General features: G+C 40.5%; 2 protein-coding genes across 3 annotated transcripts in view; one reads left to right on the top strand and one right to left on the bottom strand.

Annotated features, from left to right (window-relative positions):
* Positions 1–11,620: 11,620 nt before the first annotated feature.
* On the bottom strand, positions 11,621–31,757 carry LOC128697877 (very long chain fatty acid elongase 4). 2 transcript variants are annotated; one of them, XM_053789870.2, is made up of 9 exons: positions 31,615–31,757; positions 28,954–29,036; positions 27,934–28,121; positions 27,012–27,092; positions 25,450–25,621; positions 16,942–17,069; positions 14,557–14,706; positions 13,636–13,758; positions 11,621–13,327 (listed from the first exon to the last, which is right to left on the bottom strand). In XM_053789870.2, the coding sequence occupies exons 2-9, from the start codon at positions 29,018–29,020 to the stop codon at positions 13,208–13,210; spliced, it is 1,029 nt and encodes a 342-aa protein (XP_053645845.1). In that variant the 5' UTR covers positions 29,021–29,036; positions 31,615–31,757; the 3' UTR covers positions 11,621–13,207. The 2 variants fall into 2 exon arrangements, with proteins under 2 accessions (XP_053645845.1, XP_053645846.1); XM_053789871.2 differs by having other exon boundaries at positions 31,621–31,757.
* Positions 31,758–55,488: 23,731 nt separating this feature from the next.
* The window catches only part of LOC128697923 (uncharacterized), a 651,973-nt gene continuing 641,838 nt past the window's right edge, over positions 55,489–65,623 (top strand). The window contains exon 1 of the mRNA XM_070099541.1: positions 55,489–55,522. The gene's annotated coding sequence lies outside the window, so the exon portion shown is untranslated. The remainder of the gene's footprint in view (positions 55,523–65,623) is intronic.

The raw sequence follows: 65,623 nt of genomic DNA, 5'->3' as shown, positions 1-65,623 counted from the left end.
AAAAATTTACATTCAGTTAACACCTTGTGCCATTTTATAATGCAGACATCCTAAGCAACATCTACAAAACTGACAGCTGTAATGATAATCATATAATCAAAGCACTAAACCTGAAAAGGACTGACAGCTGTAATTATTGGAGATTCTCATCCTCAATCAAATACATGTCTGAGCAAGACATCATTTACAGTAAGTGGTAAGTCATTTATTTCATTAACAATAATCTAAATTTCATTTACATCATTTTCCCAAAATCTAAACCAAATATTGATGGGTTGTTAATCTTTGTACATAGTTGATATAAAGGTTTCATCAAACATTTGACTCATTGGCAGCAGATTCTATACATGGGTACAAAAACAAGGCATAACAGGCCTTATTCACTTCAGTCAAAAGTTAACAGGCAAGCCCAAGACCTGGAGCTCACTTTTCTCAAACTCAAATTGACAATTACAATTGTTTGGCTAGTTCTCCCTTTAAACAATTTTATAAGCTCATATTAATGGAATTTTGTCTATGAAGATGAAATTATTTTAATGTTTAATCATAATTAAATCTCTATACTTACTTAGTTATCTCACTCCTGCTTACAAACTGATAAAAAGAAATCCTCCAAATGTTCACCAATTCCTTAATGCTGACATTTTTCATTATGTATTTGTATTATTATTTCTATCATTTGTTCTTATATATATTACCAAACCATTATTTGTATACTTTATCAGTTCCCTGTTTTGAAGTTAAAAGTTTTTGATATTTAGCAAAACATAACACCTCAGATGTCATATATTGCAAATTAATATCTGAAAAGTGCATATATAATCAGTATCTTTGAGAGGTTTAATTTGACACCATGCTGCCAATGAGAGGATTATAATTTAATTCATGGGGGGAAGAGCACTAAACCCCAAGGGGGTCAATGACAGAAACCCATTAAAATAAGTCTATAAATTGGCTTGCTTTACACACACTATTCTGCACTAAATTGAAAATACATTTCCTTAAAATATCAGAACTTACACATGACTTTCAGGAATGCAAACTTACACAGCCAACGGATAATAGTTCTGCACATTTATATAGTATATTGAACATGTGCTGAACTAAAGCAATTTGAGATCAAAACAAAATGTTCACTAAGAACATATTACAAAACCTACAAAAAAGTATCTGACAAGTTCAGTGTTCCACAGGGAACTGTTACAAATTGTGCATAATTATGGCATTACTATGAACAGACATGTACTGCTCCACGTCTCTCTGCTGGTTTGACTGGGTTTATATAAAGTCAATCAGCTGCTGACTAGATAAGACAGTACATCCCAATACATACAAACCATCAATTGTAAACAAACTTCAAAATTTTTATTATGCCAACCTAATTTGCAATACATTTTGGACAGCAACAGAGCGCCTGGCAATGCTGCAGCATCAGCACCCAAGAACCTGTCAATGCTGCAGCACTAGCAGCAGATAACCTGTCATCACTGCAGCACTAGCAGCAGATAACCTGTCATCACTGCAGCACTAGCAGCAGATAACCTGTCATCACTGCAGCACTAGCAACAGATAACCTGTCATCACTGCAGCACTAGCAGCAGATAACCTGTCATCACTGCAGCACTAGCAGCAGATAACCTGTCATCACTGCAGCACTAGCAGCAGATAACCTGTCATCACTGCAGCACTAGCAGCAGATAACCTGTCATCACTGCAGCACTAGCAGCAGATAACCTGTCATCACTGCAGCACTAGCAACAGATAACCTGTCATCACTGCAGCACTAGCAGCAGATAACCTGTCATCACTGCAGCACTAGCAGCAGATAACCTGTCATCACTGCAGCACTAGCAGCAGATAACCTGTCATCACTGCAGCACTAGCAGCAGATAACCTGTCATCACTGCAGCACTAGCAACAGATAACCTGTCATCACTGCAGCACTAGCAGCAGATAACCTGTCATCACTGCAGCACTAGCAGCAGATAACCTGTCATCACTGCAGCACTAGCAGCAGATAACCTGTCATCACTGCAGCACTAGCAGCAGATAACCTGTCATCACTGCAGCACTAGCAGCAGATAACCTGTCATCACTGCAGCACTAGCAGCAGATAACCTGTCATCACTGCAGCACTAGCAGCAGATAACCTGTCATCACTGCAGCACTAGCAGCAGATAACCTGTCATCACTGCAGCACTAGCAGCAGATAACCTGTCATCACTGCAGCACTAGCAGCAGATAACCTGTCATCACTGCAGCACTAGCAGCAGATAACCTGTCATCACTGCAGCACTAGCAGCAGATAACCTGTCATCACTGCAGCACTAGCAGCAGATAACCTGTCATCACTGCAGCACTAGCAGCAGATAACCTGTCATCACTGCAGCACTAGCAGCAGATAACCTGTCATCACTGCAGCACTAGCAACAGATAACCTGTCATCACTGCAGCACTAGCAGCAGATAACCTGTCATCACTGCAGCACTAGCAGCAGATAACCTGTCATCACTGCAGCACTAGCAACAGTTAACCTGTCATCACTGCAGCACTAGCAGCAGATAACCTGTCATCACTGCAGCACTAGCAGCAGATAACCTGTCATCACTGCAGCACTAGCAGCAGATAACCTGTCATCACTGCAGCACTAGCAACAGATAACCTGTCATCACTGCAGCACTAGCAGCAGATAACCTGTCATCACTGCAGCACTAGCAGTAGATAACCTGTCATCACTGCAGCACTAGCAGCAGATAACCTGTCATCACTGCAGCACTAGCAACAGATAACCTGTCATCACTGCAGCACTAGCAGCAGATAACCTGTCATCACTGCAGCACTAGCAGCAGATAACCTGTCAACACTGCAGCAGTAGATAACCTGTCATTACTGTAGCAGTAGATAACCTGTCATCATTGCAGCAGTAGATAACCTGTCATCACTGCAGCAGCAGGTAATGTGTCATCACTGCAGCAGCAGGTAATGTGTCATCACTGCAGCAGCAGGTAATGTGTCATCACTGCAGCAGCAGGTAATGTGCCATCACTGCAGCAGCAGGTAATGTGTCATCACTGCAGCAGCAGGTAATGTGTCATCACTGCAGCAGCAAGTAATGTGCCATCACTGCAGCAGCAGGTAATGTGTCATCACTGCAGCAGCAGGTAATGTGTCATCACTGCAGCAGCAGGTAATGTGTCATCACTGCAGCAGCAGGTAATGTGTCATCACTGCAGCAGCAGGTAATGTGCCATCACTGCAGCAGCAGGTAATGTGCCATCACTGCAGCAGCAGGTAATGTGTCATCACTGCAGCAGCAGGTAATGTGTCATCACTGCAGCAGCAGGTAATGTGCCATCACTGCAGCAGCAGGTAATGTGTCATCACTGCAGCAGCAGGTAATGTGTCATCACTGCAGCAGCAGGTAATGTGCCATCACTGCAGCAGCAGGTAATGTGCCATCACTGCAGCAGCAGGTAATGTGCCATCACTGCAGCAGCAGGTAATGTGTCATCACTGCAGCAGCAGGTAATGTGCCATCACTGCAGCAGCAGGTAATGTGTCATCACTGCAGCAGCAGGTAATGTGTCATCACTGCAGCAGCAGGTAATGTGCCATCACTGCAGCCAGAATGTAACTATATTTACAGCTACTTAAAATAGTACAGTAATAAGTTATGTACATCACCAGTACCTTAAATACAAGTAACAAAACCCACTCATTTTTTCTCAAGATTTATTTCTAATAATTAGTACAAGAGGCTCAGGTGAAATTAATAATGAAAACCTTTAAATTCTTAATTCGAGTTGTACTAGTAAAACAATACTGAGAATGACTAAAATTGGGCAGTAATCCATGCTACATTTACACTATTGCAAACATGTGAAAAAAACCATCTTCCAATAAACAATTACATGTATAATTATGGAATGTTCATATATTTTGCACCATATTTTCAAGAAAAATAAAAGGTGTAAAAATGTATCAGAAAAAAGTTATATAAAACAAAACTGGACCAACACCATGTAACACACAGCAAATGTTTCTGCCCACAGCATGGGAATGAGATATATAAGCTCCCACAGTGTTCCAGATTTTTCCCTTAAATTTGTATCGTCATAATCAATATCACTAAGATTTAAAAAATGCCATAATTTTTCAACTTCCTTATAGAGTAAAAGTACTAACAGATCATGTCTTAATGTCTTAATCAGTGGTGTACTGTAGTTGTGTACTGTTCCAGCCATGGTATTGATTTATTCTTCTTTATCATGCTTCACTGTCTATGGTGAGTCACTGATATATTTGGTGCTGGTCCTTCTGTGAACCCTGAGAAATAAACTTCACAATGGCTTACCACTATGCACTAATACTCATTGTTAAAGATAAAATATTCCTGAATCATACTGGCCAATACTGAAAACTAAGATTAGACCTTTCAAACAAGCATTCTTCAATGAGGACTACAGACTAATAAATCAACAAATAGATTCATGATCATGACACAAATTAGCACATAAGATAACTTCTCAAGGCTGCTTCATCTGCGACAATAAAAAATATTTACATTACAAATAATAAAGCACTACTAAAAATTGTGATTTAACAAGTAAATAATAAACTAAAAGGTGGCACACACATTTTGAGCTTCACTACTAGAGGGTACACTCACTCTCATGGAAAAGCAACCAATATACTGGTACTGCATTTGTCTCTATCATACACAAACACACACAGATAGGCTGTTTGATAAGTTGGCTGAAAAAAAAGTTACTTTGGGGGACAGCCAAAAAAATTAAAGACACTGAATCATGGGGATGTTAGGAAGTATTTCTTTAGTCTCAAGAGTGGTCAGGAAGTGGAATGATCTTTGTGAGGAAGTAATGAAGGCATGATCCAAACACCGCTTTAAGAGTAGGTATGACAGGGCCAACAAGGCTAAGAGGGAGTCCATCTGAAGAATAACAAGTTAAGAGGCAGGGGCAAAATGTTAGAATTACCACCACCTTCAACCACACCCACACCCAACACCGACATACATACACTAATTGCTTCACTCAAACATATGTAGCATAAAGGTAGTCAAGTATCATGAACAAATAAGTAATAATTTACATTAAAACAATCCTCAACAAGTTCTATATACTGTACTGTATTCTTATTAGAAGAGTTAAAGGGTTTAATATTTATTATATTTTGTAAATGATCAATGAACTAATTTAGCATAAAATCACAATTTCACTTCAGCAGTTATATTCACAACATATTTATAGTGTACACAGCAATAAAGCTTGTTCATGCATGCCAGGGATGTCTTGTACAAGAGTTCAAATTGAAGTATAAGTATTGTATTCAAGTTCACAACATGTCTCAATGACTAAAGAAATGATGAACAATGGATTAAGAATACTGCTATTCACAATCAGTCTGTCCTCACTGTAGATATTTCATATTGTATTGATGTGTTACCCCAATACTCTTAGTTTCCATTCTTACTGTACTGCATTTCCTCTAGTTACAGCATTTATCAAACAGTAAGTCAACCTTGAGTGAGCCTCAAACAAATGACAAGTCATCTGGTCAATCTGGCTGAGAAACACTACCTAGCATTGCATGGTTCAATTGAATCCCTTGAATTTAGTGTTTTTAATGATTATGCCAGATAATGTACATCCTTGAGAAATATCAATGTCACTCCCCCCTTTTTTTTTGTTATTTTTCTTAATACATCCATAAATTCTCATCTTATCTATCAGAAGCTGCTAGTACTTTATTTCAAATATACAGTATTGGGAATACAATACTATTTGGCTTTACACTGAGAACAGGCTGTCACAACACATCACAAACATAAGTTATTTTGAAAATATACACAAACCTGGTCTGGAACCAGGTCATGGGGGAAGGGGGGCACTGACCACTGAGCCACATTCCAGGTAATGGCTTTACTCTAGAAGCTATGTAACCTGCAGCACTGAGTGGAGTTCAATATGCCCGTATCGTAGCATTACTCCACTGCTACCATACATGATAACAATAGAAGCATCAGCTCAAAAGTATTTCAGCCCTTAATATATTTTATTAAAAACTTTTCCTTATGTCAGGTAAACTCAGCACAATGCCAATAATGACTATCCAAATTATGGTCGCATAATTTAAAATAAAAACAGTATCCAAAATTATTGAAATTTCACAATATCATGACAAACTGAAAATAAAACAAAGAGCATAATGTGAGTGAAAACAGTCCTCCTGGATGGAAGGTACACATGATACCGCTCCTCTCAACACAAAGAGCCTAAACCAATTTTCCTGTCAGACTGTAAGTATTGCCCTAACTGAAACCTCAAACCTAAGTTTTACCTGGCAACTTGTCACCCTTAATCCAGTAACATAGTTTATACACCTCATCACTGGTGCCTAGTAATATGCTCACTCACCCAGGAGGCCCATATTTGATCCTCTAGTACTCCAGTTTTAGAATACTGCACTAATGACATTCTGAAATTTCCATTTGTGTACAGAATGTATGGAATATGCATATTACCACAAGTGATGGGATGCACAGAGTAAAATGTACATCTGGGTTTCTGGTTAGAACCTACGACTACAAGACAAATTTTGATATAATTGACTTCTAAAATTATTGGCAAAATCCACTGGTTAAATTGTACTTTTATCTCCTTATTGCAGTATGTCTGTAAATTGTGTTCACTACCATATTAGTTATACAGTACTTTAGTGCTTTTTATGCTATTTTGTCACATCATTCTTGCGTGCAAGACACTCGGACACTCCCCCTATTAATGCACTATATCTTTCTGGTACTGTGATGGCAAGCACATACTAGTCTCACCTCAGACTAGGAGGCCTGCATTCACTTCTGAGAACTGCTTATTTATGTATCTATTTGTAGTAAGTCGCACATTAAGTCTAAAGACTGGATTTTCTTGAGCATCATTCAACCAATTAGTTACAAAATGTCCAAACAACCTTGAAATGCAGTAACACATTATACATGTAAATTCAATATGCTGTAAAATACATAACTTTTAGTAAACAAAAGTAAGTCATTACAAATACATATACCAGTCTAACTCGATACTGGTAGGAGAGAATCCTTTTAATAAAATGTTTTGCCCAAGGTTAAGCTTTATCAGGTACTTGATGACACTCAGTCTTGGGAAAAATATTGTATTAAGATCTTCTGCTGCCAGTATCTCCTATTCTTACTTGTCACCTTCTGCCATTGTCTACCTAAAGTAGTGCCTACACTGTTTGCCTGGGTCCCCATTTCTCATTTTCCATCATAAAAAAAAAATGTTTGCTTTGTCCTAGTGTCTAACCCACAAATTACTAGCTCTGCCCACAAGCAAAAAAATCTAACAAACTCTGCTTCCAACCACAAAACAATCTTGGGAGCTAGGATGTAGTTATCGCTTACATGCTTGCCTCTCCTTTCGAAATACTGTAATACAGAACATTCTTATACATTATATCAATACTAATGTACTTTGGTACTCAGTATTTCAAGGAAAATTGCCCTTTAACTATTCTAAGGTTACACAAATATCAATGCAATGGCAGTGATGATAATCATCATTCACATAATGATGCACTCTGCACCACAAACACACACACCTTCAGCTAGTGTAACTTACAAAATTTTTGTCACTTGTAAACTTGTCCACCATCTCTCAACATTCATTTATGTACTGCTCACTTTCTGCATCATAAATAATTAGACCTGATTCAAAAATAAATTTATATAAATTATACTCTCTCTCTCTCTCTCTCTCTCTCTGTGTGTGTGTGTGTGTGTGTGTGTGTGTGTGTGTGTGTGTGTGTGTGTGTGTGTGTGTGTGTGTGTGTGTGTGTGTGTGTGTGTGTGTGTGTGTGTGTGTGTGTGTGTGTGTGTGTGTGTGTGTGTGTGGGTGTGTGTGTGTGTGTGTGTGTGTGTGTGTGTGTGTGTGTGTGTGTGTGTGTGTGTGTGTGTGTGTGTGTGTGTGTGTGTGTGTGTGTGTGTGTGTGTGTGTGTGTGTGTGTGTGTGTGTGTGTGTGTGTGTGTGTGTGTTTGTGTGTGTGTGTGTGTGTGTGTGTGTGTGTGTGTGTGTGTGTGTGTGTGTGTGTGTGGATGGATTAAATTTTGGGGAATCAAATTCAAAATGGGAATTGACACAGTTACTTTTTGCTGATGATACTGTGCTTATGGGAGATTCTAAAGAAAAATTGCAAAGGTTAGTGGATGAGTTTGGGAATGTGTGTAAAGGTAGAAAGTTGAAAGTGAACATAGAAAAGAGTAAGGTGATGAGGGTATCAAATGATTTAGATAAAGAAAAATTGGATATCAAATTGGGGAGGAGGAGTATGGAAGAAGTGAATGTTTTCAGATACTTGGGAGTTGACATGTCGGCGGATGGATTTATGAAGGATGAGGTTAATCATAGAATTGATGAGGGAAAAAAGGTGAGTGGTGCGTTGAGGTATATGTGGAGTCAAAAAACGTTATCTATGGAGGCAAAGAAGGGAATGTATGAAAGTATAGTAGTACCAACACTCTTATATGGATGTGAAGCTTGGGTGGTAAATGCAGCAGCGAGGAGACGGTTGGAGGCAGTGGAGATGTCCTGTCTAAGGGCAATGTGTGGTGTAAATATTATGCAGAAAATTCGGAGTGTGGAAATTAGGAGAAGGTGTGGAGTTAATAAAAGCATTAGTCAGAGGGCAGAAGAGGGGTTGTTGAGGTGTTTTGGTCATTTAGAGAGAATGGATCAAAGTAGAATGACATGGAAAGCATATAAATCTATAGGGGAAGGAAAGAGGGGTAGGGGTCGTCCTCGAAAGGGTTGGAAAGAGGGGGTAAAGGAGGTTTTGTGGGTGAGGGGCTTGGACTTCCAGCAAGCGTGCATGAGCGTGTTAGATAGGAGTGAATGGAGACGAATGATACTTGGGACCTGACGATCTGTTGGAGTGTGAGCAGGGTAATATTTAGTGAAGGGATTCAGGGAAACCGGTTATTTTCATATAATCGGACTTGAGTCCTGGAAATGGGAAGTACAATGCCTGCACTTTAAAGGAGGGTTTTGGGATATTGGCAGTTTGGAGGGATATGTTGTGTATCTCTATACGTATATTCTTCTAAACTGTTGTATTCTGAGCACCTCTGCAAAAGCAGTGATAATGTGTGAGTGTGGTGAAAGTGTTGAATGATGATGAAAGTATTTTCTTTTTGGGGATTTTCTTTCTTTTTTTGGGTCACCCTGCCTCTGTGGGAGACGGCCGACTTGTTGAAAAAAAAAAAATATATATATATATATATATGTATGTATGTGCATGTGTATATGTATGTGCATATGTGTGTGTATATGTGTATATAGGTATGTGTATATAGGTGTGTGTATATAGGTGTATGTATATGTGTATGTATGTGTGTAATTGTATGTACATAAATGGTATACAATACCGACAAGATGAAGAATTAGACACGTACAACACATGGGTATCTTTATTTGTAGACATCTCTTCAACCAGTGGCTTTATCAATAAAGCCACTGGTTGGCGAAACATCTACAAATAAAGATACCCAACTGTTGCATGTGTGTCTAATTCTTCATATGTATATGTATGTATGTATGTGTATGTATGAATGTCGTGTGTCTGTCTTTGATGGTTCAAGATTTAACACTGATTTAACTGATATCCGACGTTCATATTTAATATTCCACAAGTGTTTGGCACTTGTATTTAACACTTGTACAGTATTTACCCATACTGTAATTAATTTTCCAATACAGTGACTCATTTCTTATTTATAATAATGTAAGCATAAGCGTGTTAGAATTTTTGAAAATTCTGAATAATGCAATAGAAATCAAAAATTATATTTCCAATCAGAACTAAAATCTGCAAATATGAGGGTTTCCCAAATAGCTTGCCTCAGTAAGAAAAGTGAAGTATTCGGCTCAAGATGTGTGTAGGATGGCCTGTGCTATGTAGCACCTAATTTTCACATTTATCACAAAGTTGCAGAGAAAAGTTTAGTGTGAAAAATCTTTAATTGAAGACACAACCAAATTATCAATCAGCACTACATTACTGAACATTAAGGTTGCTACAGGTACTAACTTAAACATTACTGAACATTAAGGTTGCTACAGGTACTAACTTAAACATTACCGAACATTAATGTAAGGTTGCTACAAGTACTAACTAAATCCCTCAAAACATTAAATTTCAAAAATATTCTCTATGAAATTGAATAAGGCATAATCTACTAGTAACCATCTAAAATCAAGACATTATGGGTGAACAGCAAGTGTCAGGAGGGAAGGTCACAGGAGAGAAGGATCACAGGAAGGATCATAGGAGAGAAGGATCACAGGAGGGAAGGATCACAGGAGGGAAGGATCACAGGAGGGAAGGGTCACAGGAGGGAAGGATCACAGGAGGGAAGGGTCACAGGAGGGGTCACAGGAGGGAAGGATCACAGGAGGGAAGGGTCACAGGAGGGAAGGGTCACAAGAGGGGTCATAGGAGGGAAGGGTCACAAGAGGGAAGAGTCACTGCTTCAATACTGTAACAAAACGGACCCACTCAATGTTATCGTCCTCAACATAAGAAAAATTACAAAAGAGGCTCCCAACTTACAAATGAGTTTTGTTTCTGGTTTTCACAATAACACAAAGGATAGCTATGTTTTACACATCTCATGCTGCAGCCTGCTAGTAGTAAAACTTAAAACTTTATTCCCAAGTTTTTAAGTGTGCATGTGTGCAACTTGGGGTATGTGTAAGCTGGAGGGCTTCCTGTACTGCCCAAATCCCATATTGTACGAATTGTAATAGAAACTATTTCTAGGAAATATGTGCGTAAAAGAATGACTATGAGCCGACAGATGGTGGTAAAACCCTTTCAACTTAGAAAACTTTTATTATAAAAGCAATGGTATAAATACAAAGCATATAGGGGAGGTGAGGTGCTGCTGGGTTGGGTTAGGTCAGATATAATTACAGGTGGGGTCGAATGATACCAAGATTAGGCAAGGTAAAAAAGAGATCAGATTATGATATTTTGTGTTATGTCGATCCAATATTATCTGTGCAATGATTTTAAAAATATATATAAAATCCCTCTTGCTTTGTTTCATGGTGTTGGTGAGGTGGATGATGGTATTGGTGAGGTGGATGATGGTGTTGGTGAGGTGGATGATGGTGTTGGTGAGGTGGATGATGGTGTTGGTGAGGTGGATGATGGTGTTGGTGAGGTGGATGATGGTGTTGGTGAGGTGGATGATGGTGTTGGTGAGGTGGATGATGGTGTTGGTGAGGTGGATGATGGTGTTGGTGAGGTGGATGATGGTGTTGGTGAGGTGGATGATGGTGTTGGTGAGGTGGATGATGGTGTTGGTGAGGTGGATGATGGTGTTGGTGAGGTGGATGATGGTGTTGGTGAGGTGGATGATGGTGTTGGTGAGGTGGATGATGGTGTTGGTGAGGTGGATGATGGTGTTGGTGAGGTGGATGATGGTATTGGTGAGGTGGATGATGGTGTTGGTGAGGTGGATGATGGTGTTGGTGAGGTGGATGATGGTGTTGGTGAGGTGGATGATGGTGTTGGTGAGGTGGATGATGGTGTTGGTGAGGTGGATGATGGTGTTGGTGAGGTGGATGATGGTGTTGGTGAGGTGGATGATGGTGTTGGTGAGGTGGATGATGGTGTTGGTGAGGTGGATGATGGTATTGGTGAGGTGGATGATGGTATTGGTGAGGTGGATGATGGTGTTGGTGAGGTGGATGATGGTGTTGGTGAGGTGGATGATGGCAGCCTCATCACACCTGCACTAAGTTTTTTCTTTGTAAACAAGATGTGATAGTTTCCAGTTTATGATCTGTGAATATGTACCGCAGTACCTTCGCTGTCCTGGCAGGTTTTCACCTCCTCCATATGCTCTACATAGAGTACCATTGCCTTCATACTCTCCATGCACTCTATGAAGCTCTCCCTCCCCAGTGGTTTAAACGTCATACTTTTCTGATGTATTGTTACTACCATCTTTCAGTATATTTATAAAAAATTAACAAGCTCTCTCATACTGTAAGAGAGAAACAAGCCATTTGGGAGGGAAGAAATTATCCAACAACTCACAATAGCATTTCTAATGTATTATTACTCTGTAAACCAGTTGAAAATAAAAATTTGGAATTCTTTCTTCTTTGGAAAATTACAGATTGCACTTCTGATTTTTAAATTTAATTCTAAAGATGGGAGATTTATGAAAACAAGTATTCTAAGCAAGGGAGAAATTACTGTATTGTACTGTATTTGCAAATAAAAATACACTGTATTTTATTGTACTCTGCTTGGAAATAAAAATATACTATATTAAATATGTGTTTTCTTCAAAAAATTGCAATGTCACTAGAGCAAGTTATCTTATTTCTCCATGCTGCTAAAAAAAAAAAAAAGCTGCCATTAATAACTGAATATACAGTTTACATTAGTTATCATGAAACTAAAATATAACCTAATAAGCAGTAAGAACAAATTCTTTGATCTTTGAAACAATTGCAACCCATGAAGATGTTACTGTATAAACCATTTCAAGTACACACAACACAGTCTTCACAAACCCACAAAGTAGGATTTAATTTTTGAGAATAAATTCAACAGCAACATTGTCTCTAACAATATGCTAGTGTTTTTAGCAATCTCTTATGACATGTTTGTAATAATGATGACTGCTTAAAGTTGAACTGATGTATATGTACCATGAAAACTTAACTCAGTGGTATGTATGTGCACCAGAAGTCAGCTGACAATCAACATAAAGAATGTACTTAAACTGAAGCGTTGAGAAAGAAAAAACATCACTGGCTACATCAATTTCTTATAAAAAATCTTGAGTAAAACATATAAAACTCAATGCTCCATCAAGTAAATTGAAGGAATGTTTAATAGTTTCTTCAATGGCATTGCAAAGCCATTTAACATTAGCTTCTTATTATGTACTGTATCATATTGAAAACAATTGAATTAATATAATTTAATTTTTTCTGTTATAACGAACATGCATTTTAAATGTCATTAATCCAGAAGTTAACTGCAATTTTACTCTCAACTTCAGAACGACAGTCTCTAGTGATATTAACCTACGAAAACTGCTTTACTGTGAGAAACAAAGGAGAGATGAACCAAAACCTCCACAAGTAAATTAAGAATCTTGACGAGGACGCCCCTCACGTCGTGCCTGTGTACGAGTGCGTACATTATTGTGTCCCCTACGTTCTCCATTGGCTCTCTCTGACTTCTTTCCAGAGATATTCTTTTCAACCTGTAATATAATAATTAGAATAATCCACTAGCAAGTGCAAGTCAAGAAACATTTCTGTTTTATAATCCACCAATACTACTACAGTATGAAGCAATTAATAGGATCTTACTGTACGTGCTATATTTTTCATGACAACTTATAACCTTTATAGAGGACTTTAAAGCCTCTTCAAGCAAATGCTTTGAAGCATACACAATAAAATTAATATAATGTCAAACTGTCCACTAATTCCTTTATAATAAAATGAAGAGGAAATTATGTTAAAATTCTTTACATGTAGTACTGTACTGAAAAGCTCATAGCTATACCTGTCCATCCCGGCTCAGGGCTCCATTGGCCATGTGTAGTTTGGAGGTCACACCATTTGCAATTACCCCATTGGTTTCACTCTTGTGATGGACCCGGCCATTCTTATTTTCCTTCAGCTTCCTCTGATAATGAAAAATATAAATATAATCATCATCATAATTATGATTAATATTAACAGCACAACAACTCAGTAGTCCGCATTATTTCCTCCCATCCACACTGCCCTTCACTCCTGCCTCTTTTCCTACTACCTTACTCTTCAATGAATAATATTTACTTTTTTGTTTGTTTTATTTTTCCCCTACTCGTACAATAACATTCTATATTCTATGTTTTACAATTCATCTCCATTTTCCCACTTCCAGGTGAGTGGTTAGGTAATTATGAAAACACAAGAGAACTGAAGCACTGCAGTAGACTTACTGGCAAATGCTATGCAGGGCTGATTCACAACTAACATGGTTTCATAGCTATCCAAGGAATATGCAGTAGTGCCACTATTTTGAAATTTGTTCTGCTACAGTCAGACTAATAGGTCTAAATTTATCAGACTTCAATATCATTTATCTAATTTGATCAATTACTTATCCAACTTGAAGGTAACTTAAAACCTTATTCCTTCACACATTCTTGTTTTTCAATGCAACTAAGTGGCTTCGCATAATGTTTTAAAAAACGTCACTTTCACGGACCTCATTTGTAAGTGCAAATGCCTGTAATTCATAAGTTGAGAAGCTAGTGTATGTAATATAGACATGTAGAGGGCTATTTGACATCAGTTTAAACAGCTGATGCAATCGAAAAGAAAAACAACCACACCATTCTATACATCATACTACAGTAAAGTACTGTAAATACTCTTACATGTATGTATTTAAAAATTCAGGAACAATGTGAATCTTCCCACAAATTATTCATACCTTAAGTCTGTAGGCTTGTACATAGAACTGACCGAAGAGTACAATAAAACTACTCATGTAGACCACCAGTGCATACTGCATCCATAGTGGGAAGTCACAGCCAACAACAATTGCTCGTGCACCCAGTACTCCTGCACTAGCAAACTGAACCTGAAAAAATTTTGCAGTTAATCTTTTATTATAACCCAGTAATTTATTTTACACATTCATTTGTATAATTGTATTAAGAGAAGAAACATCATATGTGACACAACATCACCGTTACACATCCAATACATTTGAATTTGGATCTACCTACAACTTTCAAATTCAATATAACTGCAATAAACTGTCAATTCTTCTGACCCATCTGATTTTTCCTACTGGTATCTGCAGTTCTACATTGTTTATTTTTATTATCACACTGGCCGATTCCCACCAAGGCAGGGTGGCCCGAAAAAGAAAAAGTTTCACCATCATTCACTCCATCACTGTCTTGCCAGAAGGGTGCTTTACACTACAGTTTTTAAACTGCAACATTAACACCCCTCCTTCAGAGTGCAGGCACTGTACTTCCCATCTCCAGGACTCAAGTCCGGCCTGCCGGTTTCCCTGAACCCCTTCATATATGTTACTTTGCATAAATGTTACATTGCATTAATACATATTAACACTTTTACTATCTCCCACATAGATTTATGTTACTGATGACAGTGTCACTCATGCAGAATATTCTTTAGGCACAGGTCCCTCACATATGCTGCGAGTGGTTAATTTTGGCTTAGATGCAAGATAACGAGTCTGTGCCAGGGGTGTGCACAATATAAAAAAAAAAATCCTACCCCACCATGACTTTGAGGTGTTTTCTAGGGTAGTTTTCATAGTTTTATTGGCTGTTTCTTGGTATCAATACAGAAGACCAGTGAAAAATGAGATGATTTTGTTCAGTTTCAGTCTGGAAGTAGCTTGAAATAGACCTCAAACTGGCTGAAATATTTTTGGTGACTTTTCTAAGGGAAAGGAAGGAAGGGGAACTATACTATGCTATACTATACAGTACAGTATAGTACAGTATACAACAATACAGTGCAGTATAGTACAACAATAATAATAATAATATAATAATACATGTATCTTTTATAGGTAGTAGGTTGGTAAACAGCAACCGCCCAGGGAGGTACTACCGTCCTGCCAAGTGAGTATAAAGCGAAAGCCTGTAATTGCTTTACATGATGGTAGGATTGTTGGTGTCCTTTTTTCTGTCCTATAAACATGCAAGATTTCAGATACGTCTTGCTACTTCTACTTACACTTAGGTCACACTACACATATATATACAAGCATACATATACACACCCCTCTGGGTTTTCTTCTATTTTCTTCCTAGTTCTTGTTCTTGTTTATTTCCTCTTACCTCCATGGTTAAGTGGAACAGAATTCTTCCTCCGTAAGCCATGCGTGTTGTAAGAGGTGAATAAAATGCTGGGAGCAAGGAGCTAGTAACCCCTTCTCCTATATAAATTACTAAATTTAAAAAGAGAAACTTTCATTTTTCTACTTGGGCCACCCTGCCTTGGTGGGATACGGCTGGTTTGTTAAAAAAAAAAATGTATCTTTATTTATCACAAGTACATGTACATGGTATACAGGCCTAGCTGACATCAGTGACATACTACTATGTATATAGAAAGCCCCTTGTTATGCAGAGCATTTCATACAAATTAGGTCCTTCTCCCAGGATGCGACCCACACCAGTCGACTAACTCCTAGGTACCCATTTTACTGATAGGTGAACATAGACAACCGGCATAGACCCCAGGGCACAGGGCACTGTACCAGGCCACGGGGCAGTATAGTATAGTGCAGTACAGTACAGTATAGTGTAACACAGTATAGTACAGTATAGTACAATACAGTATAGTACAGTATAGTATAGTATGGTATAGTACAGAACAGTATAATACAGTATAGTATAGTATAGTATAATATAGTATAGTATAGTACAGTATGGTGCAGTACAGTATAGTACAGTACAGCCCAGTATTGTACAGCACAGTATAGTATAGTACAGTATAGTACAGAATAGTATAATACAGTATAATACAGTACAGTATAGTACAGTATGGTACAGTACAGTACAGTATGGTACAACAGAGTATAGTACAGTGCAGTATTGTACTGTACTGAATGAATTAGTCTGAACAAGTGAAATTACTGCAGTCTACATGTTGCAGAGAATGTGTGCAGGTTAAAATTTTGGTGATAAGAGGATCAGGGTCTGACAGAAGAGTAAGGCATTATTACTCAAGAGTAACTACAAAAAATCAGATGATTACAGCTCCTTACATTCTCTTTATAATAAACAGACATTTATGATATTCAAAAATAAAGAATATATTGACTTGCCAGTTGAATACAGGTGATGTGTTTCTTCCACCATAAGTATTTCTGCATGGAAGGGCCCAACGCTGAAAGACCATAGTAGGCGTACATGATGACATGTACGAAGCTGTTCATCATGGCTGCTAGGAAGGCTGTAAGAAAATGCAACTAAGAAATTGTCTTTGAACAGTGTCAGTAGAATTACAGATTTTTGCCCATCCAGAAATTGAATTTCCAATAAATTTCTACAGAAATATTGTACCCAGGTCCAATGTTTCAAAGGAAAATGACAGTGATTGTTCTGTAAAGTTTAGGAAAAATAAGTATACAGAGTAACTTCCCTGACAAGTTGGCAGAAATAATTTTTTAAGATACTCCATAGCATTGGTAAATAGGTAGACTTTTTTGATGGAACAGAACCTAATAAACCTAGAATCATGGCTTCCCTAAATAAAAGCACTGCAGTAGACCTGCTGGCTCATGCTATGCAGGTCCTACTCTCAACCACTCATACACAATTCTGTTACTAAACCACTTCTTTCCTAAACAACATAACAGCATTGTAACAGGCCTACTGGCCCATGCTAGGTAAGTGGTTTTAAACCCAACCCTTCTCATGCATGGCTGTCCAGTCTATTTTGAAAGCTGCACAGGCTAGCTTTGATGACATACTTGGCAGTTTGTTACACTAAAAAACACTTCTATGTTAACAACTGCCAACACTCAGAATTAAAGGCAAGGTAAAGTTAGTTTATTTTACTAGTCGAGCTACAGGGATATTGTTATAAACCTCACTATGTACATTCAATTATGCTTCTCCACTCATTTTCAGATCAAAAACAGTGACAACTAAAATGTAAGTTATGAATACTTATTTATGACCAACTGCAAAATTTAAAAAAAAAATTTTACTTTTTTCGAGGTGTTATGAACATAACCCTATTTTTCCTTACATGTTCTTTTATCAACATATCACAATTTCACCTCAGGCACCAGTTTTCAGGAACATAACCTCCAAGAAACTGATAATTCTACTGATTTTGGTTACTATCACCTTTTTGTCTTAGAGAGACAAGATATGCTTGGGCAGGCAACCCAGTACTGTATTCTGGGAAATTCACATCTGCAATTACAATTATGAATACTGCACTGTCACTTCTGAAATCTTATCTATCAAGCCATAATCAAGGATTGTATCAGAGCCATCTCCTTTGCCCTATGGAATTCCTCAAGACATTGTTCTTGGACTGGTTTTGTTTACTGGCTTAATCTTACTGTTGGATGCCCATACAGTGGATTATCATTTTTATGCTGATGATGCACAAGTCTACAACCAGGTTCTAAATGAAGATGCAACTCTTGCTTAAAGTTTCTTTTGCTGGATATTCAGACTTGGATGAGAAACAAAAAATTTAAACTAAATGAGGGTAAAAAATTTTGACTGCCAGAGAACACCTCAGGATAATACAAATTGCAGAATTTTATTGTGATAGTCAGCTTGCAGTGAGAGATCTGAATTCTTCATTATCATCCACTCGACTCATTATCCAAATTGTTAATTCTTGTAATTTTCATATTTGTAATCCCTATGTAGTCACAAAATATCTTGATAAGAATATCTTGGTCTATATCCATATCTCTGTTTCCTCCTTAATTTTTGCAACTGTTTATTTGTATATTTGCTAAAAAGATTTCAGGTTGTATTGAATTGTGGAGCTAGACTGGATCATTTTCATCCTCACTGTTGACAGCCTCATCCTCATTGTCATAGCAGCAGCAGATGTTTCACCAAATTCTGCCTTTTCTTGCAACATTTAAATGGTCCATCTCCACAGACTATTTCCCTGAATCATGAATCTCTTGCACTCTTGATGTTTCTCCACCAATCAGACAATTTATAAACAACGCAAGCCTTTAATATGACTTTCTTGTAATGGCCAATGGTCAGGTACTTAGAGGAAGGCTAGGTTAGATGAGAGGAGAGGTACAGGTGAGATCTGAGTTGCTGAGTGGGTGATAATGAAGAAATATGAAAAAGGATTATCAGGGGATGCAAGTTCTAGAATGGTATGGCAAACCTTTTAGAAATGGTGAAGGCAAATGTTTTAGAAATGGTGATGGCATCCTTGTGGCACTTCTGCCTGTTTGTGTTGATCCTGTGCAGGATCAGATACACCTTACCCCAATCCATGAGATGCGAGATTTTCCTATGCTTTACACATTACACTGGCAATGTTGACACTATCCATTCTACATGCACATTTCTGTTCTCAGACTTGTGTGTTCTTTATGTAACTAGAAAAAATTCACATAAGACAAAGCTTCATTTTAACCCCTTGACTGTCGCAACTCCAAATCCTGAGGTGTCTCCTGGTGTCGCAAAATCCCCCCCCCCAAAAAAAAATTCTTATGAAATGATAAGAGAATCTTTTCCCGATTGAATTGACACCAAAAGAACGAAATTTGATGGAAAACTGACGAAGTTATGCTCTAGCGAAGTTAGCGACCTCGGGGATATTTACGAATTGGCGATTTCGCCCACTTTGAGCCCTATTTTTGGCTAATTCCATTGTTCCATTCGACCAAACTCAAAGCTGTTTCTCTAGAACTTCATTTTTTCTATTGATTGAGTACAAGAATCTGCCCATTTTTTTTTTATTATTATCACACTGGCCAACTCCCACCAAGGCAGGGTGGCCCGAAAAAAAAAACTTTCACCATCATTCACTCCATCACTGTCTTGCCAGAAGGGTGCTTTACACTACAGTTTTTAAACTGCAACATTAACACCCCTCCTTCAGAGTGCGGGCTCTGGTGGCCTGGTGGTTAACGCTCTCGCTTCACACGGTGAGGGCCTGGGTTCGTTCCCAGCCAGAGTAGAAACATTGGACGTGTTTCTTTCCACCTGTTGTCTATGTTCCCCATCAGTAAAATGGGTACCTGGGTGTTAGTCGACTGGTGTGGGTCGCATCCTGGGACACTGACCTAAGGAGGCCTGGTCACAGACCGTGCCGCGGGGGCGTTGACCCCCGAAACTCTCTCCAGATAAACTCCTCTCCAGGTAGGCACTGTACTTCCCATCTCCAGGGCTCAAGTCCGGCCTGCCGGTTTCCCTGAACCCATTCATAAATGTTACTTTGCTCACACTCCAACAGCACGTCAAGTATTAAAAACCATTTGTCTCCATTCACTCCTATCAAACACGCTCACGCATGCCTGCTGAAAGTCCAAGCCCCTCGCACACAAAACCTCCTTTACCCCCTCCCTCCAACCTTTCCTAGGCCAACCCCTACTCCGCCTTCCTTCCACTACAGACTGATACACTCTTGAAGTCATTCTGTTTCGCTCCATTCTCTCTACATGTCCGAACCACCTCAACAACCCTTTCTCAGCCCTCTGGACAACAGTTTTGGTAATCCCGCACCTCCTCCTAACTTCCAAACTAGGAATTCTCTGCATTATAATCACACCACACATTGCCCTCAGACATGACATCTCCACTGCCTCCAGCCTTCTCCTCACTGCAACATTCATCACCCATGCTTCACACCCATATAAGAGCATTGGTAAAACTATACTCTCATACATTCCCCTCTTTGCCTCCAAGGACAAAGTTCTTTGTCTCCACAGACTCCTAAGTGCACCACTCACTCTTTTCCCCTCATCAATTCTATGATTCACCTCATCTTTCATAGACCCATCCGCTGACACGTCCACTCCCAAATATCTGAATACATTCACCTCCTCCATACTCTCTCCCTCCCATCTGATATCCAATCTCTCATCACCTAATCTTTTTGTTATCCTCATAACCTTACTCTTTCCTGTATTCACTTTTAATTTTCTTCTTTTCCATACCCTACCAAATTCATCCACCAATCTCTGCAACTTCTCTTCAGAATCTCCCAAGAGCACAGTGTCATCAGCAAAGAGCAACTGTGACAACTCCCACTTTATGTGTGATTCTTTATCTTTTAACTCCACGCCTCTTGCCAAGACCCTCGCATTTACTTCTCTTACAACCCCATCTATAAATATATTAAACAACCACGGTGACATCACACATTCTTGTCTAAGGCCTACTTTTACTGGGAAATAATTTCCCTCTTTCCTACATACTCTAACTTGAGCCTCACTATCCTCGTAAAAACTCTTCACTGCTTTCACTAACCTACCTCCTAAACCATACACCTGCAACATCTGCCACACTGCCCCCCTATCCACCCTGTCATACGCCTTTTCCAAATCCATAAATGCCACAAAGACCTCTTTAGCCTTATCTAAATACTGTTCACTTATGTGTTTCACTGTAAACACCTGGTCCACACACCCCCTACCTTTCCTAAAGCCTCCTTGTTCATCTGCTATCCTATTCTCAGTCTTACTCTTAATTCTTTCAATAATAACTCCACCATACACTTTACCAGGTATACTCAACAAACTTATCCCCCTATAATTTTTGCACTCTCTTTTGTCCCCTTTGCCTTTATACAAAAGAACTATGCATGCACTCTGCCAATCCCTAGGTACCTTACCTTCTTCCATACATTTATTAAATAATTGCACCAACCACTCCAAAACTATATCCCCACCTGCTTTTAACATTTCTATCTTTATCTCATCAATCCCGGCTGCCTTACCTGGAGGTTACCTGGAGGTTATTCCGGGGATCAACGCCCCCGCGGCCCGGTCCACGACCAGGCCTCCCGATGGATCAGGGCCTGATCAACTAGGCTGTTACTGCTGGCCGCACGCAGTCCGACGTACGAGCCACAGCCCGGCTGATCCGGCACTGACTTTAGGTATCTGTCTTACCCCCTTTCATTTTACCTACTGCCTCACGAACTTCCCCCACACTCACAACTGGCTCTTCCTCACTCCTACAAGATGTTATTCCTCCTTGCCCTATACACGAAATCACAGCTTCCCTATCTTTATCAACATTTAACAATTCCTCTAAATATTCTCTCCATCTTTCCAATACCTCTAACTCTCCATTTGATAACTCTCCTCTCCTATTTTTAACTGACAAATCCATTTGTTCTCTAGGCTTCCTTAACTTGTTAATCTCACTCCAAAACTTTTTCTTATTTTCAACAATTACTGATTTCAATAACGTGGCCAGAAATTTGCAATTTGGCCAATTTCACGAAAATTAAAAAATATGACAATTTCAAAATAGGGTCCAGAATTAACAATGCAGACATTCCTGGCTCTAAAATAACATTTTCTTTGTTCATCAGTCAAGTCTCCAGGCCCCTCTGATATTACTCTTGCTTTCTCTTGAATTTTTATTCAAACAAAAAATAGAAGATTTACTGTTAAGCAGACTACTGCAATATTGTAATAATTGTATAAATAATGTCAACCCATTCATGACTGCATATTAGAATGGCTACTTGGACATATATTGGAAAATGACATCATTTGTTTACTTTTGAACATCGGCAAAAATCAAACATTTCCCCTACTTTGAGCTCCATTTCAAGGTTCTTGTCATAGTAAAACAAATCAAAATCACCTCTATTTCTATAAAATGTTTTCCATTCTATCAAATGAGACCAAGAAAACGAGAATACAACCATAAATACTATATGAAAATAGACCACAAAGTCGGCATTTTAATTAAAAAAATGGTCGTTTTTTTTTCTCATTATGCACTGCATGCTGAAGGTAAACACTGACCACACAGACCCATTCTCTCACATGTGGGCCTACCAGCTTTCTCCTGCTTGATTTGAAGCTGCTAGAATTTATGAGTATATACAGTGGACCCCCACATAACAATCAACTCCCAACTCGACCAATTATGTAAGTGTATTTTTGTAAGTGCTTTTGTAGGTGTATTTTTGGGGGTCTGAAATGGACTAATCTAATTCACAATATTTCTTATGGGAACAAATTCGGTCTATAACGGCACCCAAACAGACTTCTGGATTGAAATACAGTGGACCCCCGCATAACGATTACCTCCGAATGTGACCAATTATGTAAGTGTATTTATGTAAGTGCGTTTGTACGTGTATGTTTGGGGGTCTGAAATGGACTAATCTATTTCACAATATTTCTTATGGGAACAAATTCGGTCAGTACTGGCACCTGAACATACTTCTGGAGTGAAGAAATATCATTAACCGGGGGTCCACTGTAATATCGTTATGCGGGGGTCCACTGTATGTCAAAAACGGTGGCTCGTAAGACGTATACACCTACTATCCGACTTACGACCGAGTTCGGTTCTGAGAAACCGGTCATAAGTCGAAATGGACGTAAGTCGAACTTTACTACTGAATATCAACATCACATTTTTGTAATGACTTTATTTTGTTTTATTTTGGTATTTCATGTTTTACTTTACTTTTTATGCTTTTTTTTTGTTAACAAGTCGGCCGTCTCCCACTGAGGCAGGGTGACCCAAAAAGAAAGAAAATCCCCAAAAAGAAAATACTTTCATCATCATTCAACACTTTCACCTCACTCACACATAATCACTGTTTTTGCAGAGGTGCTCATTGTGAGGGAAAAGTTCAATAGATAGGAGTAGAGAGGGAGTATAGAGTAACAATAGTTTCATTTCCAGCTACTTGTTAAGGTAGGGTAAGTCAAGCTCCCGCTATTCCCGCCTTTTTTCCCCTCCCCGAAAGTGATAGTTTGACTGCCGGCTGCTTGTTAAGGTAGGGTAAGTCTAGCTCCCGCTATTCCCGCCTTTTTTCCCCTCCCCGAAAGTGATAGTTTGACTGCCGGCTGCTTGTTAAGGTAGGGTAAGTCTAGCTCCCGCTATTCCCGCCTTTTTTCCCCTCCCCGAAAGTGATAGTTTGACTGCCGGCTGCTTGTTAAGGTAGGGGAAGGCAAGCTCCCGCTATTTTTTTTCCCCCACCCCGAAAGTGATAGTTTGACTGCCGGCTGCTTGTTAAGGTAGGGTCAGTCTAGCTCCCGCTATCCCTTCCCCTCCTTCTCCCCCCCCCCGAAAGGTGACGTGTGGGGCTCCGGTCCAAACAGTAATCACTAGACTCACAGCTCCCAGCACTACTGTAAGTACATGCCTGCCTTGTATTCTAGTAGACTTATTGGTTGAAAGCTTCACTTTTGACCAATAATAAACTTAGTCCTTTCAGTCTTGTTCTAGGTTGACTGTTGTAATAATCACCACATCTTTTAGGTATTGTACTTATCATGGAGAGTGATTTCTTAAGCAGTGGGTAACCTGTCTATCTTTCCAGCTTGGATGACAGAGAGGGTCACCTGCCAATCAACGAGCAGAACTGATGGAGATGGACTAACGTCCTGAGACTTCCCCTTTTTGGATTTAATTACCTGTGCACCTGTATGAAATTGCAGGACATAACCCCTCATCATTGCAGTGGTAAAGAACATGCTTTCCTGTCATCGGGATATAATACTCACGGCTATACTGTGAAGAACGAACCGGTGGGTTGTAACCAACACCTGCGACCCCCCCCCTATCATCAGCAACGGCTACAATTTCAACAACACAGTGTCACCAGCACCAGACACCCCTATATATATTAGCGTTGAATTCAGTTATTTATATTTTTCATTTTTCATTTTCTTTAATGTAGGATTAATATTTCATATTTAAGTGTTTTATATTTTCTATATAATAAAGTGTTTATGTTTGTCTGTTATTATTTCTTTTTCTATTCACTAATTTTCCTGAGGAGGAGCCAGCCTGGGTAATACTGTCTGAAGTTGTTACAGGGCTAAGTAAGCCTTCACACTCATAACACAACAGTTTAGAAGCATATACGTATAAAGATACATAACATATCCCTCCAAACTGCTAATATCCCAAAACCCCTCCTTTAGAGTGCGGGCATTGTACTTCCCATTTCCAGGACTCAAGTCCGGCTATATAAAAATAACCGGTTTCCCTGAATCCCTTCAATAAATATTACCCTGCTCACACTCCAACAGATTGTCAGGTCCCAAATACCATTTGTCTCCATTCACTCCTATCGAACATGCTCATGCACGCCTGCTGGAAGTCCAAGCCCCTCGCCCACAAAACCTCCCTTACCCCTTCCTTCCAACCTTTTCGAGGATGACCCCTCTAATCCATTCTCTCTAAATGACCAAACCACCTCAACAACCCCTCTTCAGCCCTCTAATACTTTTATTAACTCCACATCTCCTAATTTCCACACTGTTAGTACTGTATTTTATACTGTAAGGTTTAGGATAAACACTGTGTACAACACAAACAGTTGTTTATTTCCCAGAAATTTGGCATAAAAAACACGGTCGTAAGTCGAGTGGTCGTATGTCGAGCAGGTCGTAAGTCGGATGGTAGGTATATATATGACCAAAACAGTCAAAGGGTTAATAAAGGCTTGCTCTGTCTATGTATCTGACTATAAGTCAGATTACTGTTAAGCTTATCTTTCCTATAATCACATAATTATTTGTACTTTCCACATCGTAAACTGATGAAAACTAAAAGTACGGCAGTATCAAATAATACACAAGATTTTACTCGTTCAGAAAAAAAAGTATTATACAGTATCTACTTACAGGAACCCCCGGCCACCCATTTGATGCCAATCCACCACAAGCAGAACATGGTGGAGTGATGATAAATGTGCAGGAAGGTCAACTGATTGGTCTTTTTACGCAAGATGAAGAAAAGCGTGTCTGTAAACTCTACCAGCTTGGAGATGTAATACCACCAGAGTGCTGCAGCTATCTGAGGAAGTGTTCTCTTATCACAATCATGCAAGTGACCAAAAAAACCTGAACCTTAAATATTATTAATGCACATAGGAATAGCAAAGCTCCAGTTAGTATTGGAAAAAAACTAGCAACAATCAATACAAAATGAAAGTCACCCAATAAGCAAGTGATCAAAAGAAACTTAAATGATACAAGAAAATTATATGTATCATTACCAGAGGCACTAAATTATACTATTCTTTTAATATCTCAACATTAGTTGATAAAGATACTAGCAGTAAAAAGAAACTAAGACAATGTTCTGCCTGCAGAGCAGGATTCTTCAAGTCTGATCAGACTTGAGTGAGCTTTCCAGTTACTGCTTGTGTATCTTTATCAGCAACACTGTGTTAATATTCCCATACCATAGTATATTAAGTTTGGTTCATGTGACAGTGGAGAAAATGTAGATGAAGTTAACACTACAGACAGAGCATGAGTAAGCAGTAAACCTTTAATGGGGAGGAGAAACACTTTTCACTTACCCTTTTATGTGTGACATATATTTCATATGAATAGTCCAATGTTGGATTTAAGATTAGTTAGCATTTGTGGGACTGATTTAACTTACATTTGGAATACTGGCTGATAAATTTGTTATCAAGAATTACTTCAATTATGTCTATATTATGACTGCTAATTTTCATGCTGACTGAGAATATATTTGTACAAGATTTATTTATTCATTAAAGGTAAGTGCATGTTACACTTCTTTTTATATGAAATCCCTCGACTGGTGAATAGAGGTGCCTTTCTTTTATTTATTTATGACTACATGACGTTGGCAGCTAACAGGCAGAGGCAAGCATCTCACACCACCCAAGTTTACATCAACACAACAGTGTTTTCACACACACAAGCTCCTAATATTTATACCTACACCATTAAGAACCAACACTACCTAAAAATAACTGGTATTACCTAATTATAGAACAGGTGAGGTTTGAACCCATGGCGAGTGAATCATAAAACTCCAGGCCAGTGTGTAAGCCACTCAGCCAGCTGACTACAATAAGTCATCCAACTAGATATATTTATACACCACAGGGAAGTTAGCATGGGCCCCAGTGTGACCACAAATGAAAGTTTTACAGATGAATCTCCTGCCAGTGTGGCTGTGGCAAACTCTAGCTCAAGTTCCCTCAATGATCAATGCCATCATGACTCATGATGGCATTACCTTTTGGTTATCATACAAAAAAGCACTTATTTAATGGATAGAGGCCTCATAAAAATATTAAAAGTAACAGGTACTGTATTTCGGTATTCCTTACCTAGAAAACGTTGAACAAAAATATAAAAATTGGCTCAAAAAATTCAAGCTAAGTTTAACCTTCTATCAGTAATTTGCTAGAAACACTTACCCTCATTTCATCAGGATTTGTAGAGTAGTCCACTGGCTGACAAAACCAACTGTATCGCAACCTCACAGATACCACTGCCAACTGCAAGAAAAGCTACAAGTAGTACAGTGCATATGAAAGTACACAAAAGAACCAAATTAAAGCAAACTTTAATTTGCATACCTCCCAAAATTTTCATTTACAATCATCAACTAGCAATTGTTATAGCTCTGGATCATCTTTTTTACTTCTGATTGTCAGTAGTGGATGGGCAGCTTATCATGAAGCTGTCAACTTTAATAATTTTACACACATTAAAGCTTGGGTAGAATGGTCTTGCGTCAGCTTTGGGAATGGAATGTACAGTGGACAGATTTGTTGTGCGACAGAGGTCCAGTGACTCTCAAGCTGGTCCTAGTGGCATTAAAAGAAGAAGGGAAGTAACCCCGGAAAAGGACTTGCTACCTCAAGTCGTAATGGAAGGAGATTCCCCTTCTAAACAGTAAGAAGATAATGCTCTATCCCATCAATCATCACCAGATCTTCAATAAAAGTAAGTTCACATAACGATTATTTCGCATAACAATTACCCCTCTTGCACGGATTAAAATCGTTAACCGGGGGTCCACTGTATTTGATTCACCATTTTCCTGCACAACAATATTATCCTACAAAATTTTAACATAAGAAACAAAATTGTCACTGCATAAATGCAGCAAGAATGTTAAACATTACAGGTTGGTTATTCAAATACTGTACTTCCCTACTATCACAATTGGCAGACAACATCCTAACACCAACAGAAAGCTAAACAATCCAGTTTTTAAGTCTGCAAATGCATGTACAGTGATATCACATTCATTAAGTCATTATGAATTGTCAATTAAGCTTTATCTCCAACTTCAGTGACTAATAATAATAAAAAAAGTGGTCAATGACCTACCTCCACACCAACATATAGATTAAGTAACATAACAGCCAGGTTGTAAAAAATAAGAGGCCCTCTGAGTTGCAGTGGTGCACGTGATGACATTATTCTGGGACCGAACTTGACCATGGTGAGGTAGGCAGACACAAGACCCACAGTAGGGAGTGGAGATGACATCAGTGGCCAGTTCTTAACGCGTTCATCTGCAGAAAGAACGAACATTTCCTCACTGTTCAAAGACCTCAGATGACATTCGTATACTGCATATAACACTACTTCATATACAGTGGAACCTCTACTTGCGAGCGTGTCCACATGCGAGTTTTTCCAAATATGACCAGTCGATGGTTCGATTTTTTGCTTCCATACACGAGCAAAATTTCCACAAGTGAGCAGACCTCAAGGCAGGTTCCTTGACGCTGGTGAGGGACTCTTGCTCTTGATCTTGGGAATTGTATCTCATTTGTTTGTTGGACTATCTTATTGAAACTTGGGCAATATATGATGGAAAGATGCTTATTAATGTACACCAAAAATGAAAGAAATCTAAGCATAAATAATGGAGTTCACTTCCCAGCAATTAGCCATCCCTTAGTGGTAATTTCGAATGGTTTTTATGATTGTAAACTCTTGTCCACCGCCGACACCGCCCATACCACTACATGAATGACATATTTTATTCATTTTAGAGTATATATCAGGTTTCTATGTTATTTATATTGTTTATTATGTCATATTAGATGAAGTGAGATAGATAAATAAGCCGTAGAGTTGATATTAGCAAAATTATTGAAGTACAGAATTCCACTGGAACGGATTAATTGCATTTCAATTAATTTAAATGAGGAAAATTTATTCTGCAAACAAGCAAATCCAGATGCGAGCAAGGTCATGAAACGGATTAAACTCGCAAGTAGAGTTCCACTGTATTTAAAAAATCAAATACTGTAGACCACTGGACTGTCAAGTTACAGACCACAGTTCCAGCCACATGTCCATCTTTCTGTTCATTCATGTAAAATAAATTTTACTCACCAGAAATAGTCATGGTCCACTCATAAAAATCTTGGAGCTTATGAATCTTTTCTTGGAAGACTTCCATTGTGCCAAACTGTCTTCTGAAAGGTAAAACCAATACAGTACTACTTAACATCCCATCAAATTTTTGAGAATAAAAATTATCTAGTGTTTAGTGTTAACCCGTAAACGGTCCAAGCAGATCTATGTTCACATGTGTAGTGCTACAAAAGTAGATCTACGTTTTTTTTTTTTACATATTTTCAAATGTAACAAAAAAAAAATTAGATCAAAGTTTTTTACACATTTTCAAATGTAAAAAAAACAAAAAGATGATCTACTTTTTTTACATACTTTCAAATGTTGAAAAAACGTACATATACGTTTGGACCGTTTACGGGTTAATGACCCAATGGACCACTACACTTAAGTGCAATGTAGTTTATGAGTAGAAACAAAAACATAAAAACAAAAAACTATTACTCAAAAATTTCCCTGACATGACAGCTAAGAAGACTGACATGACAGCTAAGAAGACTGACATGACAGCTAAGAAGACTGACATGACAGCTAAGAAGACTGACATGACAGCCAAGAAGACTGACATGACAGCTAAGAAGACTGACATGACAGCCAAGAAGACTGACATGACAGCCAAGAAGACTGACATGATAGTCAAGAAGACTGACATGACAGCTAAGAAGACTGACATGACAGCCAAGAAGACTGACATGATAGTCAAGAAGACTGACATGACAGCCAAGAAGACTGACATGATAGCCAAGAAGACTGACATGACAGCCAAGAAGACTGACATGACAGCCAAGAAGGCTGACATGACAGACAAACAGTGTGGCTTATTTCTGTTAAGGTTCTTTTATGTGTTTTGGCCTAGATATCATGTGTAGGGAGACTACTAAGCTGAATAATAATAATAATAATAATAATAATAATAATAATAATAATAATAATAACCATTAAGCTGAAGTCTACTAACAACATTTAAGCTGAAGTCTACTTACAACAATTAAGTTGAAGTCTACTAATGACTATTAAGCTGAAGTCTACTAACAACCATTATGCTGAAGTCTACTAACAATTAAGCTGAAGTCTATTAACAACTATTAAGTTAAGCTTTAGTCTACTAAACTATTTAGCTGAAGTTTACTAACAACTATTAAGCTGAAGTTTACTAACAACAATTAAGGTGAAATGTGCTAACAACTATTAAGCTTTAGTCTATTAACAACTATTAAGTTGAAGTTTACTAACAACTATTAAACTGAAGTCTACTAACAATTAAGCTGAAGTCTACTAACAATTAAGCTGAAGTCTAATAACAACTAAGCTGAAGTCTACTAACAATTTAGCTGAAGTCTACTAACAATTAAGCTGAAGTATACTAACAATTAAGCTGAAGTCTACTAACAATTAAGCTGAAGTCTACTAACAATTAAGCTGAAGTCTACTAACAATTTAGCTGAAGTCTACTAACAATTAAGTTGAAATCTACCAACAATTAAGCTGAAGTCTACTAACAATTAAGCTGAAGTCTACTAACAATTAAGCTGAAGTCTACTAACAATTTAGCTGAAGTCTACTAACAATTAAGCTGAAGTCTACTAACAATTAAGCTGAAGTCTACTAACAATTAAACTGAAGTCTACTAACAATTAAGCTGAAGTCTACTAACAATTAAGCTGAAGTCTACTAACAATTAAGCTGAAGTCTACTAACAATTAAATCTGAAGTCTACTAACAATTAAGCTGAAGTCTACTAACAATTAAGCTGAAGTCTACTAACAATTAAACTGAAGTCTACTAACAATTAAACTGAAGTCTACTAACAATTAAGCTGAAGTCTACTAACAATTAAGCTGAAGTCTACTAACAATTAAGCTGAAGTCTACTAACACTTAAGCTGAAGTCTACTAACAATTAAACTGAAGTCTACTAACAATTAAGCTGAAGTCTACTAACAATTAAGCTGAAGTCTACTAACAATTAAGCTGAAGTCTACTAACAATTAAGCTGAAGTCTACTAACAATTAAGCTGAAGTCTACTAACAATTAAGCTGAAGTCTACTAACAATTAAGCTGAAGTCTACTAACAATTAAGCTGAAGTCTACTAACAATTAAACTGAAGTCTACTAACAATTAAGCTGAAGTCTACTAACAATTAAGCTGAAGTCTACTAACAATTAAACTGAAGTCTACTAACAATTAAGCTGAAGTCTACTAACAATTAAACTGAAGTCTACTAACAATTAAGCTGAAGTCTACTAACAATTAAGCTGAAGTCTACTAACAATTAAACTGAAGTCTACTAACAATTAAGCTGAAGTCTACTAACAATTAAGCTGAAGTCTACTAACAATTAAACTGAAGTCTACTAACAATTAAGCTGAAGTCTACTAACAATTAAACTGAAGTCTACTAACAATTAAGCTGAAGTCTACTAACAATTAAGCTGAAGCCTACTAACAATTAAGCTGACGTCTACTAACAATTAAGCTGACGTCTACTAACAATTATCTATATATTTACACAGGTTATCACATAATGGTTAAAATAAAGCCAATAATTATTGTATACAATTACTGGTAGTAAATTAATATGATTTATTAAGTAATAATAAAGTAGATCATCACCTGGATCACTAGTAACTTAATACTTACGCTCACCTGATGGACCAAATATTACAATAATAGTGAGTATTGACTGTGCCACCACTGCCGCCGCCACTGTGCCACCGCTGCCACCACCGCTGCCACCACCCTCAAGTGTCACTCCAGCAGACGCCACTACCCACTCCTGCTCAACTACCCGCACAACACTTACACTTTATATCCACATTATTACTCTAACTTCCTCACATTTTCTACCATTTTATATGTTAACTTATTAGTGATAATATTATACTTATTGTATCCAATAAATAGGATTGGTTTGTCTAAGTTATTTGACTTCATTTTGTTGGTAGAGTTTTTGAGCGATTGAATAAAACAAGAGAGATGAGACTTGTGCAACATTTGTCTATCTTTATTGTGGAAACGTTTCGCCAGTCAGTGACTTCTTCAGTCCAATACAGAGAAGAGGAGTTTGAGGTGATCAGTCCCCCCGCCTGGAGCAACTGACTGGAGAAACTTTACCAGGATAAAGACACTCAAATGTTACACAAATGTCTCATTATTCAAGTTTTAGTCTTATTAATAATTTAGACACAAGTGGAGGTGAGGGAAGCTCTGAGAATCAAGCAAGGTGTCCCCAGATCCTACAAGCTCAGCCCCATCTACCACAATGAGCGCAAAAGAAATAATATAGAGTATGGATATTTGGAGCCAGTTCAAAAAAGTTGATTGCAACATATTGCATGGAAAGCAACTTCTTTTATCTTAAATAAATAATGACAAATTGGCAGTTCCACAGCTCAAAGCTAATTCTAATCTTCCATTAAGTTACACCAGCTTTGACAGTTTGAAACCAATCTGAAGATGCGTTCTTTGTATCACAGAAACCAGTATCTATAATTAACCAGTGCTTAATTAATATTTAAAGGCACTCACACACACGTATATATATATATATATATATATATATATATATATATATATACATACATATATATATATATATACATATATATATATATATATACATACATATATATATATATATATACATACATATATATATATATATATATACATACATATATATATATATATATATATACATACATATATATACATACATACATACATATATATACATACATACATACATATATATACATACATACATACATATGTATACATACATACATACATATATATACATACATACATATATATATATACATACATACATATATATATATATATATATATATATATATATATGTCGTGCCGAATAGGCAGAACTTGCGATCTTGGCTTAAATAGCAACGTTCATCTTGCCATATAGGACAAGTGAAAATTTGTGTATGCAATAATTTCGCCAAAATCATTCTGAACCTAATGAAAAAAATATATTTCACTGTTTGTTTAGTAGTATTAAATTATTGTAAACAAATCTAAAATATATTTAGTTGGGTTAGGCTAAAATAAATTGCGCTTGTTATAATAAGGTTAGGTAAGTTTTCTAAGTTCCTTTTGGTGCAAAATTATAAATTTTTACATCAACATTAATGGAAAAAATATATCTTTAAACGTATAAGAGAAATTTTTAGAAAGGACTTAATTTTAAATGAGTTCTTGCTAATTGACCAGTTTTACATATTCGGCACGACATTATATATATATATATATATATATATATATATATATATATATATATATATATATATATATATATATATATATATATATATATATATATATATATATATATATATATACTGAAAAATAGGCAGTTTTCAGTGTATATACTCGTGCAGAGGTAGACACATCTATACACAAATAACCTGCACATAGAAGAGAGGAGCTTACGACGACGTTTCGGTCCGATTTGACCATTCACAGTGTGACTTTAAATGGTCCAAGTTGGACCGAAACGTCGTCGTAAGCTACTCTCTTCCATGTGCGAGTTATTTGTGTATCGTTCCAGTCACTGTATTGTGCCTTTTTTTGTTATTTATAGACCCATCTAAGTGTATATACATAAATATTCGCATCTAATTACATTAACATTATGATACACATGTCTCGCGATGTATACACAAAGATATAGATCTCTGAGTGTATATATATAATGACTGAGAGAATCTCAGTAATATATATTTTTAGCAAGTATTGTGTCACCATGGAAACAGACAGTTTGGAACTGATATTCTCAGAGTTTTTTTTTCTTATATTTTTATCCCAGTCTTATTAGGGAAATTTTGGTTTCCAATAATTGGACTTTTTTCTTCCAGGGAATTGAAAGACCCACGAGAATTCGTCAGTGTTTTTTAGAGAAATATTAGAGTTCAATGAATATTTTATGAGTTGCCTAGACAGCGTAATATTGTCTGTCTAGTGTGTTTGTGATGACAGCAACAGTACCAGTAACAGCAGCAGCAACAGTACCAGTAACAGCAGCAGTAACAGTAACAGTAACAGCAGCAGTAACAGCAACAGTAACAGCAGCAGCAGCAACAGTAACAGCAGCAACAACAATACCAGTAACAGCAGCAGCAACAGTACCAGTAACAGCAGCAACAGTAACAGCAACAGTAACAGTACCAGTAACAGCAGCAGCAACAGTAACTAACAGCAACAGTAACAGCAGCAGCAACAGTAACAGCAGCAGCAACAGTACCAGTAACAGCAGCAGCAACAGTACCAGTAACAGCAGCAACAGTACCAGTAACAGCAGCAGCAACAGTAACAGTAACAGCAACAGTAACAGCAGCAGCAACAGTACCAGTAACAGCAGCAGCAACAGTACCAGTAACAGCAGCAGTAACAGTAACAGCAGCAGCAACAGTACCAGTAACAGCAGCAGCAGCAACAGTAACAGCAGCAACAACAATACCAGTAACAGCAGCAGCAACAGTACCAGTAACAGCAGCAGTAACAGTAACAGTAACAGCAGCAGTAACAGCAACAGTAACAGCAGCAGCAGCAACAGTAACAGTAACAGCAACAGTAACAGTAACAGTAACAGCAGTAACAGTAACAGCAGCAACACCAACAGTAATAGCAACAGCAACAGTAACAGCAACAGTAACAACAGTAACAGTAACAGCAGCAGTAACAGTAACAGTAACAGCAGCAGTAACAGCAACAGTAACAGCAGCAGCAGCAACAGTAACAGTAACAGCAGCAGTAACAGTACCAGTAACAGCAGCAGCAACAGTAACAGTAACAGCAACAGTAACAGCAGCAGCAACAGTACCAGTAACAGCAGCAACAGTACCAGTAACAGCAGTAACAGTACCAGTAACAGCAGCAGCAACAGTAACAGTAACAGCAACAGTAACAGCAGCAGCAACAGTACCAGTAACAGCAGCAGCAACAGTACCAGTAACAGCAGCAGTAACAGTAACAGCAACAGTAACAGCAGCAGCAACAGTACCAGTAACAGCAGCAGCAACAGTACCAGTAACAGCAGCAGTAACAGTAACAGTAACAGCAGCAGTAACAGCAACAGTAACAGCAGCAGCAGCAGCAACAGTAACAGTAACAGCAGCAGTAACAACAACAGTAACAGCAGCAGCAACAGTAACAGTAGCAGCAGTAACAGCAACAGTAACAGCAACAGCAACAGTACCAGTAACAGCAGCAGCAACAGTAACAGTAACAGCAGCAGTAACAGCAACAGTAACAGCAGCAGCAACAGTAACAGCAGCAGCAACAGTAACAGTAACAGCAGCAGTAACAGCAACAGTAACAGCAGCAGCAACAGTAACAGTAACAGCAGCAGTAACAGTAACAGCAGCAGTAACAGCAACAGTAACAGCAGCAGCAACAGCAACAGTAACAGCAGCAGTAACAGCAACAGTAACAGCAGCAGCAGCAACAGTAACAGTAACAGAAGCAGCAACAGTAACAGTAACAGCAGCAGTAACAGCAACAGTAACAGCAGCAGTAACAGCAACAGTAACAGCAGCAGCAGCAACAGTAACAGTAACAGAAGCAGCAACAGTAACAGTAACAGCAGCAGTAACAGCAACAGCAACAGTAACAGCAGCAGCAGCAGCAACAGTAACAGTAACAGCAGCAGCAACAGTAACAGTAACAGCAACAGTAACAGCAGCAATAGCAACAGTAACAGCAGCAGTAACAGCAACAGTAACAGCAACAGTAACAGCAGCAGTAACAGCAACAGTAACAGCAGCAGTAACAGCAACAGTAACAGCAACAGTAACAGCAGCAGTAACAGCAACAGTAACAGCAGCAGTAACAGCAACAGTAACAGCAACAGTAACAGCAGCAGCAACAGTTACAGCAGCAACAACACAGTAACATACCAACATCAGTAATATATATATATATATATATATATATATATATATATATATATATATATATATATATATATATATATATATATATATATATATGTCGTGCCGAATAGGCAGAACTTGCGATCTTGGCTTAAATAGCAACGTTCATCTTGCCATATAGGACAAGTGAAAATTTGTGTATGCAATAATTTCGCCAAAATCATTCTGAACCTAATGAAAAAAATATATTTCACTGTGTTTGTTTAGTATTAAATTATTGTAAACAAATCTAAAATATATTTAGTTGGGTTAGGCTAAAATAAATTGTTCTTGTTATAATAAGGTTAGGTAAGTTTTCTAAGATTCTTTTGGTGCAAAATTAATTTTTTTTACATTATTAATAAAAAAATGTAACTTTAAACGTATAAGAGAAAATTTTAGAAAGGACTTAATTTTAAATGAGTTCTTGCTAATTGACCAGTTTTACATATTCGGCACGACATATATATATATATATATATATATATATATATATATAAGAGGAAGGTGGAGCAGAATACAGCCTTTAGAGAGAATATCAGAATAAGTGTTGGTTCAGAGAGAAAGAAGTTCAACATCAGTAACTTCACCTGATGGTCTACAAAGGCACTTCTAACTCTCTCTGGCGAGAATTATGCTTAAAAAATGGCTTGTGCTACAGATGCATAATGAAAGATGGAGCTAAATCATGGTAGAGAAACATACAATAACTGCACTATGCTAATTCCACAAAGACTGGGTTATAGAGAACAAGAGACCAAAAGAGAATTATTAAACCCGGGCGCTGGGAAAGAGAATTTTGGGAGGCCTGATTTAGTCAGGCTACAATATCACGACTTGTAGTTCAGGTGCTACAATGTTCAGCTAACAACCAGTGGGTCATAGAGTCGATCCTCATCCTGGGTGAGATGTATAGTCAAGCTGCTTAATAGTAAAGAATAAAGTCACAACACCGTAACTGGAACAATTCACAAATAACCCGTACATAGGAGAGACAGGACCTGCCAAGTATGGGTCAGTAGGCCTATTATAGGCTATGGCAACGTTTAGGTTCAACATGGACTAGTCACTACTTAATAGCCCAAGTCAGACCGGGTTATTTGTGATTAGTAGCAAGTATGTACCTAGTTGTTAATCTCCTTACCCCTGATGATTCCTGATATCTGGTGGCATCCTCCACAGACTGGACCACGGCACGGGTGGATTTAAACCCGTAGCGAGTGAATCACTCACTGGACCACGAGACGGGTAAAGTTTCAACCCGTAGCGAGTGAATCACTCACTGGACCACGAGACGGGTAAAGTTTCAACCCGTGGCGAGTGAATCACTCACTGGACCACGAGGCGGGTAAAGTTTCAACCCGTAGCGAGTGAATCACTCACTGGACCACGAGGCGGGTAAAGTTTCAACCCGTGGCGAGTGAATCACTCACTGGACCACGAGACGGGTAAAGTTTCAACCCGTGGCGAGTGAATCACTCACTGGACCACGAGGCGGGTAAAGTTTCAACCCGTGGCGAGTGAATCACTCACTGGACCACGAGACGGGTAAAGTTTCAACCCGTGGCGAGTGAATCACTCACTGGACCACGAGACGGGTAAAGTTTCAACCCGTGGCGAGTGAATCACTCACTGGACCACGAGGCGGGTAAAGTTTCAACCCGTGGCGAGTGAATCACTCACTGGACCACGAGACGGGTAAAGTTTCAACCCGTGGCGAGTGAATCACTCACTGGACCACGAGACGGGTAAAGTTTCAACCCGTGGCGAGTGAATCACTCACTGGACCACGAGACGGGTAAAGTTTCGACCCGTGGCGAGTGAATCACTGACTGGACCACGAGACGGGTAAAGTTTCAACCCGTGGCGAGTGAATCACTCACTGGACCACGAGACGGGTAAAGTTTCGACCCGTGGCGAGTGAATCACTGACTGGACCACGGCACGGGTGGAGTTTCAACCCGTAGGTTCAGAATTCCAAGTTGTTTATCCTTTATAGCAGAAAGTTGGCATATTATAATTCAGACCAAAAGGTAAACCCACAAGGGTCATACAACGATGGTATATTAACGTAGTGTATACAACACATCTTGACACTTGTAATCTCCAAATGGTATACTAGTATTTTATGTTATTGCATTATTTTGCTCTGATGTTGGTGAAGGGCTCATGATCCAAGGAACTGGACTTATCTTCGCCTTCCTTTGATCGAATCTGAAAAGCTCCCTCTAGACTGGCGCTCTATTACCCCTACGGATTTAGCACTCTTCTGTTTAACGTAATAGCTGTGAGCTACATTAATCTTCAGTGTTGAGACAGTATGTAATCTCTCTCTGTCTCTGTCTCTCTCTCTCTCTTTTCCTCCCTCTTGTGTCAGCTCCCTCTCTCTCTCTCCCTCTCTTCCATCCACTCAGGTTATGTATCAAAGGAGAGCATTGTGGATCACTTGACTCCATGGATGAGAGAAAGAGAGAGAGAGAAACAGAGTGACAGACAGACAGCTGTTCTAAGCTACATCAGTTATCAGCTAAGAGCTATATCAGCCTGGGGAAACCGATGGCAAGTAACATTTGCACATTAGAAAACACAAATGATGGTCTCTAGGCACCATGATGGTAATGCCGGAGCAATAGTAAGAATGAAAGAGAGAGTGTTGGTACCCGGGGAAGAAGTTGATATACTTGGTGTGAAATTTGACTCCAAACTGACCATGAAGAACCACGTTGTAAATCTTGTAAACAAGGCAGCCAGGAAGCTTAGAGCACTTCGACGTATCTTGCATTTGCTCGACAGTAGGGGTTGCAAGATTCTGTATGAGCCACAAGTACGCTCACACCTTGAGTATGCCCCACTTTCTTGGTTTGCCTGCCCCCATTTCATCTGCTACTGCTTGACAGTAGAGAACAGGGCAAGACGCCTCATCTCTCGCCTGGACCCATCCTGGATAGATCTGTCATTTCAGCAGAGCCTTTAACACAGGAAGGATGTGGGGGGCCTTACTATTATGTACAAGGCCAACATCGTCAAAGTACCACACTTGGCTCCACTTCGAGGACAGCGGGAAGCAAGCTTCTATACCACAAGACGGGCAGAAAGCAGCAACTTCACTCTGGCTGTACCCTTCTCCAGAACATCACTTCATCTGAGATCATTTATCCCCAGGATGACTCGAGTCTGGAACACGTTCGTACAACATTATGATGTCAACGAGATAAAGTCAGTTGATCAGATGAAAATGCTGGCCCACAGATGGCTCCAACTTCATCCTGTTTCCTACTTGTATGTTTCATAACAATTAAAATGCTTCAAATGAGCTGATATAGGTAACAGCTCTTAGCTTGTTAATAAAGTTAGGAATCCTTAACTTGTCAATAGCTTGTCAATAAAGTTAGGAATCCTTAACCTAACCTTGTCAAACCCTGTGCAAAGAGACAGAAAGAGAAAGATAGAGAGACAGAGACAGAGAGAGACAGAGAGAGAGACAGAGAGAGAGACAGAGAGAGAGACAGAGAGAGACAGAGAGAGAGACAGAGAGAGAAACAGAGAGAGAGAGACAGAGAGAGACAGAGAGAGAGACAGAGAGAGAGAAACAAGAGTCATTCTGAACCTGAACAAAAATACTATAAATTTGTTTACATTAGCATATGGATTGGTCTTCATTTGCTGAATTTGTTGTATCGATCAGGTGTGCTTGTGGGCGTGCTTGTGGGCGTGCTTGTGGGCGTGCTTGTGGGCGTGCTTGTGGGCGTGCTTGTGGGCGTGCTTGTGGGTGTGCTTGTGGGCGTGCTTGTGGGCGTGCTTGTGGGCGTGCTTGTGGGTGTGCTTGTGGGCGTGCTTGTGGGCGTGCTTGTGGGCGTGCTTGTGGGCGTGCTTGTGGGTGTGCTTGTGGGCGTGCTTGTGGGCGTGCTTGTGGGTGTGCTTGTGGGCGTGCTTGTGGGCGTGCTTGTGGGTGTGCTTGTGGGTGTGCTTGTGGGTGTGCTTGTGGGCGTGCTTGTGGGCGTGCTTGTGGGTGTGCTTGTGGGTGTGCTTGTGGGCGTGCTTGTGGGCGTGGTTGTGGGTGTGCTTGTGGGCGTGCTTGTGGGCGTGCTTGTGGGTGTGCTTGTGGGTGTGCTTGTGGGCGTGCTTGTGGGCGTGCTTGTGGGCGTGCTTGTGGGTGTGATTGTGGGCGTGCTTGTGGGCGTGCTTGTGGGTGTGCTTGTGAGCGTGCTTGTGAGCGTGCTTGTGAGCGTGCTTGTGGGCGTGCTTGTGGGTGTGCTTGTGGGTGTGCTTGTGGGCGTGCTTGTTGAGGTGCTTGTGGGCGTGCTTGTGGGCGTGCTTGTGGGTGTGCTTGTGGGCGTGCTTGTGGGTGTGCTTGTGGGTGTGCTTGTGGGCGTGCTTGTGGGCGTGCTTGTGGGTGTGCGTGTGGGGGTGCTGGTGGGTGTGCTTGTGGGCGTGCTTGTTGAGGTGTTTGTGGGCGTGCTTGTGGGCGTGCTTGTGGGCGTGCTTGTGGGTGTGCTTGTGGGTGTGCTTGTGGGCGTGCTTGTGGGCGTGCTTGTGGGTGTGCTTGTGGGCGTGCTTGTAGGCGTGTTTGTTGAGGTGTTTGTGGGCGTGCTTGTGGGTGTGCTTGTGAGCATGCTTGTGGGCGTGCTTGTGGGCGTGCTTGTGGGTGTGCTTGTGGGCGTGCTTGTGGGCGTGCTTGTGGGCGTGCTTGTGGGCGTGCTTGTGGGCGTGCTTGTTGAGGTGTTTGTGGGCGTGCTTGTGGGCGTGCTTATGGGCGTGCTTGTGGGCGTGCTTGTGGGTGTGCTTGTGAGCGTGCTTGTGGGCGTGCTTGTGGGCGTGCTTGTGGGCGTGCTTATGGGCGTGCTTGTGGGTGTGCTTGTGGGCGTGCTTATGGGCGTGCTTGTGGGCGTGCTTGTGGGCGTGCTTATGGGCGTGCTTGTGGGCGTGCTTGTGGGTGTGCTTGTGGGCGTGCTTGTGGGCGTGCTTGCTGAGGTGTTTGTGGGCGTGCTTGTGGGCGTGCTTGCTGAGGTGTTTGTGGGCGTGCTTGTGGGCGTGCTTGTGGGCGTGCTTGCTGAGGTGTTTGTGGGTGTGCTTGTGGGCGTGCTTGTGGGCGTGCTTGCTGAGGTGTTTGTGGGCGTGCTTGTATCTAATGTGACATACAAACGTCAGAGTGATAAAGATGTGAGATCGAGGCTGAACAACAATGTTCACGAGACGTGTTTCTGACGTGTATCAACAGTGTACAAGACGTTTTTCTGACGTGTTTCAACATACAGTGTACGTGTTTCTGACGTATTTCAACATACAGTGTACGTGTTTCTGACGTATTTCAACATACAGTGTACGTGTTTCTAACGTATTTCAACATACAGTGTACGTGTTTCTGAAGTATTTCAACATACAGTGTACGTGTTTCTGACGTATTTCAACATACAGTGTACGTGTTTCTGACGTATTTCAACATACACTGTACGTGTTTCTGACGTATTTCAACATACAGTGTACGTGTTTCTGACGTATTTCAACATACACTGTACGTGTTTCAACATCTATGATATAAGCAATGGATTTCATAGTATGGGATATACACATAGAGTTGCATGTCACGGTATAAGTATGTACTCCCCTATTAGTACTCACCTGTTGGTGATTGCATGGGTTGGTTAGCAGCTCCTGCCCCCAACTCTTCGCTAGTCGCTACTAGGTCCACTCTCTCCCTGCTTCAAGAGCTTTATCGTACCACTTCTGAAAGCTATGTATGGATCCTGCCTCCACTACACTCTCTAGATTGTTCCACTTCCTGAAAACTCTATGGTTGAAGAAATGCTTCAGCCATAGAGTTGTCAGGAAGTGAAACAATCTGGAGAGTGACGTAGTGTGTGTGTGTGTGTGTGTGTGTGTGTGTGTGTGTGTGTGTGTGTGTGTGTGTGTGTGTGTGTGTGTGTGTGTGTGTGTGTGTGTGTGTGTATGTTAGTTACCATTTTGTCCTAGGCACATGTGTGTGTGTGTGTGTGTATGTTAGTTACCATTTTGTCCTAGGCACATGTACTCACCTATTTGTGGTTGCAGGGGTCGAGTCCTAGCTCCTGGCCCCGCCTCTTCACCGGTTGCTACTAGACCCTCTCTCTCCCCGCTCCATGAGCTTTATCAAACCTCGTCTTAAAACTGTGTATGGTTCTTGCCTCCACTACGTCATTTTCTAGGCTATTCCACTGCCTTACAACTCTATGACTGAAGAAATACTTCCTACTATCTCTCTGACTCATTTGTGTCTTCAACTTCCAATTGTGGCCTCTTGTTTCTGTGTCCCCTCCCTGGAACATCCTGTCCTTGTCCACCTTGTCTATTCCACGCAGTATTTTATATGTCGTTATCATGTCTCCCCTGACCCTCCTGTCCTCCAGTGTCGTCAGGCCGATTTCCCTTAATCTTTCTTCATAGGACATTCCCCTTAGCTCTGGAACTAACCTTGTTGCAAACCTTTGTACTTTCTCTAGTTTCTTGACGTGCTTTATCAAGTGCGGGTTCCAAACAGGTGCTGCATACTCCAGTATGGGCCTGACATACACGGTGTACAGTGTCTTGAATGATTCCTTACTAAGGTGTCGGAATGCTGTTCTCAGGTTTGCCAGGCGCCCATATGCTGCAGCAGTTATCTGATTGATGTGTGCTTCCGGAGACATGCTCGGTGTTATACTCACCCCAAGATCTTTCTCCTTGAGTGAGGTTTGCAGTCTTTGGCCACCTAGCCTATACTCTGTCTGTGGTCTTCTGTGCCCTTCCCCTATCTTCATGACTTTGCATTTGGCAGGATTAAATTCGAGAAGCCATTTGCTGGACCAGGTGTCCAGTCTGTCCAGGTCTCTTTGAAGTCCTGCCTGGTCCTCATCAGATTTAATTCTCCTCATTAACTTCACATCATCTGCAAACAGGGACACTTCTGAGTCTAACCCTTCCGTCATGTCGTTCACATATACCAAAAATAGCACTGGTCCTAGGACCGACCCCTGTGGGACCCCGCTCGTCACAGGTGCCCACTGTGATACATCATTACGTACCATGACTCGTTGTTGCCTCCCTGTCAGGTATTCTCTGATCCATTGCAGTGCCCTTCCTGTTATATGCGCCTGATGCTCTAGCTTCTGCACTAATCTCTTGTGAGGAACTGTGTCAAAGGCCTTCTTGCAGTCCAAGAAGATGCAATCAACCCACCCCTCTCTCTCTTGTCTTACTTCTGTTATTTTATCATAAAACTCCAGAAGGTTTGTGACACAGGATTTGCCTTCCGTGAATCCGTGCTGGTTGGCATTTATACTCCTGTTCCGTTCCAGGTGCTCCACCACTCTCCTCCTGATAATCTTCTCCATAATTTTGCATACTATACACGTCAATGACACAGGTCTATAGTTTAGTGCCTCTTTTCTGTCTCCTTTTTTGAAAATGGGAACTACATTTGCTGTCTTCCATACCTCAGGTAGTTGCCCAGTTTCCAGGGATGTGTTGAAGATTGTGGTAAGTGGTACGCACAACATATCTGCTCCCTCTCTAAGGACCCATGGAGAGATGTTGTCCGGTCCCATTGCCTTTGAGGTATCGATGTCCCTTAGCAGTTTCTTCACCTCCTCCTCATCTGTATGTATGTCGTCCAACACTTGTTGGTGTATTCCTTGTTGGTGTCCCCATCTGGTCTGTCCCCCCAGAGTCCTTCCTGTCTCTACTGTAAATACTTCCTTAAATCTCGTGTTGAGCTCCTCACATACCTCTTGATCGTTTCTTGTGAGTTCCCCACCTTCTTTCCTCAGCCTTATCACCTGGTCCTTGACTGTTGTCTTCTTCCTAATGTGGCTATACAGCAGTTTCGGGTCAGATTTGACTTTCGATGCTATGTCGTTTTCATACTGTCTCTGGGCCTCCCTCCTTATCTGCGCATACTCGTTTCTGGCTCTTCTACTAATCTCCTTGTTTTCCTGGGTCCTATGCCTCCTGCACCTTTTCCATTCTCTGTTGCACTTAGCTTTTGCCTCCCTACACCTTCGGGTAAACCAAGGACTCGTCTTGGTCTTCCTATTATTTCTGTTTCCCTTGGGAACAAAACTTTGTGTGTGTGTGTGTGTGTGTGTGTGTGTGTGTGTGTGTGTGTGTGTGGTCATTACAATATTATATCCAATTCGTGTGGAATTCACTTTCCGGGTTGTATTTTGGTGAAGGTAATATTTACATAGATGAGTGTGTTGAGGACCTGATTGTTGCTCTCTCTCTCTCTCTCTCTCTCTCTCTCTCTCTCTCTCTCTCTCTCTCTCTCTCTCTCTCTCTCTCTCTCTCTCTCTCGTAGCGGTAAAGGAGGAAGACAATAACATTCAGTTAGGAAGAATGTGAAGTACTGTAGTACATTAGCTACGCTTGAGATAAAACGAAGTGCAATAGTTAACGATGAGCTTAAAGTGTTTGGGAAGCGGATGTCTGAGATGTAAGAACAGAAGCATCTCCAGTGATGAGCATCAGTAAGCGCAAGTGTAGCCATCATTATACATCACAGTTAGCAACATTATACACTACAGCTAGCAACATTATACACCACAACAACTAGCAACATTATACACCACATCAACTAGCAACATTATACACCACAACAACTAGCAACATTATACACCACAACAACTAGCAACATTATACACCACAACAACTAGCAACATTATACACCACAACAACTAGCAACATTATACACCACAACAACTAGAAACATTATACACCACAACAACTAGCAACATTATACACCACAACAACTAGCAACATTATACACCACAACAACTAGCAACATTATACACCACAACAACTAGCAACATTATACACCACAACAACTAGCAACATTATACACCACAACAACTAGCAACATTATACACCACAACAACTAGAAACATTATACACCACAACAACTAGCAACATTATACACCACAACAACTAGCAACATTATACACCACAACAACTAGCAACATTATACACCACAACAACTAGCAACATTGTAGATCAATGGTTCAGAGAACCGACATGTTGATAAATTAGACACATGTGCAACTCTTGGGTATCTTTATTGAGGAAACGTTTGATCAGTCCATCAAGATTCTCCTTTGTATGGACTGATGAAGCCACTGTGTGGCGAAACGTTTCCTCAATAAAGATACCCAAGAGTTGCACATGTGTCTAATTTATCAACTAGCAACATTATACATCACCAGAAACAATACTCACAATAATACTCATCATCTACATGACCATTACGGTATAAGAGGCCATGCGCTTGCTTATTTCAAATCTTACCTTACTAATAGGTATCAGTATGTCACCATTAAAGACACAGCATCAACAACTCGGCCACTTGATACTGGAGTTCCGCAGGGAAGTGTCCTTGGTCCCCTGCTCTTCCTCATATACATCAATGATCTTCCAAACGTATCCCAACACCTGAAACCCATTCTCTTTGCTGACGACACGACTTATGTCATCTCTCACCCTAATCTTGCCACCCTCAACACCATTGTTAACGAGGAGCTGATCAAAATATCGACTTGGATGACAGCCAATAAACTTACGCTTAACACTGACAAAACCTACTATATTATGTTTGGTAGCAGAGCAGGAGATGCACAAATTAACATTAAGATCGACAACACTCTAATTACCAGACATAATGAGGGCAAATTCCTAGGCCTATACCTTGACAACAACCTAAATTTCAGCACCCATATCCAACACATAACCAAAAAAGTATCCAAAACAGTTGGGATCCTCTCCAAGATACGATACTACGTGCCGCAAAATGCCCTTCTCACACTATACCACTCACTTATTTATCCATACCTCACCTATGCTATTTGTGCTTGGGGATCAACTGCAGCAACACACCTAAAGCCAATAATAACCCAACAAAAAGCTGCAGTAAGAATAATCACTAAATCCCATCCCTGGCAACACCCCCCCCCCACTCTTCATAGATCTAAACTTACTCCCTGTTCAGTACATCCACACTTACTACTGTGCAATCTACATCTACAGGACCTTAAACTCCAATATCAACCTTGACCTAAAACGCTTTCTTGATAGTTGTGACAGAACCCACAGGCATAACACCAGACACAAACATCTCGACGACATTCCCCATGTCCGACTAAACCTTTACAAAAATTCAATGTATGTCAAAGGCCCTAAAATCTGGAACACCTTACCTGAGAACTCTAGAACTGCAGACACATTCATCACCTTCAAAACTACCATTAGAAAACATCTTATCTCCCTGATACACCCCATCAACTAACTACACGAATACCACCTGGTGGTTCACACTTACACTCACTCACCCATTTGACCATAAACAAAAATATTAATCTCAATCTTAAAATAATGAATCCTATGATACTCCAATACTGAAACTATGTACTGTGCCAAAACAAAAGCATTCACATTGCTAAACTCACAAACTAGTATTTAGTCACTTAGCCATAATACCAACTTACCTCATAATCTGTAATATTTTAAAATAAAGAATTAAACTAAGTCTGCCCGAAATGCCTAGCCATGCTAGGCGTTCTAGTGGTACACTCTGTAATCATTATTTAACTACATGTAAACCACACAACAACCAAATTCTGTAAATTCAACATTGTAATCTTTATAGAGAATAAACTTTGAATTTGAATTTGAATTTGAACAATGAGACATTTTTGAATCTTTATTGAGGAAATGTTTGGCCAGTCAGTGGCTTCTTCAGTCCAATACAGAGAAGAACAGTGGAATATGTTGAGGCAATCATTCTCCTCAACAATGAGGCAATCAGTCCGTCATCTTGGAGTTAATATCTTCAGTCTGAAGACGACTCATGGCTGAGGGACTGATTACCTCATTCTCCTCATCATCTTCCTCCATTCTTCTCTGCATTGGACTGAAGAAGCCACTGACTGACGAAACGCTTTATTAGTAAAGATTCCCAAATGTTACAGAAGTGTTTTATTTTGGGTTTTCTAGACTATCACATCTCAGTAATGTAGACAATGTTTACCAGACTTCAGCTTTAACATGGAGCCCCGTGTTAACCTCTAAATAAAAATGCAGAAAAACTGGAGGGAATGAATGAGCTCATCAGGAAAATCAGAGCGCATATAGATAATCCAAGCCTGTCTCTAAATCCATTCAAATGAAAATCAGTTTCCCTCACTGATCAAGTTACTTTTGTATCACAATTAGATACACAATATTGTATTACCTCCTTGCAAACACATTATTGTATTACTTCTCGGGGCCTCCCTTTCCCTTCATCTTCTATATACTACTTTCCTTCCTTGTCTTTTACAGTGTTTATCATTTTCATGTTGATTCCCTTCACAGAGCAATTTATGTTTTGGAATGTTGGTTCCCTCTTATCAGAACGTTGAGACTTCCAGGTGCTCCTCTCGGACGTAAATCCAATAACTTCAGGAGTTTGTGAGACACGACTCGGTGCTCGTCACCCCTTACTTAGTTCTGCTGGGATATACACTTTATGAAGCAGACAAGGAGGGGGGGGGTCCTCGCCATACTTGTGTGGTCATCTTTGCTTGAAGGCGGTACCAAGGAGAGTTCTTGAAGGCACCTTCCTCTCAGGCGGTACCAAGGAGAGTCCTTGAAGGCACCTTCCTCTCAGGCGGTACCAAGGAGAGTTCTTGAAGGCACCTTCCTCTCAGGCGGTACCAAGGAGAGTTCTTGAAGGCACTTTCCTCTCAGGCGGTACCAAGGAGAGTTCTTGAAGGCACCTTCCTCTCAGGCGGTACCAAGGAGAGTTCTTGAAGGCACCTTCCTCTCAGGCGGTACCAAGGAGAGCTCTTGAAGGCACCTTCCTCTCAGGCGGTACCAAGGAGAGCTCTTGAAGGCACCTTCCTTTCAGGCGGTACCAAGGAGAGCTCTTGAAGGCACCTTCCTTTCAGGCGGTACCCAGGAGAGCTCTTGAAGGCACCTTCCTCTCAGGTGGTACCCAGGAGAGCTCTTGAAGGCACCTTCCTCTCAGGTGGTACCAAGGAGAGCTCTTGAAGGCACCTTCCTCTCAGGCGGTACCAAGGAGAGCTCTTGAAGGCACCTTCCTTTCAGGCGGTACCCAGGAGAGCTCTTGAAGGCACCTTCCTCTCAGGTGGTACCCAGGAGAGCTCTTGAAGGCACCTTCCTCTCAGGTGGTACCAAGGAGAGCTCTTGAAGGCACCTTCCTCTCAGGCGGTACCAAGGAGGTCTTTTGAAAATATTCGCAGTGAGAAAAGAAAGTAGAGGCACCTGATGCACAGTCCTCTTAATATATAACTCTTGCCTTGACAAACAAAAAGATAAATTTGAGCATTACTTCCTTCAGTAGGATCAGTCATCTCTGATGGGTGATCATAATGCACACCACCAACGCTGGAAGCATTCCCTTCCAATGAGCTTACAAAATATTTCGGGGTAATCACTTTTCCAATATCTTCTTTCCTCTCCTATCCTCTCACTTCTACCCTCCAGATTTTGTGCTCACGAGTAGATTCAAAGACAGGCAGCCATGCTACAATAGACATATTTAGGATCTGGTTGTTTCACACCGACGTCTGTCATGATTGGGCCATACATAGGGAGTGACCATTATCCAGCTCTCTTCCTAAACTCTCCTCTGGTTGCCATTCCAGCATTAGCGCGTCCCGGAAAGTTCCTCACCAAGGAAGGATGGAATAAATTTCAGAAACACCTTTCTCCAATTAGCCTTCCACAGTTTGAATAAATACAGGAGCAGAGTTCAAACACTGAGTCGAGATTAGTAGCAGCAGATGGGCTGCTATACACTGACATACAGAACCTTGACGGTCAGAAAAGTGTAAACCAAGAGTTCACCATCCTAGACTAGCATGAGTCACAAATTCGTAATAATATAACTGCAAACAAACCACGGAACGGGTGGGGTTTGGAACCTATGTCAAGTGAGTCCTAAAACTCCAGCCAGCTGACCGAGTGGCTCACGCACTGACCTGGAGTTTTTGAACTCACTTGCCATGGGCTCAAACTTCACTCGTTCCGCGGTTTGTAGACTAACATGGCTACATAAGCTAAGATGAGCATCACAGGCGACTTGACTCTTATATCACCATGATAATGATACAGCAGCTCGGTGGTAAACACTGCTCTTACCACCTCTTGCGTCCTGGGTTCTTTGGTTCCTCTCTATTATTTTCAGATCCATCTGACCATTCCTGGGCCTCTAAACGCATATCAGACAGGAATACAATACCTACATACCCACAGTGCGATGATGGATAGGTCCTATAGACCGAGTAATCCCTGCACGTCATTTCACCACTATCTTTGTCTCACTCATGCCCCAGATATAAAACCGCCTGCTAGGACTTCTTGTCATATCCGGCTGCCCCTTTGCTTGGGTCTTGCAAGATTTCATGCACCAAGAGCACTTTCATGTTCAACACAGTTTAGTACCACGCTAATGATTTAATCTACAATATCCTTCTCTCACATCTCTTACAAAATAATCGTGATTCCATATTAGAGATCTTTAAGAGGAGCTGGGCGTCGGGCAAATTTCCTGCCCAGTGGAAACACACAGCATTACTACCATTCCAAAACAATCATGCAGGGATGCCTCTGTCCCTTCACCGTACCACCTTATTTGTCTCTTTCTGCATGTAGGACAACTCTGAAGACCTGCTGTTCGCAGTCAGACCTCCCTGATGGGTACAGTTATGTTACCTTTATGCGTCTAAGTTTGGCTTCACACCTCCCACTACACATGGACCACACCTCCCACTACACATGGACCACACCTCCCACTACACATGGGCCACACCTCCCACTACACATGGACCACACCTCCCACTATACATGGACCACATCTCCCACTACACATGGACCACACCTCCCACTACACATGGACCACACCTCCCACTACACATGACCACACCTCCCACTAAACATGGACCACACCTCCCACTACACATGGACCACACCTCCCACTACACTTGAACTACACCTACTACACATGAACCACACCTCCCACTACACATGAACCACACCTCCCATTACACATGGACCACACCTTCTACGACACATGGACCACACCTCCTACTACACATGGATCACACCTCAGTGTGTGTGTGAAGATAAGTGTTAGTGGGGGGAGAGTGCAAGAAGAAAAGTAGTCACAGTGTAACAAGTTAATTTATGTTCATAAGTCAAGGAGAAGTAGGTAGTAGGTTGGTAGACAGCAACCGCCCAGGGAGGTACTACCGTCCTGGCAAGTGAGTGTAAAACGAAAGCCTGTAATTGTTTTACATGATGGTAGGATTGCTGGTGTCTTTTGTCTGTCTCATAAATATGCAAAATTACAGGTATGTCTTGCCACTTCTACTTACACTTAGGTAAGATAAGATAAGATAAGATTTCGTTCGGATTTTTAACCCCGGAGGGTTAGCCACCCAGGATAACCCAAGAAAGTCAGTGCGTCATCGAGGACTGTCTAACTTATTTCCATTGGGGTCCTTAATCTTGTCCCCCAGGATGCGACCCACACCAGTCGACTAACACCCAGGTACCTATTTGCTGCTAGGTGAACAGGACAATAGGTGTAAGGAAACGTGTCGGAATTTCCACCCCCCGGGAATCGAACCCGGGCCCTCCGTGTGTGAAGCGGGAGCTTTAGCCACCAGACCACCGGGCCACCTAACACATACACTACACATACGTGTACAAGCATATATATACACACCCCTCTGGGTTTTCTTCTATTTTCTTTCTAATTCTTGTTCTTGTTTATTTCCTCTTATCTCCATGGGGAAGTGGAACAGAATTCTTCCTCTGTAAGCCATGCGTGTCGTAAGAGGCGACTAAAATGCCGGGAGCAAGGGGCTAGTAACCCCTTCTCCTGTATATATTACTAAATATAAAAGGAGAAACTTTAGTTTTTTCATTTGGGCCACCCTATCTCGGTGGGATATGGCTGGTATGTTGAAAGAAGAAGAAAGAAGTCAAGGAGAACCTGCGTCAAAGATGGAACTTTCAGTGAGGAGGTCAGTAAGTGTGTGTTGAGGTGATGGACACGTGAGAGGAGGTCAGTAAGTGTGTTGAGGCGGTGGAGACGTGAGAGGAGGTCAGTAAGTGTTTGTTGAGGTGGTGGAGACGTGAGAGGAGGTCAGTAAGTGTTTGTTGAGGTGGTGGAGACGTGTGAGGAGGTCAATAAGTGCGTGTTGAGGTGGTGGAGACGTGTGAGGAGGTCAATAAGTGTGTGTTGAGGTGGTGGAGACGTGAGAGGAGGTCAGTAAGTGTGTGTTGAGGTGGTGGAGACGTGTGGGGAGGTCAATGTGTGTTGAGGTAGTGGAGACGTGTGAGGAGGTCAGTGTGTGTTGAGGTGGTGGAGACGTGTGAGGAGGTCAGTGTGTGAGGTGGTGGAGACGTGTGAGGAGGTCAGTGTGTGCTGAGGTGGTGGAGACGTGTGAGGAGGTCAGTAAGTGTGTATTGAGGTGGTGGAGACGTGTTAGGAGGTCAGTAAGTGTTTGCTGAGGTGGTGGAGACCTGTTAGGTCAGTGTGTGTGTTGGGGTGGAGACGTCGGAAGTGAATTCTTCACTCCCATTGACACAGGACGATCAATTAAACTATGATGAACTGACACTGGAATCTGACTGTCCCCTCAGTGCGGTGCTGGGCATTTTACCACAGATGTATCCATGAGTAAGTTGTGTGTTCAGTACTGAGGCGAGAGTGTAGTCTCCCAGGTGCAACAACAGTGGTCGTAAGAAGATGGTTTGACAGAAAGTAATTTATTGTGGACTAAATGAGACCACTATTTTTCCCATTGGCTGCAAAGTTGATGATGACAATATCAAATCTAACTAATCAATATATAATCAAACTAAGCGCTAATCCCAAAATGGTCATAGAGCGCTGCAGGGTGGGATGTCCTTAAGAGGGAATATATGAAGGCCAGAGACTAGTGTTGGGCAGGAGTATACACGAGTAAGTGTTAGTGGAGGTAGTGGACAGTGTTAAAAGTATAAGATAATGAAAGCTGGTGCAATAAGTTAGTTTCTGTTAAAAGGTCAGAGTGTCTGCGTTAAAGGAGGTCAAGCCAGTGAAGTTCATTTGAAGTTCTTTTCGTATTATTGTTAGCAGTTTAAGAACAATATGAAAAGAACTTCAGGTGAACTTCAGTGACGAGACTGGGGGAGACTGACAACAGTCAGTCATCATTCCATCATGCAGGAAACACATGTCCATTGTGCATCCAACCAAATTACCAGACTCTGACCGGGTCACTAGCATCTCTGACAGGTTACGTCACCTGCTGATGGAGACAAAACTAAATGTAAACTTGGCCAGGTGGACAATTATTGTCACAAGTTGCGTCGTTATGTGCCGGAATGTGATCAAATTTATGAATTCAGAAACAAGTCACTTACAAATGTTCAAGAAATATCAGAGTATTTTATTCAGTTATATTACTAATATTCCTTAGAAATACCCTGACTTTGCCTGTTGTAAATAATGCATAACCATTTAAATTTGTTTAACTTTCAGCACACCTTACTAAAATATAAGGTAATATAAATAATTCAGACTTACATTGTAACATTTTTGTGACTTCATTGATGTCTGCATAAATAACTCATTACAATTGTAACCAGATATAAACATGTAAAGAGTTCATTACTATTGTAACTTGTTCAGTGTTCAAAACTTTGTGGTACAGTTCCTGGACCCGTTATGTGCCTCTGTAATGTTGAGGTACAGTTCCTGGACCCGTTATGTGCCTCTGTAATGTTGAGGTACAGTTCCTGGACCCGTTATGTGCCTCTGTAATGTTGAGGTACAGTTCCTGGACCCGTTATGTGCCTCTGTAATGTTGAGGTACAGTTCCTGGACCCGTTATGTGCCTCTGTAATGTTGAGGTACAGTTCCTGGACCCGTTATGTGCCTCTGTAATGTTGAGGTACAGTTCCTGGACCCGTTATGTGCCTCTGTAATGTTGAGGTACAGTTCCTGGACCCGTTATGTGCCTCTGTAATGTTGAGGTACAGTTCCTGGACCCGTTATGTGCCTCTGTGATGCTGAGGTACAGTTCCTGGTTCCGTTATGTGCCTCTGTGATGTTGAGGTACAGTTCCTGGACCCGTTATGTGCCTCTGTGATGCTGAGGTACAGTTCCTGGACCCGTTATGTGCCTCTGTAATGTTGAGGTACAGTTCCTGGACCCGTTATGTGCCTCTGTAATGTTGAGGTACAGTTCCTGGACCCGTTATGTGCCTTTGTAATGTTGAGGTACAGTTCCTGGACCCGTTATGTGCCTCTGTAATGTTGAGGTACAGTTCCTGGACCCGTTATGTGCCTCTGTGATGCTGAGGTACAGTTCCTGGACCCGTTATGCGCCTCTGTAATGTTGAGGTACAGTTCCTGGACCCGTTATGTGCCTCTGTAATGTTGAGGTACAGTTCCTGGACCCGTTATGTGCCTCTGTAATGTTGAGGTACAGTTCCTGGACCCGTTATGTGCCTCTGTGATGTTGAGGTACAATTCCTGGACCCGTTATGTGCCTCTGTAATGTTGAGGTACAGTTCCTGGACCCGTTATGTGCCTCTGTAATGTTGAGGTACAGTTCCTGGACCCGTTATGTGCCTCTGTAATGTTGAGGTACAGTTCCTGGACCCGTTATATACCTCTGTAATGTTGAGGTACAGTTCCTGGACCCGATATGTGCCTCTGTAATGTTGAGGTACAGTTCCTGGACCCGTTATGTGCCTCTGTAATGTTGAGGTACAGTTCCTGGACCCGTTATGTGCCTCTGTAATGTTGAGGTACAGTTCCTGGTTCCGTTATGTGCCTCTGTGATGTTGAGGTACAGTTCCTGGTTCCGTTATGTGCCTCTGTGATGCTGAGGTACAGTTCCTGGTTCCGTTATGTGCCTCTGTGATGTTGAGGTACAGTTCCTGGTTCCGTTATGTGTCTCTGTGATGTTGAGGTACAGTTCCTGGTTCCGTTATGTGCCTCTGTGATGTTGAGGTACAGTTCCTGGTTCCGTTATGTGCCTCTGTGATGCTGAGGTACAGTTCCTGGTTCCGTTATGTGCCTCTGTGATGTTGAGGTACAGTTCCTGGTTCCGTTATGTGTCTGTGATGTTGAGGTACAGTTCCTGGTTCCGTTATGTGCCTCTGTGATGTTGAGGTACAGTTCCTGGTTCCGTTATGTGCCTCTGTGATGTTGAGGTACAGTTCCTAGTTCCGTTATGTGCCTCTGTGATGTTGAGGTACAGTTCCTGGTTCCGTTATGTGCCTCTGTGATGCTGAGGTACAGTTCCTGGTTCCGTTATGTGCCTCTGTGATGTTGAGGTACAGTTCCTGGTTCCGTTATGTGTCTGTGATGTTGAGGTACAGTTCCTGGTTCCGTTATGTGCCTCTGTGATGTCGAGGTACAGTTCCTGGTTCCGTTATGTGTCTCTGTGATGTTGAGGTACAGTTCCTGGTTCCGTTATGTGCCTCTGTGATGTTGAGGTACAGTTCCTGGTTCCGTTATGTGTCTCTGTGATGTTGAGGTACAGTTCCTGGTTCCGCTATGTGTCTCTGTAATGTTGAGGTACAGTTCCTGGACCCGTTATGTGCCTCTGTAATCTGACTACCACCCACAGGATGGTTATGAGGTGCATAATACAGATATTAAATTAAGTGCAGTAGGACTGTGGAGATATCGGATGTGAATTCTGCATGACTGCTGATAGACAGGACAGTCTATTAAAGGATGGTGAACTGACAACTTAGCCTGGCAACCCTTACACAGCCTGGCAACCCTGCACAGCCTGGCAACCCTGCACAGCAGTGTCAGGTGTTTTCTGTAAGATGACTTAAAAAAAATATTTAAAAAAAGTTAAAGTTCTTTATTTCTGTGTTGATATTATAATGTGGGGTTTAAATATTATAAAATATTATTGCATATTATAAAATACTTATTATAAAGAAGGCCACTAGTATGCCTAGGCATTTCGGGCAGACTAATATACTAATTCCTACTCTATATTGACACAGGTAATGGATCATACCGAGGTGTGAGTGTCTTTATTGACGAAATATTTCTCCTACATAGTAGACTCCTTCAGTCAAATACAAAGGGAACAAAGATTTGTTAAATTATACCATGAATTAAGGAAAGATCCTAGACTTCACCTTACGACACAAACAATGCGATAATAATTATGGACAAGGTAAATTATAGTGGAAAATGAACATGTTATTAGAAGACGGGGGAACTTACGTGCCTCTTCAAGTTGTCGGTATTTTATACTATTTTCAACAACACTTACGTTCATATCAAGGCTTATTCATTGGGCAGCATCGAAAATGGGTTGGGCAAATATTTTTGATATTGGGTTTGGGCTTGAGAAGGCCCTGCCTAGTATTGAGTAAGACGTGCCTAGTATGGGCCAATAGGCCTGCTGCAGTGTTCCTCCTTTCTAATGTTCTTATGTAAACAATGGGATACCTTCCTCAGAGAGCGCAGCGACAGAAATGCATGTATTATTGAAGAGATCAAGTGGCAACAACATCGTAGTCAGATGAAAGGTCTGGTTGGCAGCTGGCAGGTTCAGTCTTGGTCCAGCCGGCCACCAGGTAGGAGGTCTTCTCTGCGCTCCGTCTCTCTTAACTTTCACTACACCCTCTAACACTTTCAAATTCAGTGCCCCTTTGGATATTAGTTTTAAGTAAGCACCTGTAGTCTAGTTATTAACACAAGGTGTGTTTTCCTTGCTCTCAAGCTTAGTCAAATTAAGTTTGACGCAGTTAAAACTTTTAGCCGCCAAAACTTTTTTAACCGGAGATTTTAAGTTGCCGTTTAAGATTTTTTTTTGTAAGTTTATTTTTTTCCATTGGTTTTGTGTTGGATTTTATGTATGTTAGGTTTTTGTTGTATTGTGTGACTATTCTACTCCAGCTGCAGCATAAATACTTATGTTACCATTCTGACGTTCATCTGAGGTACTGACACTACAGCATCAGTGCTGATACCACAATACTGACACTACAGCATTAATGCTGACACCAACAGTACTGACACTACAGCATCAGTGCTGATACCACAATACTGACACTACAGCATTAATGCTGACACCAACAGTACTGACACTACAGCATCAGTGCTGATACCACAATACTGACACTACAGCATTAATGCTGACACCAACAGTACTGACACTACAGCATCAGTGCTGATACCACAATACTGACACTACAGCATTAATGCTGACACCAACAGTACTGACACTACAGCATTAATGCTGGCACCAACAGTACTGACACTACAGCATTAATGCTGACACCAACAGTACTGACACTACAGCATCAGTGCTGATACCACAATACTGACTACAGCATTAATGCTGACACCAACAGTACTGACACTACAGCATCAGTGCTGATACCACAATACTGACACTACAGCATTAATGCTGACACCAACAGTACTGACACTACAGCATCAGTGCTGATACCACAATACTGACACTACAGCATTAATGCTGACACCAACAGTACTGACACTACAGCATCAGTGCTGACACCAACAGTACTGACACTACAGCATCAGTGCTGACACCACAATACTAACACTACAGCATCAGTGCTGACACCAACAGTACTGACACTACAGCATCAGTGCTGACCCCACAATACTGACACTACAGCATCAGTACTGACACTACAGCAGTGCTGACACCAACAGTACTGACACTACAGCATCAGTGCTGACACCAGCAATACTGACACTACAGCATCAGTGCTGACACCAACAATACTGACACTACAGCATCAGTGCTGACACCAACAATACTGGCGCTACAGCATCAGTGCTGATACCAATACTGACACTACAGCATCAGTGCTGACGCCAACAATACTGACACTACAGCATCAGTGCTGTCACCACCAACAGTACTGACACCACACCAGTAGTACTGACACCACAGCAACAGTAAAAGGGCAAGATGGCGGGAATACATTCAAGAAACAGTCGGATATGGGTGGAGGGACAAATAAATGCCCGGTCCTGGACCGGGCCGCGGGGCGTTGACCCTGGAAACTCCCTCCCGGTAGACTCCAGGTAGCAAAATTTGAAATTTTAGACGGCGGCCGAGTGTTAGAGATTCGACCCAACATGCACAATTAGGTGAATACACCTAGAACAGGGGTGGGAGTGTACACAAGCAAAATAGTATGAGAGAAGTGCGGTGCACTCAAGCTCTGGGTTAAAAATAGAAGGGAAGTTAGGAAGAGAGAAGTATAGTTAAACCAGAATATCAGGCATCAACTCCCTGGATATATATAACTAGGATAGTACATACCTAGGAGATGACTAGGATAGTGCATCTGCAGTTCATGGGTAGGATGACACACCCTAAACATTTGGATAGTACTCACGCAGGATATGATTGTTGCAGGTACATGATATATCATGTATATACAATACCGACAAGTTCATACGTAAGGCACATGAGCAACACTATCAATCTATTGACTAGACGTTTCGCCTGCGCTGCAGGCTTTGTAAGTCGAATACAAAGATGAATGACACTCCTGGAGATATCAGCGTTTATGGGAGACAAAGTAAGCGAAGTGGAGATGTAGTTTGATGTAATCAGTTCGCCAGCCTAGGTGCACGGTGATCAGCCTTAAACTAAAGCAGAGGCAACTGATACTTGTCTGACACTGCAACACGATGGTATGTGAATAAAGGGTTTAGACTTGTGCAGCGGGTATCTTTATTCAGGAAACGTTTCGCCAGCCAGTGGCCTCTTCAGTTCAGCGCAGAAGGTGAAAGATGAGGAGTTGGAGGTAATCAGTCCCTCAGCCTGGAGTCGATATGTTCGATCTGATGAACTGAACACAGTGACTCCAGGCTGAGGAACTGATAACCTCACACTACTCATCTTCCACCTTTCTCTGCATTGGACTGAAGAAGTCAGTGGCTGGTGAAACTTTTCCTGAATGAAGATACCCAGGATGTTATCTTGGTAAAAGAGATGTCTTCAGCAGCTGTTGCTAACACTTGTTTAGCACAATGGTTCTCATCCTATTTTGGGTCTCGGCTTCTCTATCGCAGATACCCCTCATCTCCACGCTCCCCTTTGCATAAAATTCTAAGTGTTAAAACTAAAAGAAGTCCTTTATTTAAATATGAAAATTGAGAAAGTAGTTTTCATTCTTAACTTTATTATGTTTAACTGTTCAAAAGAGCTTAAGGATAAACTCGTAAATGAACGAAAGTATTCTTTATTGTTGCTCTGGGTTCCCTCCCCCCTGGAAATTACTCAAACCCGAACCACTGGTTTAGCATAACTTGCTGCCACTAGCGGCCCAGCTCACCTGTGACCTCATCTTCAAGCTGCTACACATCGCTTCCTGCATAAAAGCCTCTGGCTAACTACTGCTTTAGTCTAAGAGACTGATTATCTTGCATCTAGGGTGATGGACTGATTACTTCAAACTACATTTCCGCTTTATCTGCTTTGTCTTCCACCAACGCTGATATCTCTAGGAGTGTGATTCATCTCTTATACTGATGAAGCTGCAGCGCAGGCAAAACGTTTCGTCAATAAAGATTCCTAGTGCTGCACTTGCCTTAATTATCATGACTATTACAGCACATGCAAAACATGACTAGGAAAACACACATACTCAGGGCATGACAAGGATAGCACATGCAGGGCGTAACCAGGATAGAACACAATACGTACATGTACAGGATAGCATTCATGATATGACTAGGATACGACACGGATTTCACTAGGATTCGACACTCAGAACTAGGACACTCTCTCTCTCTCTCTCTCTCTCTCTCTCTCTCTCTCTCTCTCTCTCTCTCTCTCTCTCTCTCTCTCTCTCTCTCTCTCTCTCTCTCTCTCTCTCTCTCTCTCTCTCTCACGCACACATGCATGAGAAAACATGTAACTGGCAGTAGTGCTAAGAATGCATGTAAGATGCCAAATGTTCTCACACACGTACACACACCACGCAAACAGGTAATTACATGAACAGCCACATATAGGTTAAAAAATACGATAAAATAAACAATAGATGTCTTAGCGTCATCAACAGCTCTGTTCCTGTAGTTATAAACAGCTAATTAGACGTTCACTTTAATTAGTAAATATCATAGGGTTTAGGAAATTAGAAAATAATGCCGGTCGATTGTTGTTTTATGAGGGCGAAGCCTGGTGAAATGACCCGATCCCCGGTAAAATAAATCGTAAAGTGCAGTGTGGTGTCTACACCTAATTTAGTATTCATATATTAGCTGGATAGCTTCCAGAGATTTGCAAACGAGCCTAGACTCAGAATAGGAAAATATTCTAAGAAGAGTCCAAAGAAACTGAATCTCGCATCATTGAGAAAGTGAAGAATTAGTAGAGATATAATAACTACTCGGTCATTGGCATAACAGAGACCGGCATCAGATAGAACAAGGGGTCAAATGACAACTAAAATCCCATAAGAACCACGGGAATGTTACGAATACTTACTTCAGTTTAAGTGTAGTGAAACGTTAACCGAGCTAGATGAGGAGGTGGTGGAAGTGCAAATTTCATACATAATTTGTGTAAATATGATTGTTTTGAGGATGCTGGGAACGAAAAAGTCAATGGTTGCTTGTTAATAAAGAGGCGGGCAGCAGTAGACTCACCCTACGCACTCACCGGTTTCCTTTAACCATACATAAATAGTTCCCGTGGCAGTCTATGGGAACGTGCCTCAGACATCTCAAGTTTCATTATATAAATATAACACTTTAGGCATATAGGTTATTTTGTCTTTCTCAAGTGTCGGGTGTCAACTGTTGAGAGGAACACTATTTAATAACTTGAAATTGGAGAACATTATAGTGGTTTAAAAATATTAAGAGGAATTATATTAATCTGAACAGTTTTATCAAATCACTAATAAAAGCGGCAGTAATAAGATTGATAATGACTACGAGGTATGGGATGCAGTACTCGCCTAGTTGTGGTTGCAGGGGTAGAGTCATAGCTCCTGGCCCCGGATATAATATGGCCGTGTGATATAATGTGAAAGTTAGTTATGTCGATGATGCTCAGTTATGTGGGTACGGGGTATGAATCTGTATTTTTTTATGTTAAATCATATCTGTAAATACAGTGTATGGGGTACGTAAATAGATGTGGATAATAACAGTACTGCAGTAGGCCTACTGACACATACTAGACAGGTCCTAATTACACCTGAACATATGCAGTTCATCTGTCAAATCCATTTTTTAAACTATTCAAAGCATTCGCTTTGAGTAGTTTTAAAAATGGAAAAACTGCTTACCCGGCAGTGTGTTTCACTCGCCTGCAATTCTTGCTAAACCAGTGCTTTCCTATTTATTTTTCCAAACTGCTTAGGCAGCGGAAATACTGTTGGGAGTTTTATCTTAGATGTTTTAAGTACCATATTTAAATATATATCCTTTATGCCTGTCTTCCACTTTGTACACTTTTAGTCATATCCCACTTTCAAGAGAGTGTAGGTTCAGTGTTCTTAATTTATCCTATTATGGCGGTCGACCATGTGTGGGTGTGTGGAGTTAATGATGTAACCAAGGCTAATATATCCCATACAGCGTGGTGCAGGATATGGTTGCAAACATTAGTTATGTGGCTACAGGGTGGTGCAGGCTATAAATTCTAACCTTTGATTGGGTGGGTACACCCGGTACATAAAACACGTGCAAGACTTGGATATCTAATTCAGTCGAATAGAGAGGTGGTTCATGCTTGAGACAGTGGAAGAAGTGGAAAGGTAATTTCGAAGTGCTTAGTCCCTCAGCCTGAGGTGTTAATCCCTCTGCCGGAGGTGTTCACTCCCACATGTCTTATTCATCAGTTTGTCGGTATTGTATACCATAAATAATAATAACACCCTACACAGAGTGTAGGTTATAACTGTTAGTTGTGTGTGGGTACAGGGTGGTGTAGGCTATATATGTTAGTTTTTTTTCGGTTGGGTGCAGATTGATTCTGTGAATACGGGGTGGTTAGGCGACCACGCCTTACTACCCTGTACGAGTCGGGACATTTGAAGACTGGTTAATTGCTCTAGGGTTCAGCACTCTCATAACTAAGTCTTGCCCTGGGTGACCGAGATATAACGAGTTTTTGTTTATGCTGAGGGTAACTCCGTCTAGCAAAACAACCAGTAAATAAGAAAGTCAGACGTTTGTGTTCACTTTTATGTGTGTATGAAAGAATAGGTACCTATACTAAATGTATTCAACAAATAATTATTTTTTAGAAAAGATAGTATATAAAGATGTCAGGCTATAATATATCTCGTTAGTTTAGTGTTGAGTCGATGGACAACAATTTGAAATATACCTAGACGCGAAGATTAAAGGGTTTTGATAATTTTAGCTCATCATCATTATTATTATTATTAATATTATTATTAGAAATGCACAAGTGTGTTAACATTTAAATGGATAGTCCAGAGTTAATTACAGCATATCAATGAAGTATATATATATATATTGTTAACAACAAAATAAAGGAAATTATTAACTTGAATTAAATTTTGTGCCATGACATTCGCTTTAATCACTGAATTACGATGAATACGAGTAAAATTATCACAAATATTATGTCGGCTCTATCAGACTCATGATATATAAGAACATAATCACAAGAATAGAGGAGCATTGCAGTGAGCCTATTGACCCGTACTAGGCAAGTCTTTCTCAACACACAACTCATCTCATTCATATATTTATCCAACCTATTTTTGTAGCTACTCGAGGTGCTGACTTCTATCATATTTGGCAGATTGTAACACTTATTTGCAACTCTGTTTACAAACCATCATTTTTCCCTTTCATAATGTAAATTTATTCAACTCAAATATATTGTTTCGAATTATTTTATCTACCTGTCTTTCACGTGTATTATTCAGTCATATCTATTTTTCTACGTTTGTCAAATGAGTACAAGCTCAGGCCTCTTGTCCTTATACAGCGGATTAATTTTGTCATTTTTTATCTAGTACATTTCTAATCAATCTATAGTAAAGAGGACAGAACTGAGTTGCATAATCTAAATGAGGCCTTCCTAATAATGTTCAGTCCTGTAGAATAAACGTTTAATTCTTCTTGCTTATATTTATAGATATGAATCTAGCCGTCTCTTAAGTCTTACTTCGGACGCTGAGGCACTGCGGACTTGATTTTAGATTTCTGCTAACCATGACACCCGCGTCCTTTTTAAATTCTGTGTAATCAAGTTCTGTATAACATAGTTTGCAAGAGCTAGGGTTATTTTCACTCATAAGAACCAAGACTTTGCACTCGTTTAAGAATTATTTAGGAAAGTTATTTGTTCCTTCAGGCCTAGGATGCCAAGAAACTGGAGTTATTTCTCCTACCTTGGATCAAACAGGATTGCCTCCCATTCCCTAGGCGCTGTATACCTCTCACAGATTTAACACCCCACTGTGAACATAATAAAGTTCAAAATACAAAAAAGGAAGTTATTGAGAGGTTTTAAACGGGGGTAAAAATGGTGTGCCATATTTAGTAACATTAGAATTATTGTTGGTCACGATGTACTGGTGAATATTACTAAAATTATTAAAAAATATTATAAAGGCAATAAAAGTTAATGGTAGTGTTGGATCACAGTCAGAAAAGTTGTGGCATATTTACAGATAATACTGTTGTTATGAAGTGAGGGGTTGGTGGTGGTGCTAGCGGTGGTGATGGTGGTGCTACTGCTAGTGGTGGTGGTGGGGTGTTGCTAGTGGTGGTTCTGCTAGGAGTATGAATAAGGAGGATAGTGTTGATTGTGCTAATGATGGTAATAGAGATAGCGTTAGTGGTGGGGGTTCTAGTGATGGTGATAAGACATATGCACAACACTTCGCTCTCTGTATTGCTGAAATGTTTCGCTTGCACATGCTTCTTCAGTCGAATACTGGAGACAGTAAAAATGGAGAGGTGATTTTAAGTTAATCAGCCCCCAGCTTTGACAGGTAGTCAGTTTCTTTGCCTTGAGATAGGTAGTTAGCCCCCACTTAGTCTCTAGACTAGAAGTGGGGGGGAGGGTGTTGCCGCTAGTAGTAGTGGTGGTGGTGCAAATAGCGATGGTGGTACTGGTGGTGGTTAAAATATTTACTGGGATCAATAAACAACAATATGTAATATAAAGATGGAGGACTTCGCAAGACTCGACCCGGTGTCTCATGAAACAAGCGGTTATGCTAGGCTGCCACCTCCTCAGCCAACATTAAAACATAATGCAACGTTTGTACATTTTATTTAGGCTACGTTTTGTTCATACAATGTACATACCAGGACAGTACTCTGAGTATACTGTATATAGACTACAAGAAGTGACAATAGCTAAGATATTGGGTTTAAAGTAAAAGATAGTTTAATGTTTTAGATTTTAAGTGATGGCAGTGTTGTGGGATCTCAACACGATTCTTGCTAATACACTGAGCCACTGAAGGTGCCCCTATTTTGAGTGTGTTGGTGACTGGTGTGAGAGAACCTTAACAAACTTTACCAGGCCAGCTTATAGAGGCTGGAGTGCTGGCCTGCTAGTGTAGGATTGGTTTGCCCTTCCGTGAGCAGATGTTACATGTTGAGGATTTGACAACGTTGATGTTACATGTCAAGGACTTAAGTTCTCAGCTACGGTGAGAGCCCTTCATTGGAACCAAGTCAGTCCTAACCATATTTTTTTTTAAGTCTCTGGCCTGTTGTATTTTAATGTTGAGGCGGCTGCCTCGTTATTCGCGTGACAGTAGACAAAGTCCCATTTTATAGTGATGGGAAAGCTCTAAACCCATAGAGGTCATACGCTGCCGATAAGAAGACACTGAGATGCGCGGCACAAGAGGTGAGAGGGGTAAAAGTTGCAGTTAAAAACAGGTGAGCCAAAAGGATATTAGGGAATATTTTTTCAATCTCAGGAAAACAAGTGGAATGGTAAGGAAGTGGAGGCAAACACTATGCACAGTCTCAAGAGCAGGTACGATAGTGCCTAAGCGACCAAGAACCAACAGTGCCAACGAGTGTAGTGTAAGTGGTGGGGCCAGGAGCCGAGAATCGATTCCCACATATAACTTGAGTACTTGATAAGTATAGAGCCTGGGGAAATAGAAGGTAATTAGGTTCGATCCAAGGAAGTGGGTGTCTCCAATTCCTTTGATCAACAGGATATTCCTGCTGAAGGGATAAAGCGCCATAGTTCTTTGTTTCGTTACATATCACAGTAATGTGGATATTCAGTTGAAAGCTGCGAATATAGAGACTTTTGTTATGGCTCAAGGCAAGCAGGCTAGCCAACATTTCTCATTGAGTAACGGAGACAGGGGAAGGAGCTGGGGAAGGGGTGGGGTGAGAGAACTACTGCAGGGGAAGGTGAGGGATTAGACAGCTTGGGGTGGGGAAGTGGCAGGTAACCTTCTCGAGCATGTCCAGGTAGACACAGGTGGGAGCCACAACACCAGTGCTGTAACACTATCAACAAATACAGAGAACTTCAACAAAGGGTGAGAGGCCCTCTTGGTGCGTCAGGTTATTGCAGAATGTCAGGCAATTGTACCTATCAGGCTATTGTGCAACATGTCAGGTTTTAGCTAGTTATTAATAAAGACAAACAGCATTTGGAAACTTTATTAAGACGAGGTTTTGCATGCAAAACAAGCTGTACCAGGTCTGATATCAATATAATAATGGTATACAGTACCAAGTAAATAAGACGCATGTGCAACAATTAGGGATCTTTGATCATTCTGGATCGTTTCTCCTACACAGTAGGCTGCATCTTTGCCTCTCCATATTGAAGCTCTTCCCAAACTTCAAGGCTGAGGGGCTGATTACCTCATTTTTTGTATATAATTCTTAATATCATGCCATTGTATGGATAAAGCCACTGGCTGGCGAAACGTGTACAAATGAAGATACCCAGGTGTTGCACATGGGTCTAATTCTTCATCGTTGAAACCTATCACCAGTGATACAAGTGAACAGGAGGAGTGTTTACCGAGTGTCAAAATGAGTAGGATAAACAAAGAGTACTACTGTATAGCAAACAGTGACAAGATATTTTCAAAAGCCTCGGATTACTAATAACAGCGCCAGCGTATCGATAACAATGAAAGAGTATTACTAACCACGCTAAATATTACAAACCGTTAAAATATTACTAACACTGCCAATATAATTAAAAGCGCTAAAATATTTTTAACAGCCTCAAAATAGTAGTAGCACTATGAAATTAGTAGTAGTACCATAGTATTGGTAATATTACCATAATATTGGTAATATTGCTATGATTTTGGTAATATCTCTAAAATATTGAAAATATCACCATAGTATTGGTAATATTGCCATAGTATTGGTAATAACACCATAGTATTCGATAGTGTGGATAGACACAATAATTCTATTGGTTAACGGCAGTAAGAAAATTTTTGTTGTTGATAACCAAGATAGCAAAAAATATTTGTATGGTAACTACTGAACTACAGTTGTCAAGTTCACACATGCAGTATCCGATTCCCATAACGGTGTCAGAGCGTGTTTGCAGCGGTAACCACCCCAAATAATAGACTTTTAACAGTATCAACATGAATCTGAATCCTTCCTATGTAAAGACATAAAGAACAGATTTTAGCGTACGGCGTTGAAAGAACGGAGAATACCAAGGACAGGTGCCG

The sequence above is a fragment of the Cherax quadricarinatus genome, chromosome 68 (assembly GCF_038502225.1).
Source record: "Cherax quadricarinatus isolate ZL_2023a chromosome 68, ASM3850222v1, whole genome shotgun sequence".
NCBI lineage: Eukaryota > Metazoa > Arthropoda > Malacostraca > Decapoda > Parastacidae > Cherax > Cherax quadricarinatus.
This window is presented reverse-complemented; position numbering and strand designations above follow the sequence as displayed.

Coding starts and splice junctions, on each gene's coding strand:
- LOC128697877 (XM_053789870.2), bottom strand. CDS start 29,020: ATGGAAGTCTTCCAAGAAAAGATTCATAAGCTCCAAGATTTTTATGAG. Junction 28,122..28,953: donor GTGGACCATGACTATTTCTG/GTGAGTAAAATT, acceptor TTCTTTCTGCAG/ATGAACGCGTTAAGAACTGG. Junction 27,093..27,933: donor ATCTATATGTTGGTGTGGAG/GTAGGTCATTGA, acceptor CTTTTCTTGCAG/TTGGCAGTGGTATCTGTGAG.